The 72,089-nt window shown below is 38.1% G+C and overlaps 3 protein-coding genes across 6 annotated transcripts; 2 read left to right on the forward strand and 1 right to left on the reverse strand.

Moving 5' to 3' along the window:
- Window positions 1-7,534: 7,534 nt before the first annotated feature.
- Window positions 7,535-32,415, forward strand: LOC117407282 (ADP-ribosylation factor-like protein 13B). Of its 3 annotated transcripts, XM_034012103.3 has the most exons (10): window positions 7,535-8,316; window positions 12,397-12,467; window positions 14,129-14,378; window positions 22,404-22,509; window positions 23,304-23,506; window positions 24,700-24,814; window positions 27,752-27,998; window positions 28,789-28,899; window positions 29,460-29,528; window positions 30,419-32,415. In XM_034012103.3, exons 1-10 carry the CDS (start codon window positions 8,258-8,260, stop codon window positions 30,493-30,495), a joined length of 1,308 nt encoding a protein of 435 aa, XP_033867994.3. In that variant the 5' UTR covers window positions 7,535-8,257; the 3' UTR covers window positions 30,496-32,415. The 3 variants fall into 3 exon arrangements, with proteins under 3 accessions (XP_033867994.3, XP_033867996.3, XP_033867995.3); XM_034012105.3 differs by lacking the exon at window positions 29,460-29,528 and having other exon boundaries at window positions 28,789-28,939; XM_034012104.3 differs by lacking the exon at window positions 29,460-29,528.
- LOC117407284 (syntaxin-19-like) lies at window positions 16,304-21,430 on the reverse strand. The gene is made up of 2 exons (XM_034012106.3): window positions 21,155-21,430; window positions 16,304-18,111 (listed from the first exon to the last, which is right to left on the reverse strand). The coding sequence occupies exon 2, from the start codon at window positions 18,013-18,015 to the stop codon at window positions 17,131-17,133; it is 885 nt and encodes a 294-aa protein (XP_033867997.2). The 5' UTR covers window positions 18,016-18,111; window positions 21,155-21,430; the 3' UTR covers window positions 16,304-17,130.
- A 987-nt stretch (window positions 32,416-33,402) lies between the features above and the next one.
- On the forward strand, window positions 33,403-56,479 carry LOC117406508 (tRNA (cytosine(34)-C(5))-methyltransferase, mitochondrial-like). 2 transcript variants are annotated; one of them, XM_059029415.1, is made up of 6 exons: window positions 33,403-34,105; window positions 34,298-34,386; window positions 35,039-35,382; window positions 36,301-36,455; window positions 42,038-42,159; window positions 55,255-56,479. In XM_059029415.1, exons 1-6 carry the CDS (start codon window positions 33,923-33,925, stop codon window positions 55,514-55,516), a joined length of 1,155 nt encoding a protein of 384 aa, XP_058885398.1. In that variant the 5' UTR covers window positions 33,403-33,922; the 3' UTR covers window positions 55,517-56,479. The 2 variants fall into 2 exon arrangements, with proteins under 2 accessions (XP_058885398.1, XP_058885399.1); XM_059029416.1 differs by having other exon boundaries at window positions 33,931-34,105; window positions 35,014-35,382.
- The last annotated feature ends 15,610 nt before the right edge of the window (window positions 56,480-72,089 follow it).

Consider the following 72,089-nt stretch of genomic DNA (forward strand, 5'->3'; position numbering starts at 1 on the left):
CATGCTCTGATTCATGCTTGAATGTATTGGTTGTCGCTGTTTCTCTAGTATTGTTTTTTGTACTGGCAAAGCAACCAAAAGTGGGGAATTGGTTGGATGACATAGACTTCCTCCAAAACATCTAAATTAATTTATCTCCAGTTTTATTGAACATTAATATAAATGTGTGCTTATTAGACTTGGCTTTTTATTTGCAGACAGGCTCATTCATAAGTTTGAATCTTACTGTATACAGTTGACTGAACTCATATGAAAACATGGAAAGACGATTTGTATTAGTAGTTCTAAATATTCTACATCTACCTGTATACTTTTCTACAGTGGTTAAGGCGATAGTTGTGAGGCCCACAAGATAACCGGTTCAAGTCCAGCCTGCACCAATTAGACTCATAATGGTGCCCACTGTCAGATTCGCACATACTCTTCTTATTTATAAATATGCTCCGCTCTGAGCACACTCTTAAACTCAGGGGAGACGTTTAAGGAGGACAGAGATGTTTTAAACTCCCGTCAGTGGTTTTGTTCGTTCACTGGGCGTGCTATATGTCCAGACAACTTTTTAATAATCAAGAAAATCACTCATTTCATTTGAAGTTTTAACGAATCAGAGCAGTACAGGTGCTCTTTTCGGTTTATTAAATGCTTTAAATGGATTGAGTGGTTGCAAGCCACTTTGGATCCCTGCTAATAGGCAATCTGGGTGTTTCCAGTGCCTTTACAGGTTTAACAGCATTAATACTTCAATACGTTTATGGTTATAACATGTTTTTAGCTCTTAGGCTATAAAATGCAAACAGCTAATGTGCCCACTGCTACGTTCTAGAACATTCAATATATCACTCTCTACAGCAAAAATATGAATCCTATACCTTATAGCAATGCATCCAATATAAACGAGATATTAATTTCAAATATATGCTTACCTTCCAGTATATGGAAGAATAGTGTTGAATATATTGAAAAATAAGCACTGTCTTCAAAAGGCAGAGACTAACTTGGACCAAACAGCAATCCATTTTTCAGAGACCCTGAGAGCATGGACCACGTCAGCTTGCAAGATCAAGTTCAACGGTATCGAACAGGGTCTTGCTCTGGACTTATATAGGATTTTCTCTCCCTTGAATACATCAGAAGTCCCAGGTAAATATGATCATCACTCGGCCTTGACATTTTTATCTTTAAGTCAATGATTTTACTTTCATATACAGGTATGTTAACAAAGTAGGGGTTTATCACAAGCCTTTGAATAAGCATACAGTGGTCAGTTCCGTTAGTTTCATTTAAATGTAAGCTATAATGATCATATTAAGTATAATATCTTTATTTAACTGTACCATTCTCAGACAGAGCCTGACCTCTATTTCTAAAAGCTGCCTGCACAAGCAAGTTTTAAGACACCCTGTTTTCTTGCCAAGGCTAGTGTTTTGATTAATATGAAACTCCATTGTAAGCACTTCTCTAAATTCACTGCATGAAGTCAGTTTCCTCCCAAAGAAAGTCGCTACTTATTTGATAAGAACTGATACTGGACACAACTCCCCTAATTCGTGGAATGCCAGGTTTTCTTATTATAGAACGGCTTTGGATTCAAAACTGCAGGACGACAAGTAAATCTCACTTTGACTGCCAAAAAGAACCTTCCATATCTAACACTGCTCTGCTTGCAAGCAGATAAGGGCAAGGCTATTTTTCTGTAGGTTTTTTGTGTACTAAAATTATTGAATACAGTTTACACTTTATTTGTCTAATATTCCAACCTAACAGTTCCTGTTTTTTTTTTTTATTTAAGTAAAACCTTTATATAAACTAAACATTTATATTATTTAATTTAATGGATATTGTAATGTCTAAAATATATTTTGTTTAGTTGGAGAAAGAAACTGAACTAATTCTTAAATGGATTAAATTAAATGCTTGCTCCTGCTTTTACAGTCTATTTGTGTTATAGTAGAGCCTTAACAAGCAAAAACACTTTTTAGTTTAAATATTATGTTTCTTATTAGATCAAAATACTTAAAACATATTATTTCTCTTCAGAGTTTTGTCACTCTATTATTAGATTAGAATACTTTATTTAAAACCTCTATGCGTATTAACAACACAATCAAATAAAATCAAATAGGTTTTTTTAGTTTCAAATATTGTTCTGTCTAAAAAGGGTTACCCTCTTGTTTTTGCTAATTTGCAATACCTAGCCTCTGTGTTTAGTTCCCTCGGATGTCTGCTTGTTTCAAGGTTACAGGCTTCCACGCGCAATAGTCTGACCGGCTTCCAAGAGTGTATGTGCACTAATAACAAAGGCAAATATACAAGCTTTTTTCTAACATTAACACTTGTTCAGTTTTGTTAGTTCAAAGCATTGTAACCTGTTCATACTTTGCTGCAATATTATTTATGCTGGTTTTATATTCTTTAAACCACAGTACAGTTATTACAATATTCTGACAGTGTCAGTTAGTACTGAACTTCTTTCATTTTTAACTGTAATGTTAAAAAGGTGCTTGCACCTTGTACAAAGGGTGACAGGTTTTAGGGTCACTCCGTGACTCCCCTGTCCTGCTAGTGACTTTAGGAAACTCACAGCCTCTATCTAACCGTTGTGTATACAGGTTATGGTACTTGTTTAAAGAGCATGAACCAGATTTATTGTGTAGCTACTTACACCACCAATCTAGACAAGGGGAGGCAGTCTAGAAATACACTGCCAGTCTTCGGCATGGAGAGATGGCACCATTGCTCCAGCATTGACCATCTAAGTTAAGAGCCACCTTAGCAATTTAAGGCTCTGTTCACAGTAATGAAGTGTGGCAAAACTAAACTGATGCATTTCTGCAAAGGCTTTGCAGCATCACAATGCTCAGCTCAATACACACAACACTCCCTAGTGCCAGCTAATTAGAGGCTAATACAAATAGGATGTTATTTTGGGGTGGTGACAGAGCGTAACTGAGCAAACCAGGGACACTAAATTAAACCAACCTTCCCTAATGGAATACTAAAGGTGATTCCTCTTGCAACAGAGGGTCTTTTTAACTATGTTTCTCTTACTGTGACTCCTCAGTAGCTGGTAATATTGAGTGTGCAATTGTTTTATTTTGAATGTTCAATTATTCATAAAATAACTAATGGAAAATACATTATTTTAAATATGATTATATAAAACTCCTATTCCATAGGGAAAATACCATAAACTCTCACTGAAATATAAGTAAACATTACATAAATAAATACATTTAATATACACACAACTGACTTTGTTTTTTATTGTTATGGTTTTAAAAAATGACCATTATTTCTAATGTGTAACTGGAGTTTCCTTAAAGTGCATGGAGCTAACAACACAACTCCAGTAAATGCCTTCTAATATGTATTGCCATGACTTCGTAGACCTCACATTTTCATGTTCATTTTAAATGTACTGATTGCTCTGAAGAGATATCTCGCTGCTGCACTTCACCACTTCTGACGTGCATTCCACAATAGTGTAACGTCACGCCATTTGCTACTCAATTCAATCACAGGCTGGAAAACAGAGCTGACAGGTTTTAATATGGGACTGATATTAAGGGGTTGGTTGGCAGGTGCTTCCATATCTAAGATTAAAGGAATTACAAAAGCCCAGCATGTCCATTCTGGAAAACAGACTTTGCAGCACATTTTCTTCATGACAATGAGCATATAATGTATACAAACCTGGATCCTGATTTTGCTTTTAAATAATGCACACAGATAAAGACGGGGTTTACGTTTACTTTCAAACTCTTTATAGTTATATTGTTAATGTCTATCAAAACCAGTTGTCTAGTTCAGTACTGTTTAGCGCCATCCTTTGTGCAGAATGGCCTACAGTCTTTTTTTTGTTGTTTTTAAACAGTATCACACAGCACCATCTAGTGGTTACAGAGAAGAACATTTCAGCCTGTGCAGTAAAAGATGTGCAGTGTTATTATTGTTGGGATTAATGGGCCCTATTCATAAAGCTTAAACATATGAGCTATTAAAGCAATAATCATTTTGATAAATCATATGACGATGTTAACAAAGTCTTTACTTTTGAATATCAATCATTATTTAACAAACATTCTTTAAATAACTTAAACCTTTATGAAAAGCCCTTGTTGTTTTATTTATTCGACTTCATGGTGTTTGTTTTAAAAGAAGTGTCCCACCTGTATCTTCCTGTCTGAAAATCAGCACATGTAAAATATGAAAAGCATCTGAACAGTTTCAGCAGTCATTCTAGTAATGCCGTGCACTGTAGCCCGTACTGTGAGCCCCCTCCCAAGGTTAAAGCAATGGGAATGGGAACACTAGAAGGATGTTTGTTCTTTCAGTTTCACTACAATTTTCACTTTGCTTCTTCTCCTTTTGACCCAATCAGATGATACACATCTATTATCCAAAATGCATGTTCAAATACTATTTGCCATATCTAGGGTAATGTTAAAAATGTTATATTGTTAGGAGATTGTCAAATGTAGACTTAAAAGTTCAAGATAATCACCCTGAATTAAAAGATGTGTTTAATGCTCCCATTCATTGTCCTCCAGCTCCATTGAGCCTCCTTTTATTAGGTCCTTCTGAGATGTGAATTGAATGGGTGCATGCAGTGTAAACAATGAGGTGGTTTAACACCCTCAAGACCCCCAGATACATACCGAAGACAAATGACCTCAAACATTCATCACAAATCTTTTTTAACTATTTGGTTGAAAATCTATGTATAGAGCTTGCAGGAAATATTATGCTATGTTGTGCAAATAAGCAATAACTGCACAGGTAGCATTTCCACTGGTTAGAAGACTTTCTTGCACACCAATTCAATTTACTTAATGAAGTAGACCTCAAGTTGTAAATGCCATTCGAACCTTGATTACGTTTGCAAAAACTGCACCTAATGCAATTCTGCCACTTAGCCTCCTGAAATAGCATATCTTTTGTATCAGCTGCTCTCAGTAACAAGGTTAAGATAATTGACTCCATCGACTAAATAATATTAAAAAGCAACAGCATCATGTAATCTGCTCATCTCTGAAGCTGATGAGGTCAGTGCGTCTCATTTCATAGAGCTTGACTTTCTGAATAATCCCATACAATTGAGCCCAGCTCTTAATTAGTCACTTGTTTGGGTAATTACTGCAGTCATCACAAGTGCTAAGTGTTGCAACACAAAAGGGTAAGGGAACTTTGCAGATGAGTGGTTTGATGCATTAGAAATTAACTTAAATGATTGACTCTTCAGCGTGCACAGCACCAACATGCTGCTTTTGGCTCCACAATGGAGAATCTGAATAGAATGATGATGATGATGTAATTGTTGTATAAATGACTGAACCAGACAGTCATATTATATTACACACTTCAGAGTCATACTGCTATATAAATATCACAACCCCAGAGCCAGACCACCATACATAACACACCCCCACAGTCAGACTGGCACTCCAAACACAGAGCTGCACATAAATGTGTCATCCTTGCTCAGGGAGTTGCCAATAAGATGGAAAACAAATGTACAGCTGCCCTTATAGCAACTGGAAATTAACATAACAGAAATCAATACCAGTATGTCTTTTAAAGAGATTTATATTTCTGTCATTTGCTTTAGACTTCATTGATCTGTTTGTTAAGTGTTCCAAATCAGCCATGATACATATGGAAAACATAGAGAAGTATACCAAGTTTCCATCTGCAAATGCACTTTGAAATCAGTCCTGTGCATTTCCCTCTATAGCAGACAGAGATTGAACTGTAATCATTGAGCCTCACATCCCCAGTAAGCATTAGATCAACCAGCCTCTCCAACCAGCTCTGATGTAGGAGGGAAGGAGCGTCCATTGAGCAGGGGCTACCTAACTTGAAACACGTCTCGTTTGATTCTGCAGTTTTCAATTGATTAGTTCACTGATACAGAACAAGATCCAGGTAACTATGGAGGTGGTTAGCAAGGGTATGGTAGTTGGCACCTGATCGTTTTAGTAACACTTCTGAAACAGGAAAAGTGAATCCCTTTGGCTGTATATATAAAAAATAACAAAAATCAACAATAAAATACTAATGAATAAAAAATAACACTTTAGATTAAGCTTATTTACAGTGTTACAGATTTAAACATGTGCTTAATTTGTCTGTTTCCTTAGGAAGTGCCAATAGTGGGCCGCATGCAGCTGAACAGGTGAGCCTCACTCAGGTAACAGTTTTGGAACCCCAGAATAGGGTACTGTGTGCAGAACTCTGCTGACCAGACAAAGTAAGAAAACTAAGGGGATTCATGACCTGTATATGCCAGTATTCCTATTCATGTATGTAACAGGCAGTGTTGTGTAAGATGAGGGTCAAAGTTTTATAACTGTTATATAGCTACCATTGTGTACAGTACTGTTGTCCAATCACTCAAATTATCCACTCTTTGAAGTGATGGCTTTTGAAGATAACAATGGATCTAATAATTCATATCCCTATAATATTGCTTGCATAATCACATTGTTACTATATTTTGAAAACAATAGTGCAAATACACAGAATAGATCTCGTATTTTCTTCTGTTGTAATATGCATAAAACAGTGTCATTTATATCTAAGGTTTATCAGGATAATACAAGAATGCATTATACTCACAAAACCCGTCACATTCTCCATATGAAGTCAATTCATGTCTGAAATTTGCAAAGGGAAACTTGCCGCCCTCTATGAATACGTGGATACAGCTTGAACACTACCTTCCAAGCAGCAAGACCCTCTCATTATTTAAGAACATAAGAAAGTTTACAAACGAGAGGAGGACATTCAGACCATCTTGCTCGTTTGGTTGTTAGTAGCTTATTGATCCCAGAATCTCATCAAGCAGCTTCTTGAAGGATCCCAGTGTGTCAGCTTCAACAACATTACTGGGGAGTTGGTTCCAAACCCTCACAATTCTCTGTGTAAAAAAGTGCCTCCTATTTTCTGTTCTGAATGCCCCTTTATCTAATCTCCATTTGTGACCCCTGGTCCTTGTTTCTTTTTTCAGGTCAAAGAAGTCCCCTGGGTCGACATTGTCTATACCTTTTAGGATTTTGAATGCTTGAATCAGATCACCGCGTAGTCTTCTTTGTTCAAGACTGAATAGATTCAATTCTTTTACGACATGCCTTTTAAACCCGGGATAATTCTGGTTGCTCTTCTTTGCACTCTTTCTAGAGCAGCAATATGCTTTTTGTAACGAGGTGACCAGAACTGAACACAATATTCTAAGTGAGGTCTTACTAATGCATTGTAAAGTTTTAACATTACTTCCCTTGATTTAAATTCAACACTTCTCACAATATACCCGAGCATCTTGTTGGCCTTTTTTATAGCTTCCCCACATTGTCTAAATGAAGACATTTCTGAGCTAAGATAAACTCCTAGGTCTTTTTCATAGATTCCTTCAATTTCAGTATCTCCCATATGATATTTATAATGCACATTTTTATTGGCTGCGTGCATTACTTCCAGTAGATGGCACTAAACCATCCACAGCCTTCCTATCAATGGACTTGTGGATAATAATTCGGGTGAAGACGCGTCACCCTCGGCTTTCTTCCTGCTGTTTCGTCATGGCGTTCTACGTGCTGAAGTCTGCAGCCATAGCAGCGAATGGAGCGGCGGTGTAAACAAAGCAAAGGGGCCGACAACATCAGCACCCAAGACAGGATAAATAACAAGACATCTGTGCGCGACCGGTTTCGTTGGGTATTTTCAAGGATTTTTTAAATTGTTATTCAAGGCGCATATATATGTATAGATATTTAATTACTAGCTTCACATCTGAGATCGCGTGGGATATAAGGGGATTTGATTTCACGATACAATATAAAGTAGAGTAAAACAGAAAGCCACGCGTGAATAAACAGTCTGCACATGGAGCTTTTTATTTTTTAGAAGAAATATCATCTGATTTATTATTTTGAGATTTACATCGGCAATGTGCCACAGTTGTAAAACTACAGAGGGTAGCCTGCATCTGGACACAACAACAAACAGGATCGTTTTGATTGGACTTGTCTGCAGCGTTGGCCTTATCACCATATCACATCAAATCTGAACTAACAACGGAGTTTATTAGTTTTTTTTTTTTTTTAATTTTTGATTGTGTAGTTGAAGTACTCCGAGTCGTTCTTTTCGTTACTGGCAGCTGGGGTTATGATGCCCACCCCTGTCTGTTGCAGATATTCGTCATGATTAACCACAACAGAGTGGTGTGATTTATTTCCAAAACCAGCGGATCTGGAGTGCAATGTTCAGTCTGATGGCGAACTGCTGCAGCTGGTTGAAACGGTGGCGGGAGCCTGCCAGGTGAGGACTTGCAATGGAATCTGTTGTAATAATAGTAATATTCATTGAGTGCTATATCATTAATGGTGTCGACTGTATGATGCTAGAGTTATGTTACGACATTCTACTGTTGTACGAGGTAGCAGCATTCCCTGAAATCCCAAATGCATGACCACAGTGCAACTGGGTTCATTCTGTCATTGGAAAATGACTCGCCGTTGTTAGGGGTTTAAGTTCCTGCTGTAGTAATTTCAAAAGTATGTCCTGAGACAGTAAGCTTCTTGAATAATGGCTTATTGAGGTTACATTACTGTATAGAAATAGTAGTTGGTGTACATTTGAAGCTGGGAGATTCATCCCCAGAAACTTGACTGTAAGTCTTGTCCAGACCTGACTTATTTAGTGGCACAGGGTCCCTTCACTTCCCCTTTCCTTCCCATGTTCCAGCCAGGATTAAAACTGATACAGTACAGAATTGTTTGTAGTCTGAATAAGATGTGGAATTACAGGTAAGGATTACGGTGTCATGCTTGGCGTTTATAATGTTCCTCACAAACACGAGGTGGGTGTCACAGTACGAATTTTTAAATTTTGATGTTCTATACAAATCAGGGAATACTCTGCACAGTTTTTTTTTTGTTTTTGTTTAGTACAATGTAGTAAATCGAGAATGTAGTGATTAAACGGTCTAAGATTGCTCATGTTGCTGCAAGTGGATTGTTGCTAAATGAATGTACTTTTTAAACAGATACAGTATCTTACTGAAGTTAATAAGTGTGTTTATTGGACTCTGTTGTTACATTGTTCTTCACCACATAAAACAGCTTTGAGTAGCACCTTTTGAAATATTATTTTTCATTTATCAAATATTACCAAGAAAATCTTTGGGAATACTCGGACCACTGGAGTTGTTTTTTGTCTGGGCTCGTATATCTGGAATTTACCAATGAATGTGATTGCTTGAACTTTTAGATTACAAATAGTTTTACATGATCGTCTTTTTTTTTTTTTTTTAATAAGTTTTCTCAAATGAAGCATTTAGTCTCTGTGTCCATATTCAATAAGGAAGTGCCTGAGAATGCCCCTCAAACTCCACTCAGGCCAGTCTCTCTGAGTCTGAACTGGAGTGCAGTGGCTCTGAGGTCAGACACAGCTGTTCCCTGAATGCTCCTGCTTCAAACAGCATGTTCTGACTTGCCAGCAGATCTAGTGCCTGCTTCCCTGTGGGTGGTTAATATTTTTTATTTTAAATCAGATGTGTGAAAACCCAAATGGATGTAAACTTAAACTGTAAAGGTACAATGTCCTGTATTCTTTTGAAAAGATTTGTCAGCACATACTGTAAGCCCTTTGTGAAAATGTCAGATCGGAAGTATCTAGTAAAGAAAAAGTGGTACATCTCTGTTGGTGGTAGTGGTAGCTGTGGCAGGAGTGTGTCTTTTGAAACCAGTGTGCCAAGAAAAGCCTTGGGGGAATATAATCCAATTTTACAGTCAGCAGTGTCTTTGTGATGAAGTGGTAGAATGTTTAAAAGACTGAACTATGAAAACGTGTCTTTTTTATTTTAATTCCTAGGTACATTATATCTTCAAAAATCTGAATTTAAAAGAATATAGAACCCTAACCCAAAATATAGAGACTTAATAAAAACAGAGGAGACTTGATTAGGCCTCCCACTGGGGATGAATATCATACGTCAATGTGTCTCATTTTTTTCATTTGTGGAGAACTGCTGGTTTTTGTGATGAAACTTGCTAGGGACCTTTAGCACAAGTGAAGTGTCTCATACTCTGGCATATCAAATGCCTTGTTTGTCTGTATGTCACTGTACACATAGCCTGTCAGTGATTCAAGTACTTCCAGTTAAATAGATATAGGCCTACAGGTAAAAATAGACTAGTACCAAATACTGCAGGCTTTTGAATCTGGTTCTGAGAGAGGGTTATTTTATTATGAGCAGGAAACATGTTTTCCACCATTACCCTCAAAACATACGCAACTGGCTGGGCATTGCAACCTTGCTCTGTGTTACAAACAAACTCGCCCTCTCCTAGCAACTTGTGTTGCATCCCCACACCTAGAAAGAAAACAAATAGGCCTGTAGTACTGTCCTACTATTTGTGAATTTAGTTTAGCACTGTTTCTAATGTACTGTGCTTGTAACTGTAAAGATTACCATTGAGTTACTGCACATTTACTCATGTTATTCAACTTGAGTCTTAGAACTGCATGATGTAACACACTTAATTACTTTAAGTAAGAGAGTTCTGAGCAGTGTGCAAAGCCTCACTGCAGTACACCATATCTGCTCAGGGTTGTACTAATTAATCTCAAAGTAATCTTCATATAAATAAAATCTACAGTTCTACCCAATTGCAATTCGGAAAGTCTATTGGAGGATTGGAGTGTTTGATAAAAGGAAAATTCAGTTATTGTGTTAATCATGTTGGTCTAGAGTGGGACAGATGGACGGATAATTAGAAGATCCATGCATACGTTTTTATTTTATTTTATAATTAAGAAAAAATATATATATACTGATGCACAAAAGAAACGAAACACTCGGGTCTAATCAAATATTTTAAACATAGATATCAAACAACTAGGGCAGCACTGTGGGGTAGTGATTAGGGCTCTGGACTCTTGACCGGAAGGTCGTGGGTTCAATCCCAGGTGGGGGACACTGCTGGTGTACCCTTGAGTAAGGTACTTTACCTAGATTGCTCCAGTAAAAAAAAAAAAAAAAAAAAAGCCAACTGTATTAATGGGTAATTGTATGAAAAAATAATGTGATATCTTGTAATAATTGTAAGTCGCCCTGGATAAGGGCGTCTGCTAAGAAATAAATAATAATAATAATCACAGAAAATGTGAACAAAAATACAGATCAAAGAATCATAAGTTTTCCGTATGAAACGTGACACACTGTCAAAATGAAAACATTACAGAGTTAGTATCGGGTATGACCTCCCTGAGCATTAACACAATCCTGGCAGCGCTGACGCATAGACCTGATCAGCCTCTGGATAGACTGCTGTGGGATGTTCTGCCACTCTTCCTGTGCAGCTGCAGCCAGCTGGCGAAGGTTGGCTGGTCGCGGTTGTCTCCATTGAAAGCTTTTCTTAACTTTTTCCAGAGAAAAAACGACTAGGCACCTGTGTATGACGCCGTTTTGATGATGTGACATCGGACTGGAAAGGAAAAATTGTAAAGTTGGACCTGGTCTGACATAGGACCGCAAAGGGTTAAATTCCTTCAATATCCTGCTCCTCTTGAGTGTGAATGTGACCCAAGAGCAGCTCCTCCTTATCCGAGCTGAATGAAATCCCTGTTAATCTGTGTGCTGGATGGTGGAGCAGCACTACAGGCTGTTTTTAATCAGTTGGTAATACAGCAATCCTTGCTGCTGCTGATGGAACCCTCGTGGGTGTGGAAGACCGTCGGTAGGATGTTTAATTTGATGCCCCTCAAGCCTAAGCGCAACAGTTAAGTATTAAACAAACAGTATGTTAAGGTGAACGCTGTTATCTCCTGTACTCGGGACACAGTTTTTAATGTGGACTATCTCCTTGGTGGGCATGGAATGTACATGTAGAGGACGTGGCCTGTAGGTCCTTTCTTCTTCAGCACCTTTCATTGGTTCTGTAATCGTCTCAAAAGCAGATGGGTTCTGAGACATTGCTGTCTAAACTCTGAGTGCGTTTCCTAGTCATTAACAAAAGCCTTCTGCTCTTTGTATTATTTATTTTGGATTCTGCACAGTTCCATGGCACTTCTAATGTAGTAACATAGGTTGTAGAAAACACCACCAAATCTTAGCTACTGTGACTTTTTGTTGTCATTAACTTACAGGCCTAAAATGAAGCTGCATTGTACACCATACAGTGTTTTTGATTGAACGCTGGATGTGTAGCACTATGTAATGTAACCACTTTCCCTTACATTGCAGAAGATGTTTTAAAGAATGCTGCTCACAACTTGTTTATACAGTTTGTATTTTGAGCCTTTATTCTGTGTTTGAATTGACCTGTTCATGTGGGTATGCTTTAAGATCCTATCACCTCCCACTGTTGACTTTCAAATATCTGTTTTGTTTTGCAGGAAAGTGACTTTGGTGATGGTTGGACTGGACAATGCTGGGAAAACTGCAACTGTAAGAGGCATTCAGGGAGGTGAGCAACCCCTACCAACTTACTCGCTGAAAATCCCAGCATAATCCTTTACCTCCCAGGAAATGTGATAAAAGAATAAGAAAGAGTATGCAGGCATCTGCCTAATAAATAAATAATAGTACTATTAATAATATTCATAGCGGATTAACAGCAGGACAATTAAGTAGCCTGGTGATTAAAACATTAAGCATTACGAGTCTGTGATCATAGGTTTTTAAATGAATCGTAGTGTTCACTCCCCTGTGCTGCAGTCCTACCTAGCTGTAAAGTAAGATCAATTCAAGATGTAAAAGTTGTTAGATAAGAACAAATGATGGCCAAGTATTCCATACCTGTGGAGTAGGCCTAGATGGGCAGCATGCTTCTTGCAAACCATAAACCAAAGAGCTTAAAGAGTTAGAATTCTGAATAATCTCAAGTTGACAAAGATAATTCACCAGCCTGCTGGTAACTGCAAGACCAGGTGGGTGAAATGGAAATGCTTTTCCTGTTGTTTATCATACAAAATCTTTCTTGCCTGGCTCTTCGCAACAACATTTATAACACATGTGCTGTTTGTTTTAACAGGTATAGGTTTGTAAGAAAAGCCATCAAAGGTATTAATTTCTGCAGACTGAACTGCGTAACTGTAACTTCATAATGTCCCTGATGTTTGCCATACCTGCGTATACACAGTCTATAAAAAAACAAAAAGGTAGTTGCCCTTAAATCTACCAAACTTAGCTGATAATTGAAGCTCAGTTGGTAGGTGCTTCCATATCCAACGCAACACAGATAACCATTGATTTACAAGGAACAGTGTATAAAACACATAACTTGGCCAATATGGAGAAGAGATTTGTTTGCAGATTTCAGCCCACATCTTGAGTAATGGTCATGTAGCAGCTTGGATAGATCGGATCATTGCCATCCTGGCTGCACTGAGGCAGATGCATCTATTTGTTTCTTTTTTTCTATCCAGCATGGCGCTTTGAGCTGTCAAACACAGGGGCTGCTTGAAGCCTCTAGTGTACAGCCACCTGTAATGTATGTCTGTGATCCAGGAGAGGCTTGCTTTAGACAAGGGTCATTATCAACCTTTTTTTCTTCTCTTTCTTTGTCTAAGATGCACGTGTTTAAGTTTTAACTTTATTACACGTTATTCCTGTTTTCAATGATACTGTTGTAAGCAAACCCCCCAAAAAAACAAGGTGGTGTAGAGTCCAACCCCTTTCACTTTTTACATCCAATAAACCTTTACAATTACAAAAGAGTAATGACAAGGTCTCTACAAGGGATATCAAGAATCTCTGTATTATCAAGTTTTATCCAAGGGGATCACGTTCCCATCTGCACTGTGAAGTTTGATGGACCAGTTAATGCACCAGTGCTGCATCATAGCTGTTGAGTGTGCATTTACAAAGCAGTGGGATCCACAGCACTACGTTTAATACACACAGAGCTATGCCGTGCTGTGTGTTACTAAGAAATAATGACAGATGCAAGCGTCAAAGCACAACTGCTCATTACACAGGCAACTGCTAAGTTTGTTATTAAAAAAGGGGTATACTTTTAACTTTGACGGGAGTAGATTGCAGAATTCACTAGAAAATAGTTTCTTTTTTTTAATTGAAGAGACCCAGAGAAAACTGTGCACACTGGAAAAAGTCCTTTTTTTTCAGAAAATCCTGAAGATGTCGCTCCGACTGTTGGGTTTTCTAAAATCGACCTGACACAGGGAAAGTTTGAGGTGACCATTTTCGACCTGGGCGGTGGGAAGAGAATCCGAGGCATCTGGAAGAATTACTACTCCGAATCTTACGGGGTAATCTTCGTCGTGGACTCCAGTGACGTGGAGCGACTCGAGGAGACCAAAGAGACGATGTCCGAGGTCCTGAGGCACCCCCGCATATCAGGAAAGCCAGTCCTAGTGTAAGTGAGAAAGCTTTGCTGTTTAAACCATCAGTGCTACTCAGTCTTTGAGTCTAGCAACGAAATGATGACCAGTGTTTGTTTCAGCAGTGTGGAGTAGTGGTTAGGGCTCTGGACTCTTGACCGGAGGGTCATGGGTTCAATCCCCCGGTGGGGACACTGCTGCTGTACCCTTGAGCAAGGTACTTTACCTAGATTGCTCCAGTAAAAACCCAACTGTATAAATGGGTAATTGTATGTAAAAATAATGTGATATCTTGTAAGTCGCCCTGGATAAGGGCGTCTGCTAAGAAATAAATTATTATTATTATTATTATTATTTCTGCACCTCTTTCATACAATGGTAAGGGGTTCTTGTAGGAAGTGTGTCTGTCACTATTAACTAGGTGTTGGCCTAATTGTTTAGGCAGACGGTTGTGTAAAAGTCTTTGGTGTAACCTTGCAGACAGGTCAAGTTTGTAATGCAGCTTATGTAATGATTCTGTTGATTTGATTCATTCTTGAATTCGATTGTTCATTGTTAGGTTTAATATTACCAGCTGTTAGCTCAGCCAGGCAGAAATACCTATTTGTATAGCAAGAGGGCAGTGTCAGTTACATTGTGTGCATATGATTTGTCATGCTGGGCTGTGTCTCCATATCCATAATACTTGTTACACCAGTTTACATACATCTAGCACAGATAAGCAGCACAAGGATCCCAAATAGCTGAATAATCTGTCAACGTCAGCACTTCGGGTAAAGGCAGTACCAGCTTAACATGTGAATTGTTGCCAACATGTGTTCCAGTAATGCTTAAGTTTGCTAGCTTACTTGGTTGAGAGAAAAAACAAAAAAGATACACTTTTCCCATGCTAAAATTACAAACAAACACAAGATCATTTTGCATCGCTGCTTCTTCTTGGTCTGGGAATTAATCAGCTTTATAGAATTCAGCTGGCCACAAGGAGGCGAAAAGACATCTTTCTGCAATTATTTGCACATTTTTGAAATTCCACTTGCTGCTGGTTGTACTGTATGTTTGTGGTTATTCTTATCTCAGATTCATATTGATCAAAGAAGTGAGAAATTCTGCAATCCAAAAGACAAAGTGTCAGCTATACAGGCTTTTCCAGGAGATGGTAGCCATTTAATAATGTACATTTTTAGTCCTAATTTAAAAAAAGTACTCAAGCGTGAGTGATCATTTAAGGGCACTTTATCAACATGAACCGCCATCACTTGGCACAATTGAGTTAGAATTAACACTCAAGTGTTGTTACTAAATATTAGATAGTGTCGTGATTGAGACAGATACACAAAAAGCACGTTCTCGGGGCCACATGGCTCAATGATAAACTAAAACAATCTGTCAGGACTTGTGTGAACATGTACGGTACACTACAGAATGTTCCAAACGTTTTGACAAAAATCAGGTTGTATTACTAAATACTAGTGTTAGAAATAGCATTACAGTAGAGGTGTCAAATAAGACCCTGGGGAGGAATCTTGGAGTTATAGGTAGTCTGCTTGGTATAGTGCTTTTCTTTTCTTTTCTTTTTTTTTTTTTTTTTTTTGAACATGCTGGCATCCTGCCTTTTATTTATGCCGTGTCCCACTTTTACACTCATGGTCTGTGTGTAAGGAGCCTTAACCCATGATGCAAGTGATGCTACTTTACTGCTACTTTACTTTGTTCCAGTGTTCACCCCAAGTGGTGTGCCTTAGCAAATAAAGGGGTTAATGGGATTGCACTGTAAGCAAACTGTTAATACTTATATTCAAGTGAAACACGAAGACAAGGAGATTATAGGACTGAACAGGAGGAGGAAATCTGTAGTCTGGTCATTTAGCTTTGTTTGACTGCAATATAAACATTTGTTCCCACATTAAAAATAACAAGATAACAGTATTTCTTGTAACAAGATAGTTCTTTCATTGACCTCTTTATAAGATTTTAGGTGTTTTTTTTAATATATATTATAAACGACTGTAGTTTGATCAGTGCCATGTTGTGTTTATTACATTTTTGCAGATGTGCACAATATATTGCATATAAAAGAGGGAGATTATAAAATGTGATAATACAGCAGTTAGTGTGTTTCTGTTCTGTTCTCTGTTCATTAATGTTTGCATGGAGTTTAGTATCACATTTGAAATAATATATACAATATCTTCTTATATATTAACGCTAATAAAAAAAAAAAAAAATCCTGGTCCTTTCTCAGGCAGCTTCCTGTTTTTCTAAATGACGTGGTGATTTTCTAAAGTAGTGTCCACTGAGGACTAAATTGAGATTACCAGCCTCTAACATGTGACCCGAGCCAGATTGCCTGACCCATCCAATACCATTTGTCATAACTGCTACAGTTCAGGAATGGTCCCTTCTGATAGATATTATATTATATATTAAAACAGTTAGCTAATAAAATACAAATATATCAATTGGGCAAATACATAGCAGACAGAAAAAGGTCCCTCAAATATCTCAAAGCTTGCTTATACTATAGTGCTTTTGTTCAATTCTGTTACATGTAGAACTACTAAAGTTTGTGACAGTTTGTTCTCCTATTTTCAAGTAATGGCTGTCCACATGTCCCTCAAAAATGCAATTTGTCACCCGGACACTACAAATACAGGATGGAATAATATGTACGGAACTGTCATCCTCCCATAACCAACTGCTTCTTAAGAGACTCCATCTTGATGAATAGTAACCGTAGACCACCTCTGTTTTGTACAGTACTGTACATGCAGCTGTATTGAGGTGTTGTCATTTACAGCAAGGGAAACAACAGCAGCACATCACCTTACAAGGGTGCTTCTTCTTGTACCTCACCGCCAGCTTGAATTTCTCATTCGACTGCTGAATATAATCCTGAGTATGGATCACATTGGCTTCGATGTTGTTCACCTGGTCTCCTTGCAGCTCAACCTGCATGTAGATCTCAAGAAACAGCTCCCGCAGGTCCCTCATCTGGCTCTCTAGGGTCATCAGCTCCTTGTGGCGCTGCTCGATCTCGGAGAGCTGTGACTTGGTGATCTTCACTTCGTTAATGATGTTCTCATTGAACACTTCCCACTTGCCTTGCACCATCATCTCATCCACCTCCTCCTCCCGCACCTCCTTCCCCGCCACCTCCAACTGCCGGATGATGAACTGCTTGCACTTCTCCTGCTTGCCCACCAGAGTGCCATTGTACTGGGACATGGCCTTCTGGAACTGCTTGAAGAGCATCGTGTGCTGGGTGCGCTGGATCCTTGTGACTGTAGAGGTCAGCCCGTTGTCCGCCTCAGTCTGCTTGACCTCTTTAGACATGGCCTCCAGTCTCTTGTGAATGTGCTCGGCTCGGATCTTGATGTCCCGTGTAATGTTGTTCTCCTTTTTGATAACACTGAAGCGGCGCATGGTGGACACCAGGGTTTTCTGCTGCTGGCTGAACTTCGTGATGTCTTCTTCCAGTTCGTTGATTTCATCCTGGATCCGCTGCACGTCATTCAGGATGGACTCCACAATGGGCTCCTTTTCGAAAATCACGGCTTGTTGCTTGATGGCCACCTCTTCCCCCTGACTTGAAGGCCCCACATGGCCATTCTCCTCTTTGGAGAGTTCAGCTTCCTTCACACGTTGTTGTAATTCCAGCAGACGGTCCCTCATTTTCTTTTTTTTTGATTGGTATTTTGTGTGACTTTATTAGCTTGTTATACAGTGCAGCCTAGGACCTGCTTGTAAATCCATTACACCACTGTATTGCTGAAAAAAAAAAAGATAAATTAGCAACAATGTAGACAGAAACTTCAAATTGCTACAGTATTTTATGCAGGTGGGGAAGTAGTTTAGCTGCATTTCCCCTGTGGATTCGCTTTATTGTTTTACTGTCCACTTCCCTGTCCTCTGTTTACACGGCTTAATTATTTCTGTTGGCAAAACAGATCTTCAAGATAAGTAATGTTTATGGGTTGAACATTTTGAATACAAAACATTTTTTTTTATTCAAGAATAGTTCCATTAATTTCTGTACAAGCTCATTTAAAATAAGAACATAAGAAACGTCTGTGAATGAGTAATCGCCATTCATCCCATCAAGGCTTGTCCCTTGTTACCACAATATTCACCCCTACTAGGGGGATCTAATTTAAAAGGACAGAATGTAGTCGTTTTTGTTCCTAGCGTTTTAGATGCTACTACGTCACCTGGTTGGCTATTCTATGCATTTCTATAAAAAAAAGTGCTTCCTACCTTCGGATCTAAACTTACTTTTACTCCGCTTCCATTTATGCCCTCTTGTTCCACTTTCTGTGCTGAATTTGTAGTAGTGTCTTGGGTTAACCTTATCTAAACTATTAATGATTTTATAGACTTCAATCAAGTCCCCTCTTTTCTTTTTTTTCTAGGCTGAAGAGATTTCATTATTTTAACCTTTCCTCATAGCTCATGTCATTATGTCCTTGGATCAGCCTAGTTGCCCTTCTCAATACCTTCTTGAGTCCAATGATGTATTTTTAGTACTGTGGTGATCAAACCTGCACACAGTATTCTAGGTGGGGTCTTACTAGGGCATTTCTTGGCATTGTATAATCTTAGCATAACCTCTCTAGACTTCTACGCTTTTTGAAATGTAGCCTAAAAATCTGTTTGCCTTTTTAATTGCCTCACCACATTGGCGAGATGCTTTTTCAATGCATTTTCTATATTGCATAACTACAGTACAGTATACATTAGGAAAGCATGCCATGCCTTGCTTAAACCCTTGATTATGATATGTGGGTTGTTGCCACACTACACATAGAAGATAAGAATGCTTCCTTGTGATGGCAGTGAAAACATCTGCAAAAGAGAAACTGCAAACAGCTACAGGAGTAGACCTGCTCAAACAGGATCTCATTAAATTGGATCAGGAAGCAGTAACAGTAAACTTTTTAACTGTGTTCTATTCATATTTTGACATTCGGTAAGGAAGTGCTGTATACATGCAATGTGTATTGTATGTGTATTTGCATAACACAAAGTCACGAGTGATCTTCAGTACTTAAGAAGTCTGTAAGACTGCTTGTGTTCATTACTCTCAGGCCCTAACTTAAGTTCCCCATGCCACAGCAGTACATGCATGTTTCAGTGAGGTGCTTGTTTTTCTCATCTGGGTAAGAGTAAAAAAAAAAAAAAAGAAAATTATAGCTTTCTGCCAAAATATGGACCTCATACAGTTGAAGAAAGTTTAGTTCGGAGCATGTGAATGTAACCTTTGGAGAGGGGGGGGGGGGGGGGATGAAACATAATTTATACAAGGTGACCTATTTGTCAAATGCTTGTTAACCGCTTAGTATCTGAGGCAGCTGATTTTAAAATGTTTCAGTTGAACCCCCTGTTGAGATTTAAAGCTGTAAATAATGCACACAGACTACACCCAGTATTTCAGTGCTGATCATCTTCTTATGATTGACGGCTTATTAATGTAACAGGCTGCTTTGTTCTTTACAATGCAGGGGTTTCAGAGACGCTGGGCTTTAATTAACACAGTGCTCAGTGCTACAGTCTAATCTAATCCAATCCAAACAAAACTTTAATGAAGGAGTTACACAACCTTCCAAACTGTAGATTTGAAGTAGTTTTGCTTTATACATACCAGCTCCCTTAGTTACAAAAGAACACATGCTTTAAGAGTATTTGAGACGCGTACTGCACATGCACACGCACACGCACACACACATATACACACAAAGAAGTTTTGCAGATTTGTACAGATATATTTTCTTAATGCATGGAAACAAAATATTTAAAATGTTGTCGCACATACTTTTTGATTCAGCTAACATGTTTGAGTCAACAAACTAAGCTTAAAGGACAAGCACGTTCTTTATCCAAATGAGCCGACATTCAGCAGAGCTGTGCAGTACAGAATGCTGCTTTTCTTAGGAGAAGCAGGTCAGGAGATAAAATATTCTTGTTATCTGATTAAAACTCTGCCTAACAGGAAAAGAAAACAAACAAGACATACTGTAGTTGTAACAGGCTGTTTGTGAAAATGCTTCAGTTGGTGTTTTTTTTTTTTTTTTGTCTCTTTTTTTGTCCATTTGTAATTAGCATTTCATAGTTCTGCAAATCATTGTTAATCATTTGCCCAAAGGTTAAACAGTACTTTGAAAAATTATAATAAACTAATATACCCTCACTAAAACAGTTGAAAAAGATGTATTGATCTGCAAACTTGATTTAATTAATCACAATGAGCTTTAAAAAGACTACTTAACAAAACATTCCTTGTGAGTTGTTTTTGGAGTTATTTTAGAGCTAGTTCCTGCAGTTGTTATTTATCATTTGATTTTAACTGTACACTGTAGTACAGTTGAAATGCTATATTATACACCAGCACATTACCGGACTTGTGCATAGTACTGCTATATCATGAGTATAAATATGCAGTACATTCAGTAAATAATTCATTATGAGGGAAAGCTTGGTCATACATGTGTAGTCCGCCTGCACCCCTTTCCTGGCATAAGCAAGTGCAGCTGAGGGTTATTTTGAGATCAGGTGTAACTTTTTATTCCCAAGATTTAGGTCTATTGACTTTTCTATAACATTAATCATTTGAGCAAGAACAAACTTGCTAAGCTTTTGTTCCAGAGTAATTAGAATAAAAAGCTATCAATGTTTTGAAACGAGAACTAAGGAATCTTTTTTTAAATTTATTTTTTTTATTTATTTGACTTTGAAACAAGTGGATCAAACTTTGCACTGGAGCAAAAGTTTAGTAAATGTATCCCAGTGTTAAAATAAAGTAAACCAACATAGTTACCTTGTGGGAAGCATGAAATCCTTAAAAGCTGTATCCATAGCTATAAATGAAATGGGAGCATTTCTGTCAGCAGTCTTCAACAATCCAGCTGCTTCAGTTTCTAACAGCAGAGCAAGGAGAAGGAAACGCCTCTGTGCTAGAGATCCTGAGAGGTCTGTTGAAGCTGTGACTTTATTGTTCTGACAGCATCACAATAAGGAACAATGTGCGGAGAAGGAAATGTGTGCTGCAGCTGCCATGCTGTCTCATCCTGCGCTCCTGGAAAATCAGGCTCTGCCTGTTTTGAGGCCCACCCCTAGATTGCCACAGGAGTGTTTTCTGTTTGACCAATAGGATGAAGCTTACTGTGGATTATTAGACTATCTACCAATGTTGGTATGCCAGGCTTTAAGAACACTACAGGAAACTCACACAGAGTACTGTGAACCACATGCACTTGCCATTGTGTTGAATGCATTGTATTCAAGGGCTATTCGTTTGATGTTGGATGCTTTCAAATGTATTTGTCCATGTAAAGGTCAAAAGACAATTTTGAATTGTTGCATTTTGAAAGTTTATAAAAGTATTTAAATATTAAAAATAGATATATTATATATATAAAAAGATATATTAATAGTAATACTGATGCAAATGTTTACCTTTTAACTGATCTTTTTGTTTAGAACAAGATTAAAAGGCAAATACCTGAATTAATGATACAGCTCTTGTAAGGCAATATTTGTAGTGGTTTCTGTCAGAGAGGAAATACAGTATCAGAAATTTGAAAAATTTGAAAATGCAAAGAGCAGTCCAGCCACATTACACTGCGATGAGAACATGAGGAACAATGCATAGTCTACCTTCCGTGCTGCTGTAAACTGTGTCTTGTTTATTTAGCACCCTCCAGCTATTCTGAATGATTGGCTCAATTTCTAGTTTCTGTACTGACGCAGAAACTGAGATTGGAACCAGTTTTGTTTTATTAATAGAATGGGGTGGAGTATCTCTGGGCTGCAATGGGTCTTTCGTATTGTTCACCAACTGCTAATATCTTATTAACATTAAGGTGATGCGATTTGATTAAAACCCTTAAGCCATACACTTTAGTCGACAGATGACTAAGGTTCATAAAATGCTAAGTAAAGATAGATCAAAAACAAACTTCTCAACCGGAATTGTGTTTCCCTATTAAACTAGCTGCATTTAACAGTATAATATATGGTACAGCAGTAACACTATACTTGCCGGTATATGTTTGTTTGTTTTTTAGGCTGGCCAATAAACAGGACAGAGATGGGGCACTAGCTGAAGCAGACATCATTGAGAACCTGGCCCTGGAAAAGCTTGTTAATGAAAACAAGTGCTTGTGTCAAATTGTAAGTATACTGTATACAAAAGAGCTGTATTTGTGTTTCGGGCGTGTCTGCACTTTGGATGCTTTGAGTTTGTTTTACTGTAGGCGATGGGACTTTAGACTCTGTCAGCCTCTTTGGGTACTCATTTTAAAATAATAAATGCAAACATGAAAACAACAGATAGCTGCAGGATTGTCCTTTTTCATAAAATATCTGGTGAGCAAAGCTCACCTAAAAACACCATTCAACCCATTTATCCAGCCACTTCACTATAGATTCACACCATTCAACCCATTTATCCAGCCACTTCACTATAGATTCACTGGTGCAGCAGGTATCACTTTATGACCCTCCCTGACACCACTTTAAGTCCCATGTGCAGCAAAGGGAGTTTAATGTTTTCAGTGTGGTGATAATTCTCCATATTGCTGCACAGACTAGGTGCTTTGAGGTTGATTGTCCTTGCAGCCTAAACCCTAAACCCAAAATCCTGGTCTGTTGGAGTAATGTCCTGTTTCCATTTAAGTCTGTATTCATTTTGCTTATGTTTTTGCCTTGGGATGAATTAATGACCCACTTAATAGCACAGCTGAATACAATTCAATACAAAGGTCTGAGATAGGAAAGATTCACAAGTTTTGGGATGGCTGTATTAAGATCTACTACTGTTTAGATCATTCAATTAGACCCCATTTTTTGGTTTTACAGGTAATTTAACATAAACCATAAATACACATGGGCACATCAACATTGACAGACATGTTTTCAATACAGGCAGTAGTTAACACAGGCTAAATGTACGTTTATATTTCCAGGAGCCATGTTCAGCAGTTCTTGGATATAGAAAAAAGTTTGATAAGTCCATAAGAAAAGGTCTCAGCTGGCTGTTGAACAACGTGGCAAAGGATTTTGAGGCTTTAAGCGAGCGGGTGCAGAAAGACACGGCAGAGCAGAAAGCACAGGAGGACCAGGAGAAAAGGGAGAGAGCCGAACGAGTGCGACGGGTTCGAGAGGAAAGGTGAGTGGGGTAACACTGTACAGAACAGGATCGTGAGAGGAAAGGTGAGTGGGGTAACACTGTACAGAACAGGATCGAGAGAGGAAAGGTGAGTGGGGTAACACTGTACAGAACAGGATCGCGAGAGGAAAGGTGAGTGGGGTAACACTGTACAGAACAGGATCGCGAGAGGAAAGGTGAGTGGGGTAACACTGTACAGAACAGGATCGCGAGAGGAAAGGTGAGTGGGGTAACACTGTACAGAACAGGATCGCGAGAGGAAAGGTGAGTGGGGTAACACTGTACAGAACAGGATCGTGAGAGGAAAGGTGAGTGGGGTAACACTGTACAGAACAGGATCGCGAGAGGAAAGGTGAGTGGGGTAACACTGTACAGAACAGGATCGCGAGAGGAAAGGTGAGTGGGGTAACACTGTACAGAACAGGATCGCGAGAGGAAAGGTGAGTGGGGTAACACTGTACAGAACAGGATCGCGAGAGGAAAGGTGAGTGGGGTAACACTGTACAGAACAGGATCGCGAGAGGAAAGGTGAGTGGGGTAACACTGTACAGAACAGGATCGCGAGAGGAAAGGTGAGTGGGGTAACACTGTACAGAACAGGATCGTGAGAGGAAAGGTGAGTTGGGTAACACTGTACAGAACAGGATCGTGAGAGGAAAGGTGAGTGGGGTAACACTGTACAGAACAGGATCGTGAGAGGAAAGGTGAGTGGGGTAACACTGTACAGAACAGGATCGTGAGAGGAAAGGTGAGTGGGGTAACACTGTACAGAACAGGGGGGTTCCAGTGTAAAAGAGCAAGGCTGTGTGTACTAGTATGAGTGGCTATGGAAAAAGGCACATGTATTTTCTCTTTTTTTCCATTTTTTAAAATAAATTCCTGAGCTTTTATAGTAGTTTGGCATACAGATGTGATTTCCAGTAAATCACCTTGGGTATGTAATAAATACACCAATGTGCAATAGTATTTACATTCCCCTGCAGAAAAACATAAACAGCTGGGTTACTTGCACGTTTCTTATGCCTTCAGAAGTCTTAAATAAAGGCTGGAAAAGGGATCCTGTTCTCTCACTTGAGAATGCTTTCTCCAGGACTTGGGATGCTTCCTTATTAGGAGATGTGAGAGTTCAGCAGGAGGCAGCTGAGATCTGGGAGTGAGAGTTGTTTACATATTTGGCCTGTTTGTTTTGTCAGAGAGCAGGGAGAGCAAGAAGAGGCTGAGAGAGAGGGGCGGTCCATCCAGAAAGAGGATCCTGAGGCTGGCACCATGGTTAACCCTTTTCAGCCCATAAGCAATGTGATTACACAGGTGCGTGCTTTCAAAAGGAAATCTACTTACTCTGCTAGACAGGATACTGTGGGACCCATAAAATAAACTTTCAAGGAATGTTTTTTAAACCGCCTTACTTTAAAGTTATTTCAAAACTGTCAGCAAACCATTACTTAAAACATTCCTAAAGCTTTATAAATATGGCACTGTGTTTATAGGTTTTTTTTGTTTTGTTTTGTTTTTCATGCCCTCTTAAATACCTTGGCTCATACATTTCTTCATTAAATTGGTCATTGACCCCACTGCCTAATAGCATTACCATTGTGATTTTGAATAGATTAGTCAGTTATTGATGTTTTAAAATATTCTTTATATTCAATTAAGGTTTCAATTTTTTTTCTTCTTTATTTAACTTATTCTATGTAGATAACATACTCTGTTTGCTTTAAAAGTAGCCCTTTAGCTGCCCCTCCATGTTATTGTTTAGTTCAACATTCACATCATCAGAACCAGTTGTGTTTAAACTTGGTATGGACATTCCTTAGCACACATTCTTAGAGGTATCAAAATGTAGGCAATATCAAGCATATACATATTTCAGTCTCACTTTTTTTTAACAGGCTCTTGGAGAAAATATGGGCCTCATCCTACCTAGACACCGTCATGGCTATACAGTATATATAAAAAGCATTTCGCTTCTATAGTAGCCTATTCTTTTTTTTTTCAATCCATCATTTGACTAGAATAGTCTGTAGCCCTTGGGATACATTAATGAAACTGTGAATACAATGAAGTATGGAGTTGGCATTTAGACCAGGTGGCATATTTCAGCGATCAACTAATTTCCGTACATTGAAATGCCATTCATGTGTTTTACAATGTGGATCTCACAGACACCAATTGCAAGAAATGCACAGGTAATAATAACTAGGAGTAACTATACTGTGCATAGCCTACTGTATAATCTATTGTAGCTAGACAAAGAATCATTTTGTACAGAAAAGTGCAAATCGGTTACATTGTGAAGGTACAGAATTATTTGTACAGAAGTAAAAGCAGGCATGCAGAAGGTATTGACCCCAGTGCCAACCGACACATGCAATGGTAAAGCTGTGCCCAAATCGTGTGGGAAAAAAAAAAGTGCACTGTATGCAGGTATGTGATTTAAGAGAACACTTCCTTCTTTGATATTATGTGCTGTTGTGATTGTAAACCCAATTTCCTTTATTTATATTACCGTGTTTCAATGTCTGTATGAACGCAGTTAAGTTATCACCATTTTTTTTGCATGCTTTTTATGTCTATAGGCTACATAAACACATGTGTTTTCAATGTCCTGTTACTTATTTTGTTTGTACAGTTTTGTTTAATCATGATATACCTGCATATAGATGCATTTCTGTTCAAAAGTTTTTTTTTATTTATTTATTTAATGCAGTGAGCTGGTATATGTGCGTTTTAGTATATAAACGCATTTATTTTAAAATGAGTCTTATTTAGAGTTTCAGATGTGTAGTATTGTACATTATTATTATTATTATTATTATTATTATTATTATTATTATTATTATTATTATTATTATTATTATTATTTGTTTATTTAGCAGACCCCTTTATCCAAGGCGACTTAGAGACTAGGGTGCGTGAACTATGCATCAGCTGCAAAGTCACTTACAATTACATCTCACCCGAAAAACGGAGCACAAGGAGGTTAAGTGACTTGCTCAGGGTTACACAATGAGTCAGTGGCTGAGGTGGGATTTGAGCCGGGGACCTCCTGGTTACAAGCCCTTTTCTTTAACCACTGGACAAATACCTGTACCTTGTGCTCACAGACAGCTTTAAGACGGATCTCGGCTCGTAACACCTGCTTTCCATCAGTGCTATCTAGCACGCGATTTAAGGTGTGCTTCATGGTTAGCACAGTTTAGTAAATATCATCTGAATCTCATTAGCCTCATTCGTGCTCTCATGCCACTTCATTTGAATACATCACCATCCATTCCTTTTGCATATTCAGCAGATGCTAATGTACCCATCATGTTATTTTTAAGGCGTACATGCTAACTCACGTCTTATGCTTTAAGTCGCGCTTTATAGTGGTTGATAAATAAGGGATTATCTAGCATGCGCCTTATCCTTGGATAACACACATGTTCTCGCATAAGAACCTTTAGTAAATGAGGCCCTATGTTTCAAACATATTTCATATATGTTGAGCCTTTAAAAGCTGTTCCTTCAAAACAACTTGCACAATCCTAAGGGACAAATACAGTACAGATAACATTTCATTCCATTATGCAAAGCAAGTGCAATGTTGTATTTAAACATACTTTACAATTTTCTTAACTATCTAGTGTTCTTTATTTTTTTACCTTGATCTAGTTTGAGCATGGAATGTAAATGCCTTATTTCCTGCTTCGTTTATTTCATTACAGTATTCCACATTCTATGAATGTGAGTCATAATGCCCATCTTAATCAAGGTACACAGTAAGCTATACCTATCAAAGCTCCAGAATAAACCCTGATATGTAGTGCACACTTTTGTGCAAATGAGATGTGTCCTATTTGCAAATGTATATAATTAACCTGACATGCATTTTGTAATTTTATAAGAGCTGTATCACCTTGTTGCATGTAAAATTTAGTCATGGTCAAGGTCAATCACAGGTCTGACAGGAGCCTTCTTATCAAAGGCTGCCCACGCACTGATAATTGACAGTAAGCAGTCTCAAAAGTGATGTAGTTCTGGAAAACAGACTTTGCTGCAGAGTGTCACCCCCAAGTGGTAATTGCTGGGGTCATGTATTCCTCCAGAGCAATTTAAACATCTATCAAACTTACCCATGGTGGCCCTGTTCTGATTTTGGAAGTGCCATGACCTGAAGAAATGGGATGTTAACTACTTTAGTATCCCTTTTGTTAAGCAAGCTTGCATTGCAGGGCCAAGGCTTGATTCTTTTTCTGGCTTTAGAATGAAGAAAAAATGAAAGGGGACAAGGAAACGAAGAACTTGCAGTCTGAAAGCAAGTCTGGCGCAATACCACTGCAGCCCACTCGGGATGCTGAGGATGTGGAGACTGGGAGCAACCCTGGCAGTGAGCTGAGCAATAGTGGGATGGTCCACAACTACACCACCGCTCTCAACCAGCAGCTACAGCAGGAGCAGGGAGAGGAGGGGGAGGAGAGTGAGCGCCAGACCCCAGACAGCGTAGACTCGGGTGAGAGAGAACAATCTCTGTAAGGCTTTCAATTGTGTGCGTTTTAGGATTGCTTTCAAAGATTGTCTGGTGACAATGCCAGATTAAATTACTTGAACTAAATGTCTTTTGTCTTACAAAATATAACATGTACAAACATCGCAACTGTTGGTTATCGGAAGAGGTAGTCCAGCCCATGGCGGCTCATCAATCGCTAGCATACCATTTGCACCTGTAAAGCCTTTATCTGTACAATCAATAAATACAGTGTTATAAGCTGTTCTACATAAAGGAGCTTTAAACATAGACAATAAACATTCTCTGCTTAAAATTCTTCCATTCTGAACTTGTATTCCGTTTCCATGCAATGCCCTCTCGTTTAAAATTGTGTACTGTCTGTTATGTTATTTAGGCTGAGCGCACAGCAGAGTGCAGGCAGTGTTAAAATAATCTTTAAATGCTGTACTGTGCGAGTCTCAGAGGATCCTCCGGTTCAGGAGGGCCATTCTACATGAATTTTAATAGGTTTAATGAAATATTTACCTACATGCAGGTTTAATCACCCCGATGTTGCCCACAATTCCAGTCCTTGAGGTCCGGAGCCCTCCTGGTCTTTGTTCAACTTGTACCTTAAATTACATATTCAAACCAATTTAACCTGCTTCCAGGCCTTAATCAGTTTATTATTAAACAAGGCTGCTAAAACCTGGCTGACCCCTGACCTTGAGGGCCGGATTTGTGCAGCCTTGGGATACAGTATAAAAACATTGCATCATTAAAATTGAATCTTTTCTCGACTTTCTTGACCAAGCCAAAAAGAAGTCCAACAAGTCAAAGCTGAGGTTGAAGAGGAAGCACAGGGTTGAACCAGCCAGCACGGACGATGCTGTCCCTGAGAGCCCAACACCACCCCCGCCCCCCGGTGAGTAACGGCAGTGAAGAGAAAGCTGAAGAAAAGCCAGGTCAGGAACATTTTATAACCTTTAAAACAGTCCCGTGCTTTGTGAAGCACTTGCCTCTCATTATCCTTAACTTTCTTTCTTTGATTGTTAGGCTTTATTGTCACTTTGACTCCTTTGAAGCCCATTGATCTTGCCACCACCTTATAGATTAACTTCCTGTGCAGCAGAGATTTGGACCCAATCTTATATGCAGCATAAAACAAGAGTGCAGGGTCAAGAAGGGTCCTAATACTCACTTAACAGGAAGTGAAAATATTCTGCGGTCAGGGTGAAAATAAAGAGTAGAAAACTATGCAGCAAAATCACGAGAGAGAAAGTTGGTATGTTAGGAGAGGTCTGACACTGTTAATAAACCACCCCATCCCAACACAAAGTGCAATTCTTAAGATAAATATATGAAAGCATATTTTACAGACATGATACAGAAACCAGTTAAAATGTAATCCTAACCATTTAATCAGCCTGTTGGCATTAACAAAAAAAAAAGGTTCATATTATTGTATTTTTATATTTTTTTTAGTTGGCTGGGGTACTCCCAAAGTTACTAGACTTCCTAAACTTGAACCACTGGGGGATACAAGATGTTCTGGTAACTGTATTTGATGTTGCTTGGCATGGCTTTCAGTTCCATTCAGCCAGGCATTCTTCACTGTAATCAATATTGACAACTGCTTTTCAGCTTGATCTGTATGCGCCAACATTTTCATTGTCTATTGTCATAGTGTGATTACTTGCTGTTCTGTGCATCAAACAACATTTGTCAATGACTTTAACACTGTTGTGCCATATACTCTTAACAATTCTACATACTATTCTATATCCCTAACTTTTAATATTGCTTTCTTCTGGTTTTTGCATCCTTCTAATAATAATGCTGTGTGTGTTTGAGTGTATGTGTCTCGAAAGCTACTTGTATTTACTTACTCTCCTGAGCTTTTCACTAGTTGAAGTACAGTTACACTGCATTGATGAGCCCCAAACAGGGCAAAACATGTATGCAGTTACTTGAATGTAGAAGCCTTTTCGCGACTTTCACATGATTTGATTGGCTCTTGTAATGCTTACATTTGCATGTCTCGATTACCCATAATTCTATAGTTAACTCGAAAGCTACTTGTGTATGTTTGTACAAATAAATCAATCACCTAATCAATCAATCAATCAATGAATCTGTGGTTTGAAGACTGTCTTCTGCCATAAAATTGGGCTAGACTGTAAGTTTCAACCCAATATAAGGTTCAGGTACATATTACATTTTGAAATAACCATCTACATCAGATACTTTCTTGTATAATGCAAAACACAATGATTGAACAATTACCTCACGGTGGAGTCTGTAATCTAATACATCAATTATGTCAACATTTGGTGCATCCTAGGGCATAGGATAAACATTGCAGTGAAAAGTCAAAGAAATGTGGTCTTAGTGTAAATGCTGATGTGTTTTTTTCTTTTGTCTTTCTTCTTCTCTTCCAATAGATTTTTATGGCAAGCCTCTCCCTCCCGTGTCAGTCAGGCAGAGACCTAACAGTGACGCTCATGATGTCATTTCTTAACCGCTATCCCAGCAAGGAGTTTATGTGCGCTCACAGAGAACTTTCTTTTAAGTTAGAGAAAAGTATTGGCTGCTTATACACAGACACACACACACTTATTTAAGCAGTGCTACAATGAGATACGCTACATCACCAAGTCAGTTCAATGCACACCGTTACCACTACAGACCTGCCGCTGCTGCTGTTGCCGCTGCTTCATATTGATTTTGAAAGAGGAGGAGCAATATTTCAGAGGATAGAGCCAGTATCCTATGTGACTGTATGGTTACAGTACAGTCGTGAACTTGCACTCAAATTTGACCTTCATGCATTTTAGGAAAATGTGGAATGAGACTCCTACTGTAGTATCTGGAATGGTTTGTGTGTTTTTTAGTCGGTATAGATGAATTGTCATACATATCCTCTGAGTGGCAAGAAGCGTGCAGGCAATAACCTGGGGACCATCATTTTATGATTTATAACCTTTTTTCCTACTTACAATAAGTATTGGTACAGCATTTGTAAAGATTTTGTGGTTGCTGTCTTTTGTAAATTTTTAAAAGCATGCGTACAATGGTTTATTACAATGCCTTAGTGGGTTAAATCCAGTGTGATTCAGATGAACAGGGTTATTCAATTGCATGTGTACAAACTTACCATAATGCTACAATTATCTTATTTCAGTACAGTAAAAGTGTCCATCTCACTACAGTATGGCAATTTGTACAAGTCTTGAAATATTGAATTTTCTGGTCTGGGTTTAGTAGAATTGCTCAAGATATTTGCAGCATGTCCACATTACTATTGGCAATTTCTGTATGTGCAGTGGCTTTTAATTGTCCTTTGCATGTTGTTAAACAGTGTTGATTTGAGATGGACCCCATGAAAAATGAAAAATACAAATTCAAGTAGGATGGGATGAGTGCTGTGAAAGGTTGCTATCCAGCTACTGAAAAGTGTGGATCGCAAAATGCATAGGAGCGCCAGCAGGTGTCATTAACAGGAATGAATCCATCTCCAGAACCGAGATCCACTGTGCTGTGACACTCTCTTGGAAAAGCTTTTTTCAACAAATTTTACCCATTGTCTTAATAGAAATAGCATTATTTTAAGTTTGCCCACATTTACAAATAGCTCTATAGTATTATCCCTGGATTTAATCATCTGCCAGAAAACAACAGTTTTCTAATATCATATCGCCAGAGAAAGGAACAACAATACAGCAGGCAGTGAATTGAATGATGTCTGTGGGAACTGGTGAAGCATTTTAGAGTACTGGGCTAAACAGTATGTTTGTCTTATTAGCCCAATGTGTTATACCACATAAACTTTAAAATATGTATTATTTAACTGTTGGTTTGTTGTTTAAAAATGGAGTGAAAAGTAATCCTTCGATGGTTTACACAAGGGTGTGCATTTAAAATATGACGTGAATCTCTAACGTTTACAATCAACTCTAATATTACTGTGCTATTTGGTCTCCTTCAAAAACTGAATATGAAAGTACCATACACTAGTGAAGCAATTTTAATTAACAAAAAAAACCAAAAAAACTACCTACCCGAAACTAGTTGCTTGTGCAACTCCTTTTCTTATTGTATCCTCTTAATTCCATAACGTTATATCTTATATGTCCAAAAGGCTTAACGTGTTTTAAATGAAGTGGTAAACGGGTAATATTCTGTATTTCAACACTGCATTTTTGTTTCACTTTTTTTTTAGAGACATTACATGGATGCTTTTTAACTACCTTATATGCTACATGCGTTTGTTAACTTGCATAAAGAACAATTTTGTTTGATTGTAACCCATATACTGTATACCAGTGTGCATAATATATTCACATTTTTTGTATGCTTGATATGATCTTGTTGCTTTTATAGTGAAATATTCTGTTAAATATGTACTTGATTTTAAAACAAGAATCTTTGCTTATTTAACGGTGTGTGTTGTCTATTTTGGGTTTGAATTCTTTTAAATTAAACGATATTTGAAAAGCTTGGAAAAAAGTAAAAAGTGCAATTCTCGCTCTTACATCAGTTCACATTAGTGTACATTTTTAATAACAAAAATACTGCAACCAGTATTCAATTTCACCTTTTGGATAAAAAACAAACATGTTTAATAATTATAGCAAAACAAGCAAACTTTGTGCATTATAATACATTTTATTCAAAAAAAAAAAAGATATTTATATTAAATAACAAATAATACAATTTATTCTTGTCTTGCATTATGTTTTTAGAATTAATTTTCAGTCTCATAAATACAGTGTATAATTAACATAGTTTAGACCAGTAAATGGCGTGAACAATAAAATAACATGCCATTGTTTTAGTTTGGGTTAATAGGTGTAAGATTGTGAAAGATCATTTTAAAATCCATACCTTTCCTTCACATACAAGTGCTAATTTTAGTATTGTGTATTACAGATACCAGTTAAAAATGTATTTAGACAACATATCTAGGACCAAAGTAAGGCTATTATTATTATTTATTTCTTAGCAGACACCCTTATCCAGGGTGACTTACAATTGTTACAAGATATCACATTATTTTTACATACAATTTCATTTTTTTTTCCACATACAGATATTACATTTGTTTACATACCATTACCCATTTATACAGTTTGTTTTTTACTGCAGCAATCTAGGTAAAGTACCTTGCTCAAGGGTACAGCAGCAGTGTTCCCTACCAGGGTTTGAACCCACAACCCTCCTGTCAAGAGTCCAGAGCCCTAACCACTACTCCACACATAATTATATTAATACTGTCACAATGTTGTGTCATAAAGGTGCAATGATCCGTGATATAACAGTTTCTTGGTGAGTTGAAAAAAAAAAGATTGGAGTTTATTATTATTATTGTCACGTATTTCAAATGCACTCCCCTATTGTGGGAGGCACAATTCATGGCTGTTTTGATTCACTGAACTCGAGACTCCTCTCAATTGCACCTTAACTTCTCATCACTCTGAGCAAGGGCCCTCGCAATCTGGGTGGCAGCACAGAAAATAGCATCTTCTCATCTGTAGTTGAGTCTCGCAGGGTAGCAAACAGCATTCAGTTGTGGAAGCACTGTTCTTGATCGGCGGAATATAATTTCAAAATCCTTTCTATGAAAGATAAATGTATCCAGAAAACCACAGTAAAACAAATGGGTTTATTTTTGAACCAACACTCTCCTGTATAATGCAGAACTAGAAAAGAAACTTGGTAATTCAAATTAGACAAGCTTATTGACAAGGAGTATTTATCAAGAAGATCAGAAGTAACAGAATCGCGAGTGTAAGAATACTGGAGGCGGAACCTGAGATAAATGGAAGAAGGGGAAGGATTTATCAGATGAACTTGTTCCAGTCGAGAAAGTGTTCCGCTTTGTGAAAAAAAAGAAAAAGAAAAATGTTGTGTTGAAAAAGGACAACATAAATGGAAACGCTGTTAAAATGCAACGCCTGCATGCAAGTTTACAAAAATGCTTTGCTGTTTTTGTTCGAGACGTTTACAGTGTGAATTGGATGTGTAGATACACCAGCATTGCCGCAGATACAGTTGAAAGAAAATACGATTGCAATACTTATTTAAATAAGAATGGAACACGAGGAAACTCTTATAAAAGCTGTAAGAGGGTAAGGAAAAACTGAATACATTGAATAAATACTAAGAGAATTAAAACTGATTTTTTTTTTAAACCAGCATGTCACTATTACGTTATTATTATTATTATTATTATTATTATTATTATTATTATTGATGTTATTCACTTATTGTTGTTCATACCGGTCTGCAACAGTTAAGGTAGATCCTGTCTTTTGTAATAGACCCCGCAGAAGAAGATTTGCCAAGTTGTTCTACAGCACTTTGATCAGCAGTACTATGATGAACTTGGAGAAGCATGGAGCACAGCCAGGTAACTAATGGAATGCAGTTTATAAAGAATATCTGTAATACTAGGAGGGACTGCGTTTGTACACAGGCTGCACTACCACACGCCCCAATCTGTAGTTCTAGCAGTCATAGTTAGGACAGTCCGTTTTTGGAAATGTGGAACTGGACTGAGTGTAAGTGTGTTTGTGTGTAGGTATGTTTATATATTATATAACACCGTACTGTATGACATATGTAATAAGTACCAAAAAAAAATGCATCAAAGTTTAGACAGCCTACATTATGTGCATGCATATATGCAGTACATTTGGAGTGGCAGAGAGTAGTTAAAATTCTTTATTGTTATGAATTATAATGACAAGGAGAAGTTTTACCAATATGACTTGAACTGGATCTAATATTTAAATGTTATTATACTTAGTTTGATGTATTATATATATATATATATATATATATATATATATATATATATATATATATATATATATATATATATATATATATTAGTTATTGTGTTGTCTATGAAATGAATACAAACATAATTCACTACAGTGGAGATATAGCAGTTTTTTGTTTGTTTGTTTTTTGCATTGCCGTTGCCTCAGTGAGTCCTGTCCTGGTTAAACTTGTGAAATGAATATCTTTGAAGTTGTGGGTCTGCTGCACTCTTTCAGGGAGGCGCTACTGTGTCCTTCAGGCTGGCAGTACGCTGTGATGATGAACAGGTTCAGCCTCTCTGTTGAAATGATGCAGAGTCTCAAGTGTCAGGGATACTCCAGTCTCCTGAAGGATGCCCCAGGCTCCTCACACAGCTCCTTGCAGTGCTTTGTCAGTGAGACTCAGTCCAGACTCCCATCCCAGCAGCACCAGCCCGGAAAGCTCAAGCAGTACTACCTCCTCAATGCAGCCTCTCTTCTCCCAGTTCTGGCCTTGGAGGCGAGGGATGGAGACACAATATTGGACTTGTGTTCTGCCCCTGGAGGCAAATCCATTGCAATATTGCAGACAGTTACTCCAGGTAACCCGTCATTTTACAGAGAAGGCTTCTTAACGAGTCATATTTTAATTGTCATTGTGTTGTCGTAACACAATTAGTCTAGCACCATTGGAAATACTGTGAAATAAAATGTGTAGGGATGCATCATTTAAACACTTTCAACACTGTAGAACTGTATAACTACTCTCAATCTGTAAACTCCTCTGGTTGTATAGAAATTATATCCACTCAGAACAGAAGACCAGTAATCTTACAGACTATACAAATATTTAGCCTATATCTTGGTCCAATTTATTTAGCTTTTTCAGTATTAGGCTCTTAAACTATGTATTTTTTGTATATGCAGCACAAGGAAATCCCTTTGTTATTTTTTAATCAACTACTTAATTTTTAGGGGTAATGCAGGCATAACTATCTTGTTAATTCAATCCAGGGGGCTTCCCTAATGCTGTAAAATACTCTAACAAATCCAGTTTAATCTGTGTATTTCCTAAGTGTTTTGGTTAGACCAGTGTGCAGATTTAAGATGCATGCATACATTTAGCCTTATAAAACTGATGCAGACTGTATTGTGCAAACATGTTCAAAACCAAGTGTAGCTGCTTCAGGTAAGGACTTTTAAAACACATAGATTTTTTTAAAGGTGCAGTCCCCAATTTGGTTTTAATAATATTTTTTTTACATATTTGTTTCCCTGTAAAATGTTGCAATTATCTTGTTAAAAATGTTAGATATAAGCATGAGCTTGGCTGTTTGACTTTCAGAGTGACATAGTCCTTCATGTCCAGAATGCTTCTCATCCATTCACTTCCTGTGTTACAGTTAATAGGAACTCCACTTAGTTTCCTATGTGCAGCAGATGGAATGTGAATGTAAGGCTCAAACTGAAAACAAAAGAGTTCAGGTAATTGTCATTGAAGATGGTTAATATGTATTCAGGTATCCTGCATTGCAATGAATGGGACATCCTGAGGTGGAAGTGGCTGAAGCAGACCCTGGAATCGTTTTTACCCACAGACCTGTATAGTGCAGTCATGGTATCTAATCTAGATGGAAGACACATTGGAGAGAGTGAGCCAGGAATGTATGACAAGGTACGATTAACAAGTCATCTTTACTTTTTCAAAAATAACTTAAATAAAGGTTAACCCTGCCCTGCTTCATCTATGTAAGAGACAGGATTATCCTGCGTAACTAGTGTCTCTGTAAATTGGATGGATATAAACAGCTGGGACAGTGAGTTTCTAATGCTTTCTTTTCTGTGGAAGAATAAACTTCAAAAAGAGAACCCAACTGCTTCAGAGTTGGTAAGTACAGACTAAATTTCCTCATTGCATTCACGTATACGTCTGTGCATGAATACTTACTGTACCAGAGCTTGGCAGTGTCGTTTCTAGCATATCACTGCTAGCGTGAACATGTCGGTTTGGCTTACAAGATGAAATAAAAGGTTTCAAGGGAGGATGACATCTGTGCCCTTACTGTTAAAGTTAACCTGTCAACCAAGCTAGCACAGAAAGCTAAAAATGTGCACAGCTGTGTTAATAGACTCCTAATTAAGTACACGTAGTATCTAATTGCACAGTGTGGTAGACTGCAGCTTTATGCTGCAACTTTCTCCAGTGGGGGGAGCTGTTGCATAATAATTGCATCAGTAGAATGCACATTTAAAGGAGTACTGATGCTAGGAACCCTCTTGTTATGACCAGGTTTTTGTTTCAATGAGCAGTTTTGCGTTATTATGTCCACTGTCTTTAGATAAATAGCTGGTCATACAAACATACAAGTCACACTTTAAACATACTTGTACATACTGAGGAGCCAGCCCAGTTGTGATCAGAAAACTGGATTTTATTAATTTAAAAATACATTCTTTAAAACAAACTAATGAGTTAAAACTTGGAACAGGGCCCACCGTCTCACTGAGCAGTTGAATCATCTATTGGGAGATGACATCTACAAATCTGTCCAAAGGAAAGCTTTACACTTCGATTGCTTGGATACACCATTTAATGAAACCTGCCAAGTTCGAACAGGAAGAGCCGCAGATAAGTAGCTGGATTACACCTCCTCCCACGACCGCTTCTTCTGGAGAGTATAATAAAATAAAAGCAAAACTAAACCTTCTTGTATTCACTGGAAAGTACGAAAACAATTATATCAGAGTTTTGATGAATAAACACTCCGCACATCAGGGGCTCTAGGGGTTTGATATATATATATTTGTATTTAATTGGAGGCAGTTTTTTGTTTTGTTTTCCACCAGTGGATAAGATTTATTAAATCGGAAAACTGCCTTTTCTCTTAGGGCAGACAATAAAGCATCTGTGAGTGATGTGACATTATCATCAGTGTCAAGTATAATACCATGCACTAAACCAGCTAGGGAGCCTGAGTAACAATCAACAGAAAATAATGAAGGTCCAAAGATACAGCCTATGGGACATCAAAAAGAAACATCTGACACATCATACTTCAGTATGCTGCGCTCTCTAAAGTCAGCTCTATGGCTGAATCCCAATAGCTGGCGATTCATCAACAGAAAACGCTGAAATGTGTCCATCGTGGCATTGGCGCCTGGGTGTTTCAACAACAACACACAAATACAAATAAATACTTTACAGTCGAACTCCAACATAATTAGCACGTAAAAATAAATGCAGGGACCCCAAAAACATCTGCAGTGTTTTCTTCGATTTGTTTTGTATTTATCCACTAACTTTTACATAAGCTCAATCCCTGTTTCTGGAGTACTTCCTTTGTAAATGAGAAACTATTCATCCACTGTAAGTATTGTGAAGCTCATGTTCTGGTAGCCTTTTTATATATTAACAACTATATATATAAGCATTTCTCACGGGTGTAGCTAGACACTGAGTTACTCCTGGCATGCTGACACAGCGGAAAGCTCAGTGCCTCATCAGGTAAAGGTGCGGGCGTGCAGGGTGAGTCATACAATCAGGAGCTTTCTGGTTCGAATCCTGCTCATGCTGATTTGCTGGTCTTTATTAGAGACCCACATGAAGCACTGAAGGAAAACCGTCTGGGTTTAGTTCACCCCATGAGTTCAGGCGGTGATTCCCAGGGTGGGCTCTTGCCTCCAGGGTTCAATAGCTTGATATTATCCAGACACTCTGCTTGTGTTATTTCTCTATGTTTGATTTCTGCTTCATATAAACCTGCCACGTATATGTAAAGTATCTGACATATTCACTGCCTGTTGGGTATTTGAGTGGAGGCTGTGGTAAATAAACACAAACAGCCCACATAACTGCAAGCTTATAAAATGGCTTTGGGGGGGGGGGGGGTAGAGAGCCCTCTGATTTGTGTTAAGCGATCACACGACCGTGGGGTAAGAATTATCTTGCCCACGGCCTAGATAATTTGATTACTTGCAGGATGACCCCATTAAAGCGCTTCTTTATGGCACCTTATGTTTCTATTTAAGAAGCCCTAAATAAGTTTGCTGGTTGTTTGTCTCTTCATTTAATTGTTTCTGACCAGAAAAGCACGATTGAACAGACCTACACTAATTTATGTTACTGAAACAAAAAGCATGCTATTAGGTGCAGGACCAGCACAATTAAGCAACAGCAGCAGCTGATGTACAAGTGTATATTCTAATGAATACATCCAATTACCATTGGAGAGCACAGGCTAATGAACACCTCTGTGTATCTGTTCTGTCTAATGCAATACCTCGCTGTGGGATAAGAGCTCAGTATCAGCTTTCATTCAGAGTTTCAATGAGCTTATGCATATATTTATTATATAACACGTTAAAATACTGGTGCTGGTTCATTGATATGCAAGCATCTCATTTAATGGGTCCATACAGGTATCACTGTGCTTGAAAGAGAACAGATAGAGCCTTTTAGTTTTGGTTTGAAGATTGTATAGGGATGCTAGGCACTCTAACTTTGGTTTCAAAGAGGTAATTAATATTAAAGTATGTGGTGCTAACAAAATAATCCTAGTACTGTATATATATATATATATTGCTACCATTTCATTGATATCAGACCTATGTGAAAAATGCACTATGGCTGTGGTTTTCAAACTGGAGTACGCGAGCTCTCATCAGGGTACACGAGAAAAATCCTGTAATGGCAGACAACGCATTTTACCAGGGTGTAACAATCGAATCAACAATGTTGAATCTCCTTTCAAATAAAACCACAGCCATACTGGTGTATGTTTCCTTTCTGTTGAGTGAGGTTAACTCTATAAACACCCAGCTGGCTGCTGACAGTGAGTGAGTGTTGACCGCACACATGGCTAATTGGTTGGTTACTGCAGTCATGGGCTGAAAAAAAAAAAAAAAAAAAGAAAATAACTCAACGGCGTTGATGTTGCTGCTTTTAAAAACGTGTTAGTAGTATAATCAGTTGAGTGTTTTATCTTAGTTTTTAAATAACAGTATTGTTGAGTTGAGCAGGCAGCTGGGCTGCGTGAAATCACTCACTTGTTCTGTGCTGGAGCTGGAGCTACATGACTGGTATCTTCACTTGCAATGCTTATATGTGTTTTTTCATTATTAATTAATTCGTTGAAGGACTAAAAATAAAAAAATAAAAAATAAAAATCAATCCCTAAATCCTGGGATTGGGAAAAGTGCCCAGAATTGGATTCCCTACTCCAGACCTATTGAGTGTGTTCGTATCATACAGCGAGTGCCCATCAACAAGATTTAATTGTCTTGCAGCTGATTAACACAAACAGACTACTGCACTAAACACATGACCCAAGGGCATCATTTCAGAAAAAAAAAGTGCAATGCAAGTGTTTTGTGGTACTGGTTTATAACAAACTTGAAAAAAAAGAAATGCATTGCATTAATTTCCATGTGTAACATTGCCTACCAGAGTGTAACTAGTACTGTAGAGTACCACCTTAAATGTTATTTTTTGCAGATCCACTGTGAAAAAGACAACGATGAGTTTATAGAGCAGCAATGCAAGCCCGAACACGCACAGCACAGCCCACATGAGCCTAAATTTGTTTTCAAATCTTTTTTTCAAAGTTTAAAGCATGTATAAATAATTGTGCTGGACATAAGCAATATATTAGTAATTTCTTCTGCAAGCGAATCCCTCCTTGTTGGGGTGGGGGGCGGGGAGGGGGTCAAAAAGTGGAAGACATAATGTCATTTAGATCGTCTGGGGTGGAGCAAACCAAAGTCTGGGAGGGGCAACTGCCCTGTAGCAAATGACATCCCAGTTATGACCCTATTTCAAACGGGGGTACGCAGGTAAACTATTATTTGAAAAGGGGTACGGGGTCTAAAAAGTTTGAAAACTACTGCACTATGGTAAAGGTGAATTCCATTTCTTACTGCTAATTTATTGAAACTGCTGCAGAATATTTATCGAACGCTCATTGTAAATACTTCAGTGCTGCACTTCCGGTCAGCATGAAGTCGCATGAAGGAATTATAAGCCACCATTGAAAACACATCAGTCCTAGGAAAAGCAGTGATTAGTATGTGAGTGTGAATGTGAGAGTCCAATGTGAGTCGACGCATCAAGCTCTGGGAGTTTGAGTTATTTTTATTCGGGAGCTCCCCTAAATCCCTTGTTTAGAAAGATGCAGGGTGTTAGTGCTGTATACACTTACATTAGTGTCGGGTAATTTACACAGTAGCAAAATGCATAGGTTTACAGGGGAAAAAATGCAAGTAGTGTCCATTTGATCATACAATATAAAGTAGGCAAAGTAAGTGAAGTTACAATACAAATTAAATGTGTAGTTCTTACTTTACTATGTTGGAGCAAAACAGTCTTGAATGCGGATTTGTTTGAAGGTTTGCTTTTTAGCTGCCATTACTATCAAAACTGGACTCTCCCACACAAAATGGGTCCTGAAATTGGAATTCCCTTATTCCGTGCTTGAACAAACCAAGCAAACACAGCTTGATCCCATGTCAGGTAGACCTTTTAATATCTGTCACAGTCCTCTTTCCAATTCCAAAATCGTGTGCTATTTTATCCCTGGTAATTCCCTTTTCCAGAAAAATATTTCCAACTTTTTTCAATTGTAAGCACAACTCGTGTTCACTTTCCTGTAGCCAGTTTGCATTGGCTCTGTACACGTGGGTAATGTTGCTGAAGAGCTTGATCATGGCGGATAAACGGTTTGGGCAGATATGTGACTGGTGGATACAGGACAGATTACTGTATGCTTATTTCTCCTACCATGACTCCTACTCCCAGAAGCAACCCACTTGTGCAGGATGCATCCCTTCAACGGGATGTAGAGCATGGAATATAGTGCAAGATATGTTTGCCAATCTTATTGTTTAGAAATGCAATGGGGAAAAAAAAAATACCATTACAGATCAAATACACGTTTAACATAATTTGGAGGACAAAGCTGGATTGAATCATTGAGATTGGCACTAATTTATTAGAAACCTCCATTAGGCAAAGGAGCTGTACTATGTGAAGTGCAACTTGCTTCAATGCTTTGAAATCAGCTTCTCCTCCATTCCAGATTCCCTGGAGTAATTACACCCTTTCTCTTTGAATCCCAGCCCAAGAAAAGGGCGCTAATGCATCCACGACTTTGATACGTAACGTCTCAGAGTTGAGCCTCAGAATGTAAGGTGGACTGTTAATTCAGATAAGTGTGTGGTGAGCACTAAAGTACTGTTGTTTTTTTCTTTTTTTGTACTAAGGTGCTAGTGGATGCACCGTGCTCCAATGATCGGAGCTGGCTGTTCTCTTCAGATGATGTGCAGGCTGGAACTAGGATCGAACAAAGAGATAAGCTACCTGCTTTACAGAAACAACTGCTCAGGTGAACTGCATGTACGAGGAGAGGAGGGCTAATCTTCAAACAATTCTATGCTAGGCACCTACTGTTTTTTTGTTTTACAATTGGAGAGAAGGGCATTCTTAAATAGTGTGCGGCTGTATTCTGGAAAAGTGACTTTGTATATTTGAAAATCAACCATCAAATGAGAATCTATAATAATAGAATTATTTGAAGCTTGGCCTTTAGCAGTACTGTATGCTGTTTGTAACATCAAGAGACAAGTATTAAGCATTCGGGGGAGAACAGAAGGGGTATACATTTCATATTTACACAGCACTAGAAGAGGAGAGAAAAATTAATATTAGAAGTCTTTATCTTATTACAGTCATGTATCATGTCCCCTATTTCCTCCTCTGAAGAAATCAATAATATATAAAACACAAGTGATCTCAATTCAGTATCTAGCATGTAAAATCCAATTTGAGAACTTGTCGAAAGGCAGCATGCATCATTCCTGTGTTTTTTTTTTATATAAATGTTATTACTGATTTAATTAAATCAGCCTTTTATTGCACTGCTCAGGGGCTTAAAGCAGATGAATAAACTACAGCACATTGAACAGCATACTCTACAGCCTCTTAGAGTGTCTTAAAGAGTCAAAAGACAAGAAATCCAACATGAAATCAGATGTTTAAATAAAACAGGGTATGTATCTCTTTCTGCTCTGCGTAACTCTGCAGAAAGACAATCCTAGGATAACTATAAAAACTTTCAGTATCCTGTACTGAACAAATGTTCATATATTTATTCCAGTCATTTTTCAGTTCTGAGACGTGTGTGATCTGTGTTCCTGTATGTGCCACTCAGTCTGTCACACTAATCAGGGTATTCACCTATTTGAGGTGGTCTTTTTGAATAGGCCATTATTCTAAAGGTACTGCTAAACATGGCACCTCACTGCTAGTATTCCTGTACCTCTTTTGTTCCTTTAATTTTACTATACACTCAAGAACCAGAGCTTGAGTTTTTCTCTTCGCTCCAAAGTTAGCAGGAAAATGCATAGCATGTCACCAGAAACAAGTATGAAGCCGATTATTTTGCCTAAGCGGTTTCACAGTTCTTCCTTACAGTTGTGTAGCAGTGCCTGTAGCTTAACCCCGTAAGGTACACAAGGAACTGAGCGGCTGTTCAGACGGTTTCTTCTTAAAATACAATTGAGAGTAACTCAACTAGCACGAGCAAACTGACCATTTAAATGACCAGATCCAACCTGTCAGTACATTTTTAAGCCCTGTTTGGTGCACCTCATTGTGAAAATAAGAAAGGTAGCATCATTGTATTTGTGGGACACACGTGTCCCTTGTACCTTAAAGGTTTAATACAGTGCGTGGAGTTTTCACCACCACTGGTTATTTTTATTTATTTATTTATTTATCTATTTATTTATTTATGTCTTGGTAGATGCCCTTATCCAGGGCGACATACAGTTGTTACAAAATGGCTGATGGCTGTTTTTATCTTGTGAAATACTCTTGGGCATTGAGTGTTTGAACATTATTCCAGTTCAGCTTTTACCTTACATGTTCAACTATTTTGAGCAGCAATATGTGGATGTGTTGAGGTGGGGTCAAATTTAAATGTCTTCTCCTGGAGGCTTCAAACCTATCTAAATACACCAGTCATCCATGTAATACACACAGATTGTGCAGGATTAATCACAAACAACCTTTGCAAAGTGTTGAAAAATGTGTCCGCATCCTCAGTCACGCAGAGCCAAAGGCTAACTGCCAGCTGACTGCCGAGTGAGGGGGTCACAGATGGTGGTTCAGGGAAGGTTGGGAAATGATTGTAAATTACTTTTTACTGAATACAGGTCATGCAAGCAGCTGATTTGTTCGTACTTGTCGTGGTCAGAAAGGGTTCAGTAGTAAAGAAGCTCTGTGTTATCGCTTAGCTATTGAATCTGTTTTCGAGGGCTACATTCTCAGGAGTAAAACAAACAAAATGGGAATTACACTAAGAATCCAGCTCAGTACCTGGTGGAGAAAATAAAAACGTGGAAATGTCAGTGCGATAAATGGAATGAAGGTGAAGCTATATTTACTATTTATGATGTCATTAAAGTAGTATCAATGATGCATTAATAAATGCAGAATGCATTTTGCCTGTTACATACATTTCTATTTCCCATAATAAAGGGATTGCTAGCAATGGATTTGACACAAATAGTGCTCTTTAGTTCGTATTTGGTAGCACACTGTTATGAAAACAGTTGGTTTGGTCTTTAAAGTGTGCTCTGGACTGTCAGGTACTGTTTATTGGTGTAATTGCAGAGCGCGACAGTGCTTTGAGTTGCTTGTTACCCAGTTCTGCTGCATTTAGTTTAAAGCTTCCCGCAGGTTGACCAGGTCAGTGGCTTTGCTGAATAATAGCTGTCAAGACAGACAGTGCTTGTTGTTTTTTGCTCGCATTGCCCACAGGTATTCAAATTGAAGTAAAAACGTAATGAGTTATAGATGCTATAGCAGGATTTAAAAAAATAATAACATTACATTTTAGGCAATTAGAATGCCTGAAATTCCAGGTAAGAAAGCTACCCCTCACTCCACCCCCACTAGCAACCCAAACCCACCTCTCCTTACCCCATTGATCTATTTCTTGTTACTTATTTGGACATGAGAATAGTGTTTCCATTTTTCAAGGTCATTGCTTTTCTTGCAGTATATCTAAAAACGCTCGCTATGCATAAATTGCTGAGTCCAAAACAATCATTCCAGGCTGTTTCACCCAACTGCCTGCAACTTACTATTGGGCATATATATCATACCTTTGCCCAGAGTCACGCTAATCTGGCAGTTGGTATTCAGAGATTTGGAGATATGTAGGGAAGTGATCTATCTGTCTATCTATCTATATGTCACATCATATGCAGTTGTCACAAGGTCAGAGGTTTGTATTTCAGTTTTGTGAGAATTAATGCATGGCTAAGAGACCACAAATAAAAAATGACACTGTAAATGTGGTATATATACAGTACTGTGCAAAAGTTTTAGGCAGGTGTGAAAAAATGCTGTAAAGTAAGAATGCTTTCAAAAATAGACATGTTATATGTTTATATTTATCAATTAACAAAATGTAAAGTGAGTGAACAGAAGAAAAATCTACATCAAATCAATATTTGGTGTGACCACCCTTTGCCTTCAAAACAGCATCAATTCTTCTAGGTACACTTGCACACAGTTTTTTAAGGAACTCGGCAGGTAGGTTGGCCCAAACATCTTGGAGAACTAACCACAGTTCTTCTGTGGATTTAGGCAGCCTCAGTTGCTTCTCTCTCTTCATGTAATCCCAGACAGACTCGATGATGTTGAGATCAGGGCTCTGTGGGGGCCATACCATCACTTCCAGGACTCCTTGTTCTTCTTTACGCTGAAGATAGTTCTTAATGACTTTCGCTGTATGTTTGGGGTCGTTATCATGCTGCAGAATAAATTTGGGGCCAATCAGATGCCTCCCTGATGGTATTGCATGATGGATAAGTATCTGCCTGTACTTCTCAGCATTGAGGAGACCATTAATTCTGACCAAATCCCCAACTCCATTTGCAGAAATGCAGCCCCAAACTTGCAAGGAACCTCCACCATGCTTCACTGTTGCCTTTGGCGAACAAACTGCCTTCTGCTACAGCCAAATATTTCAAATTTTGACTCATCAGTCCAGAGCACCTGCTGCCATTTTTCTGCACCCCAGTTCCTGTGTTTTCGTGCATAGTTGAGTCACTTGGCCTTGTTTCCACGTCGGAGGTATGGCTTTTTGGCCGCAAGTCTTCCATGAAGGCCACTTCTGACCAGACTTCTCCGGACAGTAGATGGGTGTACCAGGGTCCCACTGTTTTCTGCCAATTCTGAGCTGATGGCACTGCTGGACATCTTCCGATTGCGAAGGGAAGTAAGCATGATGTGTCTTTCATCTGCTGCAGTAAGTTTCCTTGGCCGACCACTGCGTCTACGGTCCTCAACGTTGCCCGTTTCTTTGTGCTTCTTCAAAAGAGCTTGGACAGCACATCTGGAAACCCCTGTCTGCCTTGACATTTCTGCCTGGGAGAGACCTTGCTGATGCAGTATAACTACCTTGTGTCTTGTTGCTGTGCTCAGTCTTGCCATGGTGTATGACTTTTGACAGTAAACTGTCTTCAGCAACCTCACCTTGTTAGCTGAGTTTGGCTGTTCCTCACCCAGTTTTATTTCTCCTACACAGCTGTTTCTGTTTCAGTTAATGATTGTCTTTCAACCTACATATTGAATTGATGATCATTAGCACCTGTTTGGTATAATTGTTTAATCATACACCTGACTATATGCCTACAAAATCCCTGACTTTGTGCAAGTGTACCTAGAAGAATTGATGCTGTTTTGAAGGCAAAGGGTGGTCACACCAAATATGGATTTGATTTAGATTTTTCTTCTGTTCACTCACTTTGCATTTAGTTAATTGATAAATATAATCTATTAACATGTCTATTTTTGAAAGCATTCTTACTTTACAGCAGCACATACAGTAAGAAACAAGTATCCCAGTGCAACGGGAAGAGCTGTGTGATACACACTGCCCTTACAGAATCTGTCCTGCCCCCGTCGGTGACATGACATGAGGTTAAAAGCTCTATTGCCACGAATGCAGAGGAGCCTGGCTCTTTTGCATTGTGGTTGAGATGCTCCTTGCGGTGTGCAGGGTCGCTGGTTCGTGCCCAGCCTCCACCCTGTTACTCCAGTGACTTGCATCACCCACCACGATTAAATCAATTAAGACAGATGGACTGACAGGGCAGACATATCTTCTCCATGTACCTCAATATTCGGATACACTCAATAACGTAGATAAACTTTCATCACATGAGTATCACCTTGTTTTCCCTAACACTGCATTTTATTTTCAAGCTCACCCCATCCTACAGCGGTACATTGAATGACCTATCAAAGCATGACCTTGCTCTCCCAAATGTTGCCACTGTAGTAAATGTCCCCCTGGAGAGTATATCCAAGGCAGACTCAATTTAGTAGCAATGTATGGGAGAACAAGGTTGCACTTTAATGGGTCATGCAGTAGGATGGGGTTTCCACTAATTTATAAATACTGTGCTTCTGTAACCAATACTGTGTATTCATGTATTTGAACATTTTTTGCTGCACCATGTGTGAAGAAATCACCTTCACATTCTGATGCTCCTTGACAAGTAGTTATTTTATTACCGTTAATGGAATTTTGTGTTGTTGTGCATATTTCTATTTCAATTCATCAGAAGCTCTTTGAGGAGGCATGAATACTGTATTTGAAATGTCTTTAAATGTGTCAAAGTGAAAAAAAAAAAAATCTACTCTGCTGCATTTCATTAGCACTGTTTTCCCCAGATCATTGCAAAGCTGAGGTTTTGTGTTACTGTTGATCTGTATTTTTTTTTGTCTGGCCTCCGTGTGCACTCAACAGGTAGAGGATTCTTCTCCTGCTGTGTGCTTGTCCTGGGTGTCATCTTGTATAGGAAATGTGTCTCGACAGGAGACCATGCCTGTGAAAAGACTGAGGCAGGTTCACAAGTCTGGATTGTGCTGGCATGTGGGTTTGTCACTCTTAGTGTCAGTGAGTGCAGATGCAGCCTGAAGGGGAAGTGGCTTGAAAGATGTTAACCCAGTACAGGTAGTGTTGGTGAATACTAGAGCAATGACGATAATAATATGCTTACAGAACACTACCATGCTTGCTCTTCTGGAATTTTGCAGGATAGAAAATCCACTCATCCTGCTTACATTCTTCTGTTTTATAATGAGCTTATTGAAATGTTTTACAACTAGTTGGATTGCCTGAAATGGCAAAACAAGTATTCTTGTAGATCTACCAATAGCCCAGTGGGTGGGTGTTTTAGTGGAACATGTATACACATTCTCAAATCAATCCAACAGATGAAATGTATCCGTAACTTCAAAAAGACTTTTCGAAAATTCTAAGAATCAGAGTGATAACACTTCTGATGAAGCCACTGGCCAAGATGTTTGTCTAGACTTGAAGCTGATTAGATCAACCTATATTCTGCTGTGATGAGTCATAGCTGTTTATAAGATTATTTTACAACACCAGGGAACTCCCCATGGTAGGTGCAATACTGGGTGATTTCCCAGTTCTGTAAAATGCTCAAAAAATCTAGCTGTGACTTATCCTGTTTTATTTTTAAATTAGACTCTTGAGAACTATAGGTCACACCGGAATCTGCCCAAATAAATGTAGTATTCAAGTTTTTTGTCAAGATTTTGAAGACTGATGTCCTGATTTTTGTATTTATTTATTTTTTGGGCAGTGTACTGACTTTCAGGTTAGGAAACCTGAAGAAATCGCATGACTGGACCTCTGGCCTTTTGAGGGATTTGACCAGATAACATCTTGTACAGATGGTAGCTGATTCTTATAAAAACAATCCTTTTGAATAAAGCAGTTTTTAAGATGGATGAAGGAGAGATTCAGCTGTCTAATGAAGTCCTTTAGGAGCTTATAGGGGTTTGGCCGTACTGAAAAATTGGCTGTGTTATGAGTTGTGAGCAGTATTAGTGGTGTGGCATGTGCCAACTCTTTCAGCACAAATGCACAAAGTGAAGGATAGTCAATTCTGTTAAGCAGCTGTTTTAGAGCTTAGATTCCAAGGGGGATCATTTAGTCCCCTGAAAAACTGAAGTTCTGTGGTTGTCAAAGTGTCATGTTTTTTTTTTCTCAAGGATGATTTATCAAAATCATGGACAGGGTGCTAAAGCTTTGTTTGAAACATGAAGGGATATGAACTCAAAGGTACTGGGAAGTGTCTTGTAAATAATGCAATATTTAGCATATTGGCATATTTAGCGTAGGGGTGGATTAAATCAAATAAGTAAAGAGTGGTGGCATTCAGTAGCATATTTCAGTTTCTGTATGTGTTTGAATGAAGAACTATTTTAACATGAATGTTTAACGACGTGTTTAGTGTGTGCCATGTATTTTACACGTGAAATTCATCCTATATTATCCAAATGTCATCATTTCTAAGTACAACATATTTTTTTATCTTGGTTCGACATGAATAAAACATAATCTGATTTGTATAGTTTTCCACCGGCATTCTTCTGTATGTATTTGCTTTTTTATATTCTGTCCTGGGCCTCTCAAGCAAGACTGTCAAATGGTCTATGCACAAACTCATTTCACTTGAGATAAGCCTGGAAATTGTATTTCATTGTGTCGAGCTAGGAGGGCTAGTGAATTAGCCAGCTGCATGACCCCTCCTTTTCTCTTTCCTTCATTTTCAAATTTTTGCAGGGAACAGTATAAGAAACCTGGTGTTTGATCTCATAATGAATGCTAACACACAGTAGACACAGCTGTGAATGGGTGCCTGGTGTTTAATCTGTGCAATCTGAAGGCAGCAGGGTGTGGCATTGGTCACATCAACTATCATGCCTAAGTGAACACAGGAACAGGTTACTCACTGAGCTGTCCAAATGGCATCGCTTATATTTCAGGATATGTTCAAGGCAACAGGATTGGTGCTGTATTGTGAAGTGACTACCTCAGTTAGAATATTGGGCTCATAATTACACTTAAAGGAAGTTGTTTCTTACAAATTAAGTAACATTAAGAGTTTGGTTTTCCGTGCTACCAGTTTTTCTGCTGCAGCAAGTTTAGTAAATCTTCCCTGTTGTATCTATTTGTTTTATTCATTTGTATTGGGATCAGTTTGTGAGGGGAGGAAAATGCACAGTACATTTTAATCAAGGTATTTGTAGATTGCACAGGATTCACTTTTTGTTAAAGCAAGGTTTTCTACAAAGCTGTGTTCTCATATTACAGTGTAAATGCAAAAGCATGCCATTGCTATACCGGACAGGGTATATTGGTTACAGTAATGGCACCCATTAGGCAGATAATGAAACCCTCCTCGGATGCTGTGGACAAGGTATTAATTGCCCATCAATATATTTATATTCCTATAATCTAATAGATGATTTGTAATACATTTTACAAGTAACATGATGAACAGATATTAACTGGAAATAGCAATAAATTCACCCCTTTCTGACCCCTGAGTAAGATTCCCAGTCTCGATGAAACGCATCATTTACCGTCTCCGTCAGTGAAGGTTAGCTGTGCTGTGAGTGGGTGCGTCACATGATAAAGTTCTTTGTGGGCTTCATTCTTATAAGTTAGAAACAAGATCCTTTTCTGTTCCTGGTTCTATATATATGGCAACACTTTAGGTGTCTGTTATGTGATTATAAACATCTATAAATATGCTGTTAACAATTCTAGAATATGATTAGAAATAATAGGACTATTCTACACTCATGCCATTGTCTTTTTTTTGTTGCTCTTGTTCATAATCACTTGAACAGATCTAGTCTTTTCAGGTCTGTTTATCTTTCTATGTCTGATAGTCTTTGTATGCCTGTCTCGCCAATGTTATGGGCAGCTTTGCTTTTGCAGTACAGTTATTATATACTTTTGCCACATTTTTTTTTGCTATTGATTCTATTTATTCATAACATATACCTAACCATAAAGTATTTTTTTCAAGGAAGATTTTACCATTTAAGAAAAGGAAACACACAATACTTGGTCACTATTAATAAGAAAAAGCCCTTGCAATCAATGAAAAAAATGTAATTTTGAACCATTCAACTACATCAGTGGAAAACAATACCATAATGTCAAGTTATGCAAAAATATGTAAAAAGGTGTGTGTGTGTGTGTGTGTGTGTGTGTGTATATATATATGTATATATATATATATATATATACACACACATACATATATATACATATAAGTCGCCCTGGATGAGGGCATCTGCTAAGAAATAAGTAATAATAACACCGTGTAACAATTTTTTTTTTTTTTTTGGTTCCTGGGTAGTAAGTGTTATTTCCTAATTGCTTATGCCTCAAAAGTATAGAAAATGGCTAAAACTTTGCTTTTGTGACCACGACAGTGATATTTTGAAATTTACCTATTTTCCAGAACATTCCAGATAGATTCAGTGCTGAGTAAACTTGGAGTAACTTCTAGAACTTTCCAGTAATATAAATAGTAGTATAAATACAGGGGCCTTAAGCCCACCAGTTCAGTTTAGTTCCAGCTGCCTAAGTGGATACATATCTGCATTTTTCTGAGATGGCATCAAGAGGCTGCAAGCATCCGGCAGACGCATTTTGAGACTTCAAAATGGTGGCATTCCTGATAGGTCTCCAAGGCGGTTTTACCAAGTTTCCCTGCTATCTTTGCCTTTGGGACAGCAGGGACACCAAGGCGCACTACCACAGGTGGGACTGGCCACAGCGGACCGAGTTCTCTGTGGGGAGGAACAACGTCAAGTGGGAGCCACTGGTGGACCCCCGGAAGGTGCTGATGCCACCACTGCACATCAAATTGGGCCTTATTTGTCAGAGCTCTAGATAAGGAGTCTGCAGCCTTCAAGTACCTTCAAGACTTCTTCCCTAAGCTGCCTGAGGCAAAGGTCAAAGCCGGTGTCTTCGTCAGACCACAGATAAAGAAGATCCTGGAGTGCAATGAATTCCCCAAGAAGCTCACTAGTAAGGAGAAAGCGGCTTGGAACAGCTTTGTCGCAGTGGTTCGGGGCTTCCTGGGCAATCACAAGGCCGAAAACTATGTGGAGCTGGTTGAGACTCTGGTGAAGAACTACGGCACAATGGGCTGTAGGATGTCCCTCAAAGTCCATATCCTTGATGCTCATCTTGATAAATTCAAGGAGAACATGGGAGCGTACTCGGAGGAGCAAGGCGAGCGCTTCCACCAGGATATACTGGACTTTGAACGCCGCTACCAAGGACAGTATAACGAGAACATGATGGGAGACTACATTTGGGGGCTGATTCGTGAAAGTGATTTACAGTATAATCGTAAATCTCGAAAAACTACTCACTTCTAAATCTTTTGTAGTCATTTTTGTATTACTTTAGTATAAATACATATGAATCCAAATTAACATGTTGTTTTTTTCTGACTTTATGTGAACGAAAAGACACAAATTCGTCCGTTTTCTCATTGGAAATAGGTAAATTTCAAAATATTACTGTCCTGGTCACAAAAGCAAAGTTTGTGGGGAATAATAGCCATTTTCTATACTTTTGAGGCATAAGCAATTAGGAAATAACACTTACTACCCAGGAACAAAAATTGTGTTACATAGTGTAATTATTATTATATATATATATATATATATATATATATATATACAGTGCCTTGCGAAAGTATTCGGCCCCCTTGAACTTTGCGACCTTTTGCCACATTTCAGGCTTCAAACATAAAGATATGAAACTGTAATTTTTTGTGAAGAATCAACAACAAGTGGGACACAATCATGAAGTGGAACGAAATTTATTGGATATTTCAAACTTTTTTAACAAATAAAAAACTTAAGTTAATACTTTGTAGCGCCACCTTTTGCTGCGATTACAGCTGTAAGTCGCTTGGGGTATGTCTCTATCAGTTTTGCACATCGAGAGACTGAAATTTTTGCCCATTCCTTCTTGCAAAACAGCTCGAGCTCAGTGAGGTTGGATGGAGAGCATTTGTGAACAGCAGTTTTCAGTTCTTTCCACAGATTCTCGATTGGATTCAGGTCTGGACTTTGACTTGGCCATTCTAACACCTGGATATGTTTATTTGTGAACCATTCCATTGTAGATTTTGCTTTATGTTTTGGATCATTGTCTTGTTGGAAGACAAATCTCCGTCCCAGTCTCAGGTCTTTTGCAGACTCCATCAGGTTTTCTTCCAGAATGGTCCTGTATTTGGCTCCATCCATCTTCCCATCAATTTTAACCATCTTCCCTGTCCCTGCTGAAGAAAAGCAGGCCCAAACCATGATGCTGCCACCACCATGTTTGACAGTGGGGATGGTGTGTTCAGGGTGATGAGCTGTGTTGCTTTTACGCCAAACATAACGTTTTGCATTGTTGCCAAAAAGTTCGATTTTGGTTTCATCGGACCAGAGCACCTTCTTCCACATGTTTGGTGTGTCTCCCAGGTGGCTTGTGGCAAACTGTAAATGACACTTTTTATGGATATCTTTAAGAAATGGCTTTCTTCTTGCCACTCTTCCATAAAGGCCAGATTTGTGCAGTATACGACTGATTGTTGTCCTATGGACAGAGTCTCCCACCTCAGCTGTAGATCTCTGCAGTTCATCCAGAGTGATCATGGGCCTCTTGGCTGCATCTCTGATCAGTCTTCTCCTTGTATGAGCTGAAAGTTTAGAGGGACGGCCAGGTCTTGGTAGATTTGCAGTGGTCTGATACTCCTTCCATTTCAATATTATCGCTTGCACAGTGCTCCTTGGGATGTTTAAAGCTTGGGAAATCTTTTTGTATCCAAATCCGGCTTTAAACTTCTCCACAACAGTATCTCGGACCTGCCTGGTGTGTTCCTTGTTCTTCATGATGCTCTCTGCGCTTTAAACGGACCTCTGAGACTATCACAGTGCAGGTGCATTTATACGGAGACTTGATTACACACAGGTGGATTCTATTTATCATCATTAGTCATTTAGGTCAACATTGGATCATTCAGAGATCCTCACTGAACTTCTGGAGAGAGTTTGCTGCACTGAAAGTAAAGGGGCTGAATAATTTTGCACGCCCAATTTTTCAGTTTTTTATTTGTTAAAAAAGTTTGAAATATCCAATAAATTTCGTTCCACTTCATGATTGTGTCCCACTTGTTGTTGATTCTTCACAAAAAATTACAGTTTCATATCTTTATGTTTGAAGCCTGAAATGTGGCAAAAGGTCGCAAAGTTCAAGGGGGCCGAATACTTTCGCAAGGCACTGTATATATATATATATATATATATATATATATATATATATATATATATATATATATATATATATATATATATATATATATATATATATAATTACACACAAACACACACACACAACCTCAGTTAACGAGATTGCTCGCTTAATTCGACAGTCTTGGTCCCGGATTTTCTCCATATAAAATATATGCATCCTGACTCTTTTTTAATTTTTTCATTCGAAACTACGCTTTACTCCTAACTCGATACTTATTACCGGTACCGAAGGGATAAAAACTATTAAAGACTAGTGGATAAATTGACAGGTGTTTCACGTGACTGATCTCTGCCTGGAAACGGATCGTTCATTCGCAACTACCAAGTGCAGCTGGTTACAGTATCATAATGAGTGAGAAGCGAAAAATTAGTTCTCGTTCAATTGGCTTTAAAACTCAGGTTATTCAGGATAACTAGCTTGTCAGCACAAATTTAACAGCGCATGTTTTTGCATGCGAAACAATCGACAATATTTGATTTCTGTGTGAAACTGTAAGTTATTGTTTTTGTTCACCATGTTAATTCTGTATAATGTACATTTGTTAACTTTTTGCTATTTAAGTCGTCAAATTAGACAGTACAAGCCAATACCTAAAAGTATAGTCAACATTTTGTTGTTGGACTGTTTTTGTAAAAATAAAGCTGTAGTTATTTTATTAATTCTTATTTCAATCAAACTATACAAGTTGTACCGAGTTTGTACAGTACTGTATACTGTAATTGATTCATTCACTGCAGTTCTTTCAACTGTTTTCATAAGGACATTTAACTAAAAATAAACTTGTAAACACTGTAATAGTGTACACGTGTGAGTTCTGTTAATTACATGCATGTTAATGCCATGGCTCATGTGCACCCGTGGTTAACTCGACACCTTGGATAAGTCAACACTAAATGGCATCCCTGTGGGATGTCGAGTTAACTGAGGTTGACTGTATATATTGTTGTTTTTAAATATAAGAAAACATCGTACTATAATTTGATACAATTATTTTGTATACATACAGTGATGTGTTATTTTTTTATGCTTTATATACAATATACAATACATTTGGGTATGATTTATAATTGCACTGTATTTAAGAGAAAACAAAAATAATAATAACAATTACACCAGAAGCAGTGTAAACTGATGATGAAGATACCAGTAAGTAAAATCCCATGAATTAAGTACTGTACATGACAAGTTACTAGAATTGTGACCACCCCTACAATCTGAGATGCCGTCTTGCTTTTCTTGCCCTTGCAGGTCAGCTGTTGAAGCGCTGCGGCCTGGAGGAACAGTGGTTTACTCAACATGCACTCTTTCACGAGCTGAAAACAGTGATGTCATAGCGTCGGTGCTCTCATCTTTTGACAACGTCAAGCTTGTGGACCTAACAGGACAGATGGCCTCCATGTCACAGCACTTCACCTTTGCCCCTGGCAATATGCTTGGTCATTTAGTGATCCCAGAAAGGGGGAAAACTTGGGGACCAATGTATGTTGCAAAGTTAAAGAAACTTTACTGAACCACCATTTTTTTTTTTTTTTATGCTTGATGTATTATTTACTCAACCCTCTGATGTAAATATCGCCAGGATTGGTGGAAGCATAAACAGGCCAATTTGTAGCGCACAATATGAAAAAGCATTATTCTAGAAGTTCTCTGTCTTTCGTTTCAGCTTGGCAGACAGTAGTTGTTGTGGACAGGAGTGCACACAGTGTTGAGTGTGTGGACTCAGTGTTGTGTAGGCACAAGTAACAGTGCTCATAGTGCAGCAGAGGCCGTCCATGAAGTATCCAGACAGCTTGAAGCTGTTCATCACTACTGTGTGTTTCTGTCCTCCGGGACTGTCTACTTCTAAACCTGAAACTAAATGAAAGACAGATCTGTAATAATGCTATATATATACCACCAGCTCAGAGATGCTAAACAACGTTATAAGGGGTGGTTCAGTACCCGGAACCCCGATCCTATATTTTAACTTGCATTTCATTCTAGCAGACGCCTAATTTGGCCTTCCATGTGTTAGTTTATCATTGTGCATGTGTTATGCTTCCCACTAGTTTAAAAGATGTCCTGACAGATTTTCTTTTCAGCATAAAATAGCAGTACAGAATAGCAAGTCCATCATTTTAAAGCAAAAAAATCTAAAACATCTTAAACCTAGTTTGCAATGAATGTAGAGGTTTTCCACTATACGCCTCAGCCCCAGTCCATATTTGTGTAATATGGTACGTCTGGATAGAATGTCATTAAAAAACATGGAAATAACTTTTTTTTAATTAAATCTCTCTCTTAACAGGGTATACAGACCTTTGTCGCTGTATTTTAATAACTTTTCATGCCATCAGGTTCTCTCTAGCTGCAAAAGGCTGGCAGCATGCTTGTGTTTTGTTTGTCATTACTTTAGTTACATCTGACATTCTGGAAATGTACACATACAAATAAAGCACTGTTCTTGGCAATAAAACTGCCACAGATTTACAAAGTAATCCTTTTAAATTGTGTTTAGGTGGCAGTCTCCATTCTCCCCTACAATAATTTTTCTACTGTGTTGTAGTGCCACACACACACACACACACACACACACACAGTGTTAAAATAACCCTCTGGAATCTGAAAATAATTACAAACACACTTGCTGTTTGAGGTTGGTACACAATGAGATGTGTTCAATTCCTAGTAATCCCCAATGAGAGGTGATGCATTTTGTATGAGGCATAAAAGCTGGATCTCATCAGCTTTGCAGAATTACTGAAAAGAGCTGCATGCGTTTTTACCAGCCAGATCCCCATATTAAAAACTCCACAACGCACGCCTTCTTTTACTTGCGTATCATTTTTTATGTATTCTTTTTTAAATGACATACACACTAGTTTTTACATTTCATTGACACAATAAACCAGTATTGAATTTGGTTAAAAAGGTATGTTAAAAACACACCAGTGCTGAGTTTGCCCACACTGGAAAATATAGTCCAAAAACAGGTGAAGATGTGACCTTTGAAAGGTCATATCTTTTTGTTGGATGCACCTGATCCATAATATACTATAAATGAACAATTCTAATTGTAACCATTACACAAGTCCTTACCAAAAGTTCAAACTCCTGTATTGTTGGAATAAAACTGCATAAAATATATTGATGTTGCTAAATTTGACACTTGTAAATCAGTGTACTTTAAAAGAAGATAGACACATATGATAGCATCCAGATCTATCAGGAATAGTTAGAAACTACAATTCAAAGAAAAACATTTTAAAGATTAGATTTTTGTATTTTATTTTGCGTTAACCCTCACCAGAGGATTTCTTTATTGTTATCCTCTATGTGTGTTTAATGTAAAGCAAGAATAGGATTAGCAGCATATTTCATAGAATAATGTAAACTATTAAAATCAATGATTCAGCCACTTTATTATTCTGTGCATGATTTTGCAACATGCATACTGCTGATAAACATATTATTTTATAAATGTTTGTTTATATGAAAGCTTCTGACTTGTATGTGAAAGAGTTTGGAGTGATAGGGAAACAAGAAAGATTGCTGATTATAACCCAGCATAGAAAACCTAGAAACCTGCCTCCTGGCTATTCATAGATCTATGCACATTGTAGTTCAACCAGACAAGCTGTCCACGCCTCATGGGTAAAGTCAATTACATTTGATGCTGTTACCATGATGTTACAGACCTATCATAATGTAGTCAAAGAGTTATTTATTTATTTATTTATTTATTTATTAAGGGGGTGTAACAAACCCATGGTCTCACAATTGAAGTTAATGATTGTTAATCCTGCCAGATGTGTTATTATTATTATTTCTTAGCAGACGCCCTTATCCAGGGCGACTTACAATTGTTACAAGATATCACATTATACATTATACAGATATCACATTTTTTTACATACCATTACCCATTTATACAGTTGGGTTTTTACTGGAGCAATCTAGATAAAGTACCCTGCTCAAGGGTACAGCAGCAGTATCCCCCACCTGGGATTGAACCCACGGCCCCTCCGGTCAAGAGTCCAGAGCCCTAACCACTACCCCACTCTGCTACTCCACTACCCCACACTGTGGCCCTCTTCTGTCTTGCAGGCATTCAGGAGCAACATGCAAAGCGGGTAAACATGCCATTTATACATTTCTAAATCAAAAAGGGCATGGTTGGTCAGCATTATGTTGATACATATTTTTACACACATTTGCTCGGCTGTATTTTATTTCAATAATAAATCTGCGCTTTTCCGCATCAGTAAGGAATTAAATCCAAGGCTGGAGAGGCTACTACTTAACAAACAGCAGCTGTGACTATGCCTTGAGAACACGTTAGTAAGATCAGGACATTCACTGTATTCATTAATTATGTTAGAATTTGTATTGTACGTTGAATTATAATGCCTTGTTTATTGATTGATTTAATTGCTGCATGGAAACAAGATGCTGAATCCCACTAGGCTGTCTTGGTATGCAATATATATATATATATATATATATATATATATATATATATATATATATATATATATATATATATATAAATACATACCTACATTTTATAGGGAAAAAATGACACATTTTCTCATATGATATGCCCATTAGGACTGCAGCTTGTTCTTTGGCCTTCAAATTGTTTCTTTCAGGGTGACGAGAAAGAATTTGTAAGGAGGTGATTGGCTTAAAGGAAGATAGACTGTTCATCAAAATGCATTCTCACTGGAAACTGAAGAGCCTTTTTTACTCTTCAGCTGTTTATACGCGAGTCTTCATTGCTTTTTTAAAATCATGAATCGATTCCTTTGTGCAAAAAAAAGTCTTCCGAGCATATTGTAATTAAAATAAAATATGAATAGCAGTTTTCAAATTGCAGCTAGTCTGTGGTCTGAAAGGTTGCTGTGCTTGTGAGAGCAACCTCAGCAGCTGGCATTCAATCTCGCTTTATACAGATTTACAGGAACAAGGCCTGGCAGTCTTGATCTCCAGGATCTATTTCAAGGTGAGCCAGGTTTCAAAATAGGCACTCTAGTGCACTAGGGTTTGAGATCTGTCCTCTAAATCAGTGCAGGAAGAGTGATACAAAAATAAAAAAAATAACAAGAAGTGCTCTGGCTTTTCTGTTCCGTACAACATCATGGATCATTATTGTTGTGTTACCTGTTTGACAATGTGGGCAATAATCCTTACACTATAAGTGTACTAAGTGAACATTTTGAAAAGACTTTGAAATTATAAGTGTAAAAAGTTGTCAGGCTGTTAACAATGAAATGAAAACGTTATTTAAACAGCAGTAGCAACACGTGCAGACATGTAACACTGTATTTTTCTGAACCTTGCTACTTATTCTTTAAGGTCATGTTATTGACATACTCTATGAAACAGACCTGTGGATTAACATTTCCTAAACGCCTCGAGCACAGCACCACTTGAAAAGTATGTACCCAAGTGCATGGCAGTGTTTTAACAGTAAACCCTTCTCATATTGTCCAGTATACAGATTTGTATTTACATTATACAAATGATCACAGCTAAAAACATTTTTATATGTTCATTAGAAAATGAAATATGTGTATGCTATATTATTGACTAACCTAATAGGACTATTACCAGACAATCCAGTGTGATGTCATGAACAAGGCAGCAGTGCTCCGAGTTATTTGCTTCCCAACATACCCAGGAGCGACATGTTAAATTTGACTGTCCTTCCATAAATAGTTTTGATGTTAATTCTTACTGAACTGCCTTTCCCTACTTTCTGCTGCCCTGAGAATTTAGTAGTATACCAGAGCAAAGTGGAGTAAAAACTAGATCACAAACGCCTGTAAAATATCTTGGTTAACCATAGAAAAGCTCAATGGTAAAGCTCAGTAAATTGAATAAATTGAATCCATGCAAAACTCATACCACCCAACTATCCAGATGTTCCTCTAGCTCCTTAATGATCCGCTGCCAGGTTGCGCCACACCAGTCATTGACAACTCCAATCCTCAGAACAGCACCTGCAAAGAATACACGGAGACCTTCCAGTGTCCAAGCCTTCTGCTCTTCACATTGGAACATCTCGCATAGGACTCAACCCCAGGGCTCTTTATATTGATCCTGTTATTATATACAAATACGTTAAGCAAATGAGATACTGTAGCCTATACTGTGTCAAAGAAAACAGGAAGGTGGAACACGTACATGGCAAGCTTCAGCTTGCAAAGTGGTTTGAAATTAAATTCACAAGTAGGATATTGTTGAATCAGGGCTGTGAAGGCAGGGTGAACTAATGAAAATAAAGTTGCTAGTATGCTGTTAATACTTAAAAGGGTGTTCTCTTTTCAACTGGATCTCCTGCACTTAATTCCACCAGTCCCATTTGGAATGAGGATTATAGACACATCCCTTTTTACTTAGTGCACTGAAGCAACAGGAAACTGTGATTAATACCCCCATCACTGTGCATTGGGATACAATGCTGCAGTGGACTAGAAGAGGTCAGATTTAACAATCAGAATCTAGAGTTTCGTAATAAACTACTGTCTGGGTCAGCCACTCAGTCCTGTGACCTATTGCCTCTCTCCAGGTAATTATAGGTTTGTGTGACCGATAGACTGTTATCCTATAACTTCAAGCTGTATCAATGATGGCCTTTAGGGTTTTGTGCATGTTGGTATTACCAAATAGATGATTGTTCCATTTAACTTTTTTCTAAGATTGTAGAGTTTTTGAGTTGCTTCATTTCCAACAGACATGCACCTCATATTGAAACCACAGTTAGAAGTGCCCGCTACCCTCCAGGGTATGCACAGAGCTCCATGGCACAGTTTACTAATGTGTACCTTGAAATACAAGAAATCTGTGAGCAAGTGCATGCATTCCTGACCACGAGAGTTGCATATTAAACAAGCTGTGCTTTTTCTCTCGCAGCATTGTGGGTCAGTATTTAATCATTCTTGGTAGTGCTGCCAGTTCACATGTTGTTGGGGAGGAAAGCCACTAGAATATATTACACAAAACAAGGATAATCAGTAGCAGTGTTTTTATCTGAGTTCAGTGAAGGTAAAAGGTACTAGTTGAAACGCTGCTTGCCATGACTTTGTTTCCTATAAGTTTGCCCTTTAAAAGACACTTTTGAAGGCTGGGCTATAGAAAGAGCTATTAGACACAGCTGAAACAAAGCTCTTGAAGCTAGCTGCTCTTCACACAGCTGAACTGTTGCTCTGTTGATTTCATTGATCTTTTAAGACAGTTGTAGCACAGGACAGTGTCACAGTGATTAATAACTACCACCCAATAGTGGTTGTTTCTGCTCTATCAAAGTTGCAAGGAAATGCAGTTCATGCCCAATTTGTCAAATACACATAACATAACGCTTGAATACCAATCAGGTTTTTATCCAACTACTATGATGTTCTTAAATTAGTTCAATACTTGCCATTTTCCTTTGATTTGGTGAATCTGGAGAATCTCCAAAAACTTTGATCAAGTGAATCATTAATATTGATAACTTGACCTTTCTAGAGGTAGCTGGGCTCGAACCCTTTACGTTAGGTTCCACAGACAATGCGCTGATCCTGCACTAAATTGTACTTTAAGTCAAGATTAACAAAAAGTGGATTTCATGAAGACAATTGAAAATACTCCAAGACTATTACAGTTCTTGACTAAAAACTGTTAATTTCATGAAGGCCATTAGACATAGTCCTGAACTATGTGGAGCATTAACTTAATCCTTTAAGGGGGCAGGTTTAATTTCAGATTAAATCCAGTCATCCCTCAGACTGAAGAAGATGGATTTCTTGGACTATGTAAATGATCACAGGCGTGTTTCTTCAAGACCAGAGAGAAGAATACTGTTTGATAGAAGTGATCCAATGAAATATTACAATATTAACTTCTGTCACCGTTTTTTGGATGCATAAAGAAAGTTTAGCACAGCTAGTAATGTTACTTGAGTCAAATTTATCACATCCATCTCAGCAGGGGAAGCCTCTTATTCCTGTTTTACATGTTTTTATCACTTTAAGATTCATGGCTACTGGAGATTTTCATCGGGAGACTGGGGATTTGTTGTGTGCCTGTGAACTGACAGTATGTAGAATTGTGCATAAAGTCTGCTGTGAGCTCAATACATTAATTTTCCTGAAACCATTGTATAAGAACTGTACAAAACACAGTTTTATGAATATGGGAACTTCACTGGTGTTATTGGCTTCATAGACAGGTGTCATATTCCAATTAGGCACCCAGCAGTGCCAGATTATGAAGAATACAGGAACAGAAAAAAAATGGTTTTCAATCAATGTTCAAGGTGTGTGCACCCCAAAGTTATCATTTTCAAACATTGTTGCCCGGTAGAAAGGTGCAACACATGATTCTAGAATTTTCCAGAATTCTTCCCTTTACGCTCAGTTTGAGAGAAGACAGCATGGTGGCATTTTACTTGGTTACAGTGGCTACGCTCAGACAACATTTCTATTCATTCTCTACCTCAGTGCTGCAGGAGCATCCCAGCAAAAGTACAACCAAGCTCATGTCCGTACGCAAAGCCTTGTGGAACGCATGTTTGGAGTATGGAAGAGTCGCTTCCAGTGTCTATGAAGGACTCTTCGCTTTCACCCTAGGAAGTGTTGTATCGTTATTGTTGCCACAGCTGTACTGCACAATTTTTGAAATTGAAACAAGGTGGCCCAGATCCCCTCATTGAGGAAATGGATTAAACTGTTGTTCCAGCTATTGTAGCAGACAGCAGCAACTTAGATGGATTGGCTTATCACGATGCTTTTGTGCTTGAACACTTTTCAGTTAGGTTAAAAAATGTGTTGGTGTAAGTGCAAATGAGTTTAAAAAAGACACATGTTTTTCACCCAAGTATTAATTTATTCAGATTTATTCACAAGTGGTACTGAGACGAAGTCTCTTAACTGATGCTTTCAAAACAATATTTTACTTTATTGCTTTGCTCCTGTATATTTATGTATTTATTTATTTATTTTGTATATTTATTATTTTTTTAGTTTAACACTAGTTCATATACACTTCTACCATATTACCATCTAGGCATATACAACATTATAATGATTTTCTTTTTCTTCTATTACTGCATTTTGAAATACAAATGATTCCCTTGTGCTATACCTTTGATAATATCCACATACTTAATATGCTGTGTTTATGATGGGTAAATGAATGCAGGAAATAGATTGTAATAATCCACTCAGCAGACCATCCACATGGTGCCTATCATGTTTGGGTGGGTGACCCCCTCCTGTATGAAATCTTTCCCTGCGTTCTGAAGCATGAGTTTTCTTAATTTTAATGTTTAAGTTTTACAAATAAAGGCAGTATTTGTTTATATTTAGCTATAAGTTGCATTAATTTACTATCAGAATTTATTTAAAATAAAGAAACATCATTATAGAGCAAAACCCATTTTAAAACCAATCAGCAAGTATTATCAGAGCAAACATATGAATACATTACAGACATGAAAGTGGTGGTATACAAATGTATAAAATATGTATAGGAATAGGAAATAACTTACCTGTAACTGCTCTACAGTTCTTGCTGTTAGTTTTTTTTTTTTTTTTTTTTTTACGCCAAGCTTTTTTCTCATTGCTTCTGTCTTACTGTTTGCTCTCAGTGATTGGAAAATTTGATCCCATCTGCTTCAGTAAGGTTTTCTCAAATTCACAGAAGTTTTTAGCACATTTCTTCTGTGTTGCTTTGTCTTCTTGTTCCATTTTAAGTGTGCTTTTGTTTCAGTTTCAGGGGACAGGATGAGCCATACCAGGTTTTTGTAGCGAATCAAAATGAGTGCCACCTGTAAACCGCTGGTTAATCAAGTTTAAACAAGGCTGCTCTGTGCTCTGATCACAGACTATTGTACTACCTTAGTCTCGGATTTTGTAATCTAGAACTAACTAATCTAGGAATATCTGGTATTTATGAAATCACATTTTTAATTCTCGATTAGCAAGTCTAGGAATAGACCTAATCCAGTATTTATTATGCCCAGTCTGTGAAACCCCCCAATATTGTTTATGTTAAAGTCGACATACCACCCCACTGCATCATCTTCGGATGCATACTAAATCAGGTTGTGTTCAGCTTCGGATTGTTATTTAAACACTGCCATCTCAATGTACAAATTTCAGTTTTCCAAAAGCCAATCTGAGTTAGCATAACATTATTATTTTTTAGATCGCCCTAAACATTTTTGGATTCAAGTGTTTTTTGGATGTTTCCATGTAAACCAAAAAAGTTTCAACCGGTTTTCACTGCTTTGTCACTTTGCATTGGTGTGATGCAAGAAGTTGTGTTTTTTCCCCTAAAGATCCATCTATGACCTGGGAAGTGGGAGTTATTTTGTAGATTTATTTGTATTTTTATTACCTTAATATCAGGTCTCGCTAATTAATTACAAACCCAGCATGAAATGCTCCATGAAGAAACACTCAAACTGTGGCTGACCTGGTTTTGTTTCAGTCTTTTGATATTATAAATTAGATTATTAGAGCCTTCTGCAACGCTACCAGAGAACAACCACAGTGTGTTTTATATGCAACACTCACGTCAGTATCCTGAATTTCTCATAGAAGCACATACTAAGTTTCTACACATTTTGTATCATTCTCTACTCAAGGTGGTTTTGGATTCCAACTACCCAACTTTATACTGGTAAACACACAGGTTATATTTAACCAAGAGAAAATGGGGTTTGAGGAAATATCTACAAGGTTAAGACAGATCTGAATATATGTTTAGAAAATTATATAATTAACCTTTATGACTGCTAACATCAAAACTATATTGCTTCTGATTTTGTGGAGAGAAAACAAATCGAATTAATCCGGATTTATCATTCTGTTATTCATTTCTATTAACCTGGACAGTGTGCCGTTATTCATTTCTATTAACCTGGACAGTGTGCCATTATTCATTTCTATTAACCTGGACAGTGTGCCGTTATTCATTTCTATTAACCTAGACAGTGTGCCATTATTCATTTCTATTAACCTGGACAGTGTACCATTATTCATTTCTATTAACCTGGACAGTGTACCATTATTCATTTCTATTAACCTGGACAGTGTGCCATTATTCATTTCTATTAACCTGGACAGTGTGCTGTTATTAATTTCTATTAACCTGGACAGTGTGCTGTTATTAATTTCTATTAACCTGGACAGTGTGCCGTTATTCATTTATATTAATCTGGACAGTGTGCCGTTATTCATTTCTATTAACCTGGACAGTGTGCTTTTATTCATTTCTATTAAGCTGGACAGTGGCAACTCAAAATACAGCCATTGAGATCATTCAAATGAGTGAACCTGGTTCAATTAAACATCTAATAATGCATGTGAGTCTATTCAATTCTGTCAGTATAAATAGTCATACTGTCAGGGAGGGTCAGATTTTTGGTGATTTAAAAGAGCAGTGTTTGGATCTGCCACTGGTTATATCCATTGAATAGACCCTTGGGTTGCTAATGTGAATATGTGTTGACTGTATCATTAACTGATGTTTACTCGCTATGAATTCAGTATATCATTTAGTAGAAAATGTGTTAGACAGTTAATATGTATTGTTGTTAATAGAACCTTAAATAATACAGGCTTAAGGCTGCTTGCAAATTTGCTTTTATTTCTGAATGATGCCACGTGCTGCTTGCAAAGGTGTTATTACAACAGATTTTGGTTTGCAGTATTTTGCTGAATGAACAAGCTGCAGAGCACAGAACAGACAGACAGACATCTGGTCATTTATGAGAAAAAAATGTGGTTAACATTTTGTGGGACTAATTGAGGGCACGAGCCTGGAGACTGAAACAAGCCCTGTCCCAGTGGCTAATGTCATTGTGTATTGAATATATAAAGTGCCGTTGGTAATTTGAGACAAGATTTAACTACAGCAATTTTCCACTGCAGGATAATTGCAGCGATCTGAAGAACAGATATAGAACATCACTGCTGATATTTCAACCATGATAAAAGGCACTTAAATAAAACAAGTGAACATGCGACGTTTAAAAGATTGTACTAACAGTCGATGTGTATTGCAAAGTAACGATGAGGAAAGAATGAGTGAAATTAGCATGCTTATGATATTCAATACTGGAAAGAATATACTTCTCCTGATTAACCCCTTCCCTCTCACCAGTTCTGTTCTATCTTTGTAGTTTTGTATTAAAATGATAATACTGTTGGTCTAAATGCTTTGGTTAATTGATGTTGCTGCCAGTTATCCAGCAGGACTGCTTGGCCGCTGACTCAGAGATTTTCTATAAATATCAAGATGCGGATCACTGGGCTAGACTTCCTCCATGAAGTGCAACAGCCTCACTTATTAAATGCTGCTCATGGTTTGGTTTAGTTGTAGCTGCTGTACAGTCCCCAATCCAAGCCTTTTTTCCAAGCTGATTTGCTGCTAAGAGGGCTTTCAAAAACTATTGTAATAAAGATGCAACACATACAGAACTATAGTGATCTGCAACTTTAAACTTTCAATCATATTGTACTGTACGAAAAAGCTTCATCATGACTATGATATACTGTGAAGTAGGATATAGTTATAAAAATATATTTTTCATTTTAGTACTGCTATTAATTCGGACCTCTTCTGCTCAGCTTCTCATAGCAGCACAATGCATTATAGATGTATCTAGCTTTTGCTAGTCGTAAAAACGTTGAATACATGTTTTTGTAATGCTGACTGACTGTAACACCCTCTTCCTCCTGCCTCTCTTTAGAGTAACTCTCACAGACAGTGCCCTTATAGATTTTCTGCCTTACTTAATTAAGGACTCAACTGCAGCTGGCCACCTTGGGATGTTTCGTTACATGACAGGGGCTATATAAGTTGTTGTTGTTGTTGCTATAGCGATGTTGAGGTAAACGCTCATTTTATAAATTTGAGAGCTGACAAAGTGTCATGACCGTGGACTTTATTTCACTCCGCTCTACACCTTTTCATTTGTAATACACTGGGGGAGTATCAAATTATTCAGCACAAGCTAAGCCAGGCTTACGAACACAAGAAACACGTGGGCAAGCTGTGTCATCTGGTCTGTCAGGCTGTGGATTCATTCTCTGGTTGAGGTTAAAAAAAAATCTGGACGCAAGTTTAAAATGAGTGTGATAGAGCAAGCTGAAAGGTTTGCTGAGTTAGAAAGTTTCCAGGTCTTTCTCTGTACATACATTGCTCCCTTTTTTCCATGTTTAGAACTGGTAAAGGTAGTTTTTACTTTTTTATTTTCAATAAACTTCTGCATTTTCTAAAGTAATCTCAACTTGACAGGACTTTGATCAAGATGGCAGACAGATAAACCATTCAAAATATTAACCTCGCTAGCCGCTACTGGTTCCTCTTTTCAGCGAGGCATAACAGGGTAAGACAGTTACAGTGACTAAAAATGATTTAATACTGTGAATAGGTCAGCGTCACGGCCCAGGTGCTACCAGCAGGGAGAGAAGCTCAGGCACAGAATTGCTTAGGTTTAGTGCTGTGGCACAGGAACAAATGAATAGGCACAAGGGCCAAAACAAACAGTGTAACAAAACCTAAAAAACTATTCCGGCTAGGCAGAGGCTTCACTGAACTTTACTGAGACAAATCAAATAGATTCAACCCACCACCAAAACACATTTATTTACAGGGCAGGCCTCAACCCTGCCACAAATACATATCATTGTCTGATAATACACAGTGTAACCTGTCATATTCGATTTAATTGGTGCCAGGGGTCCATCAGATATGTAAAAATATTGCATCTCAGAGGAAGTCGTTATATTATATTATAGTTACTTTAACATCTGGGCATTATAAATGAACTATGTGAGATACATCCATGTGTCTGAAGCAGCGAATTATGATACTGCATGTATACTACTCAAAGAAAATCAGTGAAAAATAAAGCCCTGTAATACAGTGTTTGGAAATTTACACAACAGCATTCCAAAAACAGGTCATGCTGTGCTTTCTTCGTCCATGCCGAAGTAATTAGACAGAAATGACAAGGTCCATCGGTTAATAAAGGGTATTGTATCTTACAGGATCAGATATGATAGGTTCTACTCTGTATCCTGTCCTACATTATTCTATTTCTAGTATATTAGGAATACTTTGAGTATAGTACAAGTATACGTAATGTATTTTTCCTGGGTATGTAATCTATATTAGGAATATATTACACAATGTATAATTCTAGGATGTAATAAATTAATTATATATTACAAATATATTACATATATTACTCTAGGATAAACAATATATAAATATAGTTATTGTCCAGGATATGTAATATATTTCAGATATGTTACATATCCTAGAGTCACTGCAAAGGTATTCACAAAAACATCAACAATTAAAAAAAACAGAACATTAGGGAATGAGCATGATGGTATATTGATTGCAATGCATTCTTATGACATGCTCCTTAGAAGGATAGCAGGAGCAAATGCATTATCCTCTGTAGGGATAGCGACATTGTATTCAAAGTACTCACCACGTTCAGAGAACAAGACACTGTATACATTCCAGACAGGACTGCTTCTGATAGTCAGGTAGGACAGTCACAGCTTGCCAACTGCCAAATCTCTATCTATTCTGAGTTGATGATGAATTGGCCCTAATCATTTTGTAGAATCCACACTAAAAGATACCTGACCATTATAGCCACAGGACACGACTGCACCAGTAATGGCTACAGAGTATTCAGTAAGCCTCTTTCGTATATCTCAGTCTGTAAAACCAAAGAAACGTACCCTATTCAAAGTGCCACTATTAGTAACAAAACAAACCACACATGGGATAAAGATAACGGAGGATTTGGGGAATTAGCTTGAAATAACTGCACTTACCATGGCTTTTCTTATGTGGTACTTTTTTAAAGCTGATATAATGGTAGCGGCACCATAATTCAAATTGAATTCAAGGGTGGGTATGCAAGACCAAGATGTTTCCTATTTAGATACAGAGGGTCAATGATCGTTTTCTACTCATGCATGCAGTATTCAGAACCTCTATATACCAGGTCTGAACCTATCCAACAGGCCGTGCAATTCTCATAATTAATATAGTAATTAATATGCATAATAACAATACAAAAACTAAACTACCGGTATGGATACTTTTTTCTTCAAAAGTTGTCTTTTTCTGGTACTATGGAATGATTTGGTTGACAAACTGCTCCTGGCTAAAAGCCAGACCATGTATTCCTGGGGGGTTTCAGAAAGGAATTCAGATGAGACTAATCCACTGCCAGTTTGAGCTCTTAATAAATTCTTCCAAGTCCATCCCTTCTTCCTTCTCATTACCTCTTTTAATTATTTGTTCACGCTTCATTCCCCTGATAGCAGCTGTTCCAGTTCATGCAGCTCTGGAACGGGTCCTCGTTTGATATATGCTGGCTAGATTCGCTCCTCCAAATGCTGGTTTGGCTCTTTACTTTCATACCGTAGATGACTTTGCAACCTCTACAAACTGGCATTTGAAATGTGGGAACACAATGGAGTCTATTCAATTGATATAGACAGCAGCGAACGTAATTGCCACAGCCCCTAGATTATTAATAATGTGCATGCAGTCTCTTTAATATATTTCACTATGCAATGTGTGCAAACTAAAGCTTTGAACCTTATTGTCGCTGTTTTCTTTAGTAACTTTTACCAAAATTGACTAGTATGTTTCTTTGTAGTACCAGTGCAAAATACTGACATTTTAAAAAATATGTTTGAGATGTGAATATTTCTATTTGCAACTCTGAATAACAGGTTCAGTCAGTAAACTCATGCAATAGATTATTTATTAAAACATAGGCTTGACAACCCAACTACATTGTACATATTTTACACTATATTCTTACACTTTTGTTCTCACCTTTCGGGGTACTGTCATTGCCCAGCTGGCCTGTGGGTTAGAATCTCACAGGGTTGTGTACTGCACTGACTTTGTGATGCATGTAGCCCGTGCCTCTGTTTTCACTCCTTCACTGCAAACATAGCTACATTCATTGCAGTTTGTTTAAAGTGCCATGTTCTGTCAATCTTGCCTAGAAACAGACAATGTAGATACATCCATCACATGGCAGTATATATCAATCCTCCCCTAAAACCATGAGACAGACAAGTCACTCTGTGAGACCTTTACACATTGCGTTCTGTGATACTGATGAGAATCCAACATGGGACCCACACAGGTGAGTGGAAGTGACTCAGAATAGTCCCCTCCTGTCGTATCCATCCTTCTGCAGGGCCACAGTATAATGGCTGCTGTCACCCCTGTTCACAACCTTGCATCTGGAAACCATGGTAATAGAATGGAAATAGCAAGCAAATGGCATGGTGTCTGTTTTCCCATGTAGACATTCTCTTCACATATATATATATATATATACAAGCAATAATAATTCATGTGTTCAGAATGTTAATGGCTTTTCTCCAATGCTGCCATTCTGTAATATTTTTTCCTGATTTTCACTGGGTTTGATTTAAGGGTGTACATGCTCGCTTTTTAAGTTTGGACTATTTTGTGCTTTTCAAGTGCTCTGAAGTCACACTGACATTTCTTTTTTATTCAAGGAAATCTCTTTTTTCCACCAGTACAGGGCAGTGTGCTTCAAGGTCTACACAGGTTCATTTTATATCTAGCTTGCTTTTTAACTGCCTATAGCTGGCTTTGAACTGGCTCTCCGATTTGAATAGGACACAGTCTCACACGACTTGTTCAGAATCCATTTGAAACCAAGATCAACAAGTGTTCCAAGCCAGCTCACACAATCCCTTTTGTGGAAGGTCACCCACGATAACAGTCATCATAAACATCAGCTACTAGCAGTCATGGGAGGGCCATTCCACTCTAGTTTAATGTATAACATTTAACTGGCACTGTGAATACTGTGAATAATAATTTAAAATAGGTCTGGAACAAAGAGGAATGGAAGGGCTAACTTCACTCACCGCAGTTCACTTCTGTAAAGCACTTTGTGATGGTGCTCCACTGTGAAAGGCACAATATAAACATAAAGATATTATTATTATTATTATTGTTAAGTTATTCCAATGGCTAGAACCAGAAAATACAAAAACGAAAGCACTACCGACAACATACCGCCCTTCTTAAAGCAGGATTCTTCTCAGGGACACACAGAGCTGCACTCCAGGGAGTACACAGGGATAGGGGATTGAACATGCCAGCCTTCTTAAAGCAGGATTCTTCTCAGGGACACACAGAGCTGCACTCCAGGCAGTACACAGGGATAGGGGATTGAACATGCAAGCCTTCTTAAAGCAGGATTCTTCTCAGGGACACACAGAGCCGCACTCTAGAGAGTACACAGGGATAGGGGATTGAACATGCCAGCCTTCTTAAAGCAGGATTCTTCTCAGGGACACACAGAGCCGCACTCTAGGGAGTACACAGGGATAGGGGATTGAACATGCCAGCCTTCTTAAAGCAGGATTCTTCTCAGGGACACACAGAGCCGCACTCTAGGGAGTACACAGGGATAGGGGATTGAACATGCCAGCCTTCTTAAAGCAGGATTCTTCTCAGGGACACACAGAGCTGCACTCTAGGGAGTACACAGGGATAGGGGATTGTATCAGGCAGATGAATGCTGGTCTCCTGACCCCAGCTCTGTGTTCTTTCCCTGCTCGCTCTTTTTAATGCCTCTAGCTACGACTCTATGAATGTTCCCTAACAGAAACATTTAGATCCAGGGAAATTGTTTCAGACAATGGAGTTGTAAGAGTGGCTAAGCCCTCTGAGTGCAGACACGAAAGCATGATTCAGGACGCCCGACATTGGCTGGGGATGGTACTCTTCTTGACTGGGTCTGGATTAGAGAAACCATTATTAAAAATAAATATGTTCTTTAAATATTATATACTGTATACATAAGAATATAATTATAAGCAATACTTGATTTTCGTGGCAGACAGTGGGATCCTTTGCATGCCCATCTTCTCCATCGATCAGCAGCACCTGTTCTGATAGACGTGCTTGTTTAGTTTATGATCTAGTCAGCAGTAAGAGGCGATGCATTTCTGTGGGCAATATAAAAGCCTACAGTACCTGATTGTCCAGAAGCAGCATCTTGAGGACCAATT

This window comes from Acipenser ruthenus, chromosome 8 (genome assembly GCF_902713425.1).
Source record: "Acipenser ruthenus chromosome 8, fAciRut3.2 maternal haplotype, whole genome shotgun sequence".
Taxonomy (NCBI): Eukaryota; Metazoa; Chordata; class Actinopteri; order Acipenseriformes; family Acipenseridae; genus Acipenser; species Acipenser ruthenus.

Coding starts and splice junctions, on each gene's coding strand:
- LOC117407282 (XM_034012103.3), top strand. CDS start 8,258: ATGTTCAGTCTGATGGCGAACTGCTGCAGCTGGTTGAAACGGTGGCGG. Junction 22,510..23,303: donor ACAAGTGCTTGTGTCAAATT/GTAAGTATACTG, acceptor TTATATTTCCAG/GAGCCATGTTCAGCAGTTCT. Junction 27,999..28,788: donor CCCAGACAGCGTAGACTCGG/GTGAGAGAGAAC, acceptor TTCTTGACCAAG/CCAAAAAGAAGTCCAACAAG.
- LOC117407284 (XM_034012106.3), bottom strand. CDS start 18,015: ATGAGGGACCGTCTGCTGGAATTACAACAACGTGTGAAGGAAGCTGAA.
- LOC117406508 (XM_059029415.1), top strand. CDS start 33,923: ATGCAACGCCTGCATGCAAGTTTACAAAAATGCTTTGCTGTTTTTGTT. Junction 34,387..35,038: donor GAAGCATGGAGCACAGCCAG/GTAACTAATGGA, acceptor GCACTCTTTCAG/GGAGGCGCTACTGTGTCCTT. Junction 36,456..42,037: donor AGCCAGGAATGTATGACAAG/GTACGATTAACA, acceptor TTTTGTACTAAG/GTGCTAGTGGATGCACCGTG.